Here is a 70,165-nt window from a genome sequence, read left to right on the forward strand (position 1 = left end):
TGCTCCTGCCCCCGCCTCCCCGCCAGCCCTGCCCCTGCCCTGCCCCTGCTCCTGCCCCCCGCCTCTGCCCAGCCCCGACCCCGCCCTGCCCCTGCTCCTGCCCCCGCCTCTGCCCAGCCCCGACCCCGCCCTGCCCCTGCTCCTGCCCCCGCCTCTGCCCAGCCCCGACCCCGCCCTGCCCCTGCTCCTGCCCCCGCCTCTGCCCAGCCCCGACCCCGCCCTGCCCCTGCTCCTGCCCCCGCCTCTGCCCAGCCCCGACCCCGCCCTGCCCCTGCTCCTGCCCTGCCCCCGCCTCTGCCCAGCCCCGACCCCGCCCTGCCCCTGCTCCTGCCCCCGCCTCTGCCCAGCCCCGACCCCGCCCTGCCCCTGCTCCTGCCCCCGCCTCTGCCCAGCCCCGACCCCGCCCTGCCCCTGCTCCTGCCCCCGCCTCTGCCCAGCCCCGACCCCGCCCTGCCCCTGCTCCTGCCCCCGCCTCTGCCCAGCCCCGACCCCGCCCTGCCCCTGCTCCTGCCCCCGCCTCTGCCCAGCCCCGCCCCTGCCCTGCCCCTGCTCCTGCCCCCGCCTCTGCCCAGCCCCGACCCCGCCCTGCCCCTGCTCCTGCCCCCGCCTCTGCCCAGCCCCGACCCCGCCCTGCCCCTGCTCCTGCCCCCGCCTCTGCCCAGCCCTGCCCCTGCCCTGCCCCTGCTCCTGCCCCCGCCTCTGCCCAGCCCCGACCCCGCCCTGCCCCTGCTCCTGCCCCCGCCTCTGCCCAGCCCCGACCCCGCCCTGCCCCTGCTCCTGCCCCCGCCTCCGCCCAGCCCTGCCCCCGCCCTGCCCCTGCTCCTGCCCCCGCCTCTGCCCAGCCCTGCCCCTGCCCTGCCCCTGCTCCTGCCCCCGCCTCCGCCCAGCCCTGCCCCCGCCCTGCCCCTGCTCCTGCCCCCGCCTCTGCCCAGCCCCGACCCCGCCCTGCCCCTGCTCCTGCCCCCGCCTCTGCCCAGCCCCGACCCCGCCCTGCCCCTGCTCCTGCCCCCGCCTCTGCCCAGCCCCGACCCCGCCCTGCCCCTGCTCCTGCCCCCGCCTCTGCCCAGCCCCGACCCCGCCCTGCCCCTGCTCCTGCCCCCGCCTCTGCCCAGCCCCGCCCCTGCCCTGCCCCTGCTCCTGCCCCCGCCTCTGCCCAGCCCCGACCCCGCCCTGCCCCTGCTCCTGCCCCCGCCTCTGCCCAGCCCCGACCCCGCCCTGCCCCTGCTCCTGCCCCCGCCTCTGCCCAGCCCTGCCCCTGCCCTGCCCCTGCTCCTGCCCCCGCCTCTGCCCAGCCCCGACCCCGCCCTGCCCCTGCTCCTGCCCCCGCCTCTGCCCAGCCCCGACCCCGCCCTGCCCCTGCTCCTGCCCCCGCCTCCGCCCAGCCCTGCCCCCGCCCTGCCCCTGCTCCTGCCCCCGCCTCTGCCCAGCCCTGCCCCTGCCCTGCCCCTGCTCCTGCCCCCGCCTCCGCCCAGCCCTGCCCCCGCCCTGCCCCTGCTCCTGCCCCCGCCTCTGCCCAGCCCCGACCCCGCCCTGCCCCTGCTCCTGCCCCCGCCTCTGCCCAGCCCCGACCCTGCCCTGCCCCTGCTCCTGCCCCCGCCTCTGCCCAGCCCCGACCCCGCCCTGCCCCTGCTCCTGCCCCCGCCTCTGCCCAGCCCTGCCCCTGCCCTGCCCCTGCTCCTGCCCCCGCCTCTGCCCAGCCCCGACCCCGCCCTGCCCCTGCTCCTCCCCTCGCCTCTGCCCAGCCCCGACCCCGCCCTGCCCCTGCTCCTGCCCCCGCCTCTGCCCAGCCCTGCCCCTGCCCTGCCCCTGCTCCTGCCCCCGCCTCTGCCCAGCCCTGCCCCCGCCCTGCCCCTGCTCCTCCCCTCGCCTCTGCCCAGCCCCGACCCCGCCCTGCCCCTGCTCCTGCCCCCGCCTCTGCCCAGCCCCACCCTGCTCCTGCCCCTGCCCTGCCCTGCCCCTGCCCCCGCCTCCGCCCAGCCCTGCCCCCGCCCCCACTCCTGCCCCCGCTCTGCCCAGCCCTGCCCCCGCCATGCCCCTGCTCCTGCCCCCGCCTCCGCCCAGCCCTGCCCCCGCCCCCACTCCTGCCCCCGCCTCTGCCCAGCCCTGCCCCCGCCATGCCCCTGCTCCTGCCCCCGCCTCTGCCCAGCCCTGCCCCCGCCATGCCCCTGCTCCTGCCCCCGCCTCTGCCCAGCCCTGCCCCCGCCATGCCCCTGCTCCTGCCCTCGCCTCTGCCCAGCCCCACCCTGCTCCTGCCCCTGCCCTGCCCTGCCCCCGCCTCCGCCCAGCCCTGCCCCCGCCCCCACTCCTGCCCCCGCCTCCGCCCAGCCCTGCCCCCGCCATGCCCCTGCTCCTGCCCTCGCCTCTGCCCAGCCCCACCCTGCTCCTGCCCCTGCTCCTGCCCCACCTCTGCCCAGCCCCACCCTGCTCCTGCCCCTGCCCTGCCCTGCCCCCGCCTCCGCCCAGCCCTGCCCAGCCCCGCCCCCACCCTGCCCCTGCTCCTGCCCCGCCTCCGCCCAGCCTTGCCCAGCCCCACCCCCACCCTGCCCCTGCCTCCGCCCAGCCCTGCCCCTGCACCTGCCCCTGCACCTGCCCCACCCCTGCTGCCGCCCAGCCCTGCCTTCACCCTGACCCTGCCCCAGCCCCAGCCCCCGCCCTGCCCTCCCTTGTCCTGCTTCTGCTCCCGCCCTTCCCCCGCCCACTCCACCCCTGCTCTGCCCTTCCCCGTTCTGCCCCAGTCCCTGTCTCAACCTACTGTGTGCCTGCCCGGCGCCTCCCCCGCTTGCCACTCCCTCCCGTGCCTTGATTCTGCCTGCTCTGCCCCCAGCTGTCCCACCCCGTCACTTGCCCTGCCCTGCCCCACCCTGGGGGCAGCCCTGTGCCCACCTGCCCTCCTGGGGGTGCTGCTGGAGACGGGCCCTGTCCCAGCACATGCTGTGAGGACCCAGTTCCCCAGAGAGCCCTGGGAGCGTGGGGGCGGGGGGTTGGGGCGGTGCCTCTGCTGACATCCCCTCCGCCGCAGGTACAAGTGCGAGTGTGAGCCGGGCTGGGCTGGCACCAGCTGCGACCTGAACAGGAACGAGTGTGAGTCCAGCCCCTGCCAGTTCGGGGGCACCTGCACGGACTACGTGAACGGCTACCGCTGCAAGTGCAAGCCAGGCTTCCAGGGTACGTCCCCCCGCCCAGCTCCGCGCCCGCTGGCGCCGCCGCCCCGGCTCACCTCCGTCTCCCTCCTCTCCAGGGACCTACTGCCAGACCAACATCAACGACTGCCTCTCCAGCCCCTGCCTCAACAAGGGCACCTGCATCGATGGGATCGCCAGCTACACCTGCCTCTGCGACCTGCCCTACACAGGTGGGGCCAGGCTCCCGTGGGGGGGCCTGTTTCTGGGAGCCAGGAGGGTGGGGTCGGGGTCCTGGTGGTACTTTGGGCAAGTCTGGGCCAGGCAGAGTGAAGTGGGGGGTCCTTATGGTTCTCAGAAAGATGGGGGGCATCCATGTGGTTTTGAGGGGATGGGGGGGAGCCCTACGATTGAAAGGTGGGAGGGGATCCCTGTGGCTTTGGGGGGCAGAGGATGGGATCCCTGTGGTTCGGGGGGGCAGGGCGAGGATCCCTGTGGTTCTGGGGGCTTGAGGAGGGATCCCTGTGGGTTTTTGGGGGTCAGGGAGGGGATCCCTGTGGTTCTGGAGATGGGTGGCAGAGGAGGGGATCCCTGTGGGTTTTTGGGGGGCAGAGGAGGGGATTCCTGTGGTTCTGGGGGGGGTGAGGAGGGGATCCCTGTGGATCTGGGGATGTGAGGAGGGTTAGGGTTAGGCAAAGGAGGGGATCCCTGTGGTTCTGGGGGTATGAGGAGGGTTCGGGTTAGGCAGAGGAGGGGATCCCTGTGGATCTGGGGGTGTGAGGAGCGTTCGGGTAAGGCAGAGGAGGGGATCCCTGTGGATCTGGGGGCGTGAGGAGGGTTCGGGTTAGGCAGAGGAGGGGATCCCTGTGGATCTGGGGGCGTGAGGAGGGTTCGGGTTAGGCAGAGGAGCGGATCCCTGTGGATCTGGGGGCGTGAGGAGGGGATCCCTGTGGATCTGGGGGCGTGAGGAGGAGATCCCTGTTGTTCTGGGGTTGGGACGGGCAGGGCCCCGCTGACTCTGGGTGGGAGAGATGGAGCTGCTCTTCCATCGTCCTCTTCCACCTGCAGGCCGCAACTGTGAGAATGTGCTGACCCCCTGCTCCCCAAACCCCTGTGAGAACGGGGGGGTCTGCGACCACACGCCCGACTATGAGGGCTTCACCTGCAGCTGCACCCCCGGCTGGCAAGGTAGAGACCCTCCTCTGCTCTCCCCTCCCCTCCCGGCCCTGCCTGCTCTGACCTCTTCCCTTTCCTGCCCCGCCAGGTCAGAGGTGCCACCTGGATGTGAATGAATGTGACCGGAGCCCCTGCCGGAACCGGGCCACCTGCACCAACCTGCTGGGCGGCTACAGCTGCGCCTGCCGCCCAGGGTACACCGGCACCAACTGCGAGACGGATATTGACGACTGCACACCCAGTGAGTGGGGGGCAGGGGCGGGGCAGGGGCAGGGGCAGGGTCCCACCCCCAGCTCACTCAGCTCAGCCCCCACGACCCCGCCAAGGCCCCAAGCAGGATCCGGCCCTGCTGGCTGCAGGCAGGGGCTCAGCCAGGCACACTCTCCCCTCGCGCTGCTTGCTGGCCCAGGGTGGTGCTGGGGGATGTTGTGCTGTGCCCTGCGGGGGGCGGCCCCCTTGTCATTCCCGCTGGCCCAGGGTGGCACTAAGGGGCGCTGTGCTGTGGCGCCGGGGGATGGGGGGTTGTTCAGTTAGGGGGAGGGAAGGGACCCGCTCTCGCAGTCTGCTCTGACGCAGTGCCCCAGGGTGGGGTAAGGGGCTCTGCCCTGCAGCAGCCCTGGATCACTGGAGGCTTCTCCCCAGGCCCTGCCCAGCCTGGCCTGCAGGTTCCCTTCCCCTCCCCCGGTCAGCCTGGGCAGCAGGGCTGTGGGGCTGGGGAATGGCGGTGGCTCCCTCCGCAGAGGGGAGTGGCTGAGCCAGCGGGGAAAGGCCTCTGGCCCGTGGGTGCCTGTGCTGAACGCTGGGGGGGTGTTCCCAAGACGGGGCCTGGCCCTGGAGCGGCTGAGCTGCCGTGACGCCTACTGGCAGTCAAAGGGCCCTGCACACCCCTTGGGACTCTGCTATGAACCTGCCCACAGACCCTTGCCTCAACGGTGGCTCGTGCCAGGACAGCGTCAGTTCCTTCTCGTGCACCTGCCTGCCGGGCTTCACGGGCCTGCGCTGCGCCAGCGAGACCAGCGAGTGCCTGAGCAGCCCCTGCCGCAACGGTGCCACCTGCACCGACTACGTCAACAGCTTCACCTGCACCTGCGCCCCTGGCTGGGCCGGCCTGCACTGCGAGCACAACGTGCAGGAGTGCACCGACAGGTGAGCCCCACCCCTCAGGCCAGGCCGGGCTCTGCACCGCGAGTGCACCGACAGGTGAGCCCCACCCCTCAGGCCAGGCCGGGCTCTGCACTGCGAGTGCACCCACAGGTGAGCCCCACCCCTCAGGCCAGGCCGGGCTCTGCACCGCGAGTGCACCGACAGGTGAGCCCCACCCCTCCGGCCAGGCCGGGCTCTGCACCGCGAGTGCACCCACAGGTGAGCCCCACCCCTCCGGCCAGGCCGGGCTCTGCACCGCGAGTGCACCGACAGGTGAGCCCCACCCCTCAGGCCAGGCCGGGCTCTGCACCGCGAGTGCACCCACAGGTGAGCCCCACCCCTCAGGCCAGGCCGGGCTCTGCACCGCGAGTGCACCGACAGGTGAGCCCCACCCCTCAGGCCAGGCCGGGCTCTGCACCGCGAGTGCACCCACAGGTGAGCCCCACCCCCCAGGCCAGGCCGGGCTCTGCACCGCGAGTGCACCCACAGGTGAGCCCCACCCCTCAGGCCAGGCCGGGCTCTGCACCGCGAGTGCACCCACAGGTGAGCCCCACCCCTCAGGCCAGGCCGGGCTCTGCACCGCGAGTGCACCCACAGGTGAGCCCCACCCCTCAGGCCAGGCCGGGCTCTGCACCGCGAGTGCACCCACAGGTGAGCCCCACCCCTCAGGCCAGGCCGGGCTCTGCACCGCGAGTGCACCCACAGGTGAGCCCCACCCCTCAGGCCAGGCCGGGCTCTGCACCGCGAGTGCACCCACAGGTGAGCCCCACCCCTCAGGCCAGGCCGGGCTCTGCACCGCGAGTGCACCGACAGGTGAGCCCCACCCCTCCGGCCAGGCCGGGCTCTGCACCGCGAGTGCACCGACAGGTGAGCCCCACCCCTCCGGCCAGGCCGGGCTCTGCACTGCGAGTGCACCCACAGGTGAGCCCCACCCCTCAGGCCAGGCTGGGCTCTGCACCGCGAGTGCACCGACAGGTGAGCCCCACCCCTCCGGCCAGGCCGGGCTCTGCACCGCGAGTGCACCCACAGGTGAGCCCCACCCCTCCGGCCAGGCCGGGCTCTGCACCGCGAGTGCACCGACAGGTGAGCCCCACCCCTCAGGCCAGGCCGGGCTCTGCACCGCGAGTGCACCCACAGGTGAGCCCCACCCCTCAGGCCAGGCCGGGCTCTGCACCGCGAGTGCACCGACAGGTGAGCCCCACCCCTCCGGCCAGGCCGGGCTCTGCACCGCGAGTGCACCCACAGGTGAGCCCCACCCCTCAGGCCAGGCCGGGCTCTGCACCGCGAGTGCACCCACAGGTGAGCCCCACCCCTCAGGCCAGGCCGGGCTCTGCACCGCGAGTGCACCCACAGGTGAGCCCCACCCCTCAGGCCAGGCCGGGCTCTGCACCGCGAGTGCACCCACAGGTGAGCCCCACCCCTCCGGCCAGGCCGGGCTCTGCACCGCGAGTGCACCCACAGGTGAGCCCCACCCCTCCGGCCAGGCCGGGCTCTGCACTGCGAGTGCACCCACAGGTGAGCCCCACCCCTCAGGCCAGGCTGGGCTCTGCACCGCGAGTGCACCGACAGGTGAGCCCCACCCCTCCGGCCAGGCCGGGCTCTGCACCGCGAGTGCACCCACAGGTGAGCCCCACCCCTCAGGCCAGGCCGGGCTCTGCACCGCGAGTGCACCCACAGGTGAGCCCCACCCCTCAGGCCAGGCCGGGCTCTGCACCGCGAGTGCACCCACAGGTGAGCCCCACCCCTCAGGCCAGGCCGGGCTCTGCACCGCGAGTGCACCCACAGGTGAGCCCCACCCCTCAGGCCAGGCCGGGCTCTGCACCGCGAGTGCACCCACAGGTGAGCCCCACCCCTCCGGCCAGGCCGGGCTCTGCACCGCGAGTGCACCGACAGGTGAGCCCCACCCCTCCGGCCAGGCCGGGCTCTGCACTGCGAGTGCACCCACAGGTGAGCCCCACCCCTCAGGCCAGGCTGGGCTCTGCACCGCGAGTGCACCGACAGGTGAGCCCCACCCCTCCGGCCAGGCCGGGCTCTGCACCGCGAGTGCACCCACAGGTGAGCCCCACCCCTCCGGCCAGGCCGGGCTCTGCACCGCGAGTGCACCCACAGGTGAGCCCCACCCCTCCGGCCAGGCCGGGCTCTGCACTGCGAGTGCACCCACAGGTGAGCCCCACCCCTCCGGCCAGGCCGGGCTCTGCACCGCGAGTGCACCGACAGGTGAGCCCCACCCCTCAGGCCAGGCCGGGCTCTGCACCGCGAGTGCACCCACAGGTGAGCCCCACTCCTCCGGCCAGGCCGGGCTCTGCACCGCGAGTGCACCGACAGGTGAGCCCCACCCCTCAGGCCAGGCCGGGCTCTGCACCGCGAGTGCACCCACAGGTGAGCCCCACCCCTCAGGCCAGGCCGGGCTCTGCACTGCGAGTGCACCCACAGGTGAGCCCCACCCCTCGGGCCAGGCCGGGCTCTGCACCGCGAGTGCACCGACAGGTGAGCCCCACCCCTCCGGCCAGGCCGGGCTCTGCACCGCGAGTGCACCGACAGGTGAGCCCCACCCCTCCGGCCAGGCCGGGCTCTGCACCGCGAGTGCACCGAGGGGTAAGCTCCCTGCCGTGCTGCCAGGCCCCACCCCCGCCACTGAGAGGCTGCACTGGGGCCCGTGACTGAGGAGTGGTATGGGGATGGGGCGGAAGAGAGGGCAGGGAGGTTGGGTGGCAAAGGGGGCGTGGAGCTGACTGCCTGTGTCCCTGCAGCTCCTGCTTCAATGGGGGCACCTGCCTCGACGGGGTGAACTCCTACACCTGCCACTGCCGGGCCGGCTTCACAGGCACCCACTGCCAGCATGAGATCGATGAGTGCCAGTCCCGGCCCTGCCTCAACGGGGGCACCTGCGTGGATGGCGTGGAGTCCTACCGCTGCACCTGCCCCCACGGCTACACCGGCGCCCAGTGCCAGGTGCGCCCGCCCCCGGGGTGGGGAAGAGAAGGGAGCCCACCTGGCTCTGTGTGTTGGCTTGGGGTGGGAGGACTGGCATGGGGGCCAGGGAAATGCGTTCTCCTCCCAGGGCAGGCACCTGCCCCCGGCCCTTGCTGGACTGGAGCGTTGAAACATCCCAGTGTATTGTGGGGTGGGGGGCCTGGCCCAGGGTGTGTGTGGGGATCCAACACCCCAGTGCGGTGGGGGTCATGGGGGCCAGGGTCTGGCCTTAGGGGGTCAGTGGGGAGTGGGGCCTGGGGTCAGTGACCCAGCCCAGCCAGCACTGTGTCCCCCCACCCTGCGGCTGTCCCCAACTCCCCTCTTTCGCAGACTCTGGTGGACTGGTGCCGGCACTCGCCCTGCCAGAACGGGGGCCGCTGTGTGCAGACAGGCACAGCCCTGACCTGCGAGTGCCCAGGGGGCTGGACCGGCCGTTACTGCGACATCCCCAGCGTCTCCTGCGAGGTGGTGGCAGCTCACCGAGGTGAGGGCTTCCCTGCGACGGGGCAGGACTGACTCCGCCAGGCTTGGGCTGGAGGGGGCCTGTCCTGGGCAGGAGCTGTCCTTGCTCGGGGGCTCTGCCCTTCGGCACCCCAGCAAGATGTGGGTGTTGGGGGTGCCACTGGGCAGCCATTTTAGGAGGAGTGTCAGCTCAAGCACAGCCTGGTCCTTGCCCTGCCCCAGCCACATGTGCTCATTTATGCTCTTGGTTCCCCCACGCTAGTCCCAGTGGGGAGGGTGAGGGGTCTAGTGGGTAGAGCAGGGGGCAGGGAGGTCAGGACTCCTGGGTTCTATCCCCAGCTCTTGGAGGGGAATGTGGTCTAGTGGTTAGAGCGGAGGGGACGTGACAGCCACACACTCTCCTTTTGTAACCTCTGTGCCCTGGTTGCCCGTCGGAGCTGCGCAGGGCTGGGGCTCGGGCTGGGGCTCAAGCGTGAGGCATCTCACTCTCTGTCTGGGGCAGGGGTCTCCAAGGAGCACGTGTGTCACTACCGCGGCCAGTGTGTGGATGCCGGCAACACCCACTACTGCCTGTGCAAGGAAGGCTACACGGGCAGTTACTGTGAGAGCGAGGTGAACCCCTGCCAGCCCAACCCCTGCCAGCATGGCGCCGCCTGCCACAGCTTCATCGGCAGCTACGACTGTGAGGTGAGCCCCGGCTGCAGGAGCAGTGCTCCTTGCGGGCGCAGCCGGGCCGGGGGATATTGGGCTCCCGCTGACAGGCCCGAGAGCCAGGACTGCTGGGTTCTCTGCCTGATTCTGGACAGGCAGTGGGGTCTAGTGGCTGGAACTCAGGAGCTGGGTGCCAGGACTCCTGGGTTCTAACCCAAGCTCTGTGCTGGGGGTGCATTGTGCTCACACCAACAGTGGTTGGCAGCATGAGGCCTTGTTGAACCCTCTGCAGCTGGAGGGGCTGGAGCCGAGGGCTGGGCAGCCCTCGCATGGGGCCCTGGCCCTGATGGGGCTGGTCTGTTGTTCCTTGCAGTGCCCGCCAGGGTTTGAGGGCAAGCACTGCGAGTACGACATCGACGAGTGCCAGTCCCACCCCTGCCAGAATGGAGGCTCCTGCATCGACCTCATCGGGCGCTACATCTGCTCCTGCCCGCCAGGGACCCTGGGTACGGCCAAGCTGGGCACTGGAGGTCGGGGGGGGGCACAGGCTGCAGGGCCAGGGGACAGGAGGGAGGGTGCCTGTGAAGTGAGGAGCTTGGGGTGCGGGGAGAGGCCCTGGTGATGGGCTGGGCTGCTGGGTGCTCCGGCTGTGGCAGAGGCTGCAAGGTCCATTCCCCCCAGGCGTCCTGTGTGAGATCAACGAGGACGACTGCGCCCCAGGCCCTGGCAGCCGGGCGCGCAAGTGCCTGAACAACGGGACGTGTGTGGACCGGGTGGGTGGCTACCGCTGCAACTGCCCCCCCGGCTACACGGGCGAGCGCTGCGAGGGCGACATCAACGAGTGCCTGGCCCAGCCCTGCCTGCCCCAGCACACGCTGGACTGTGTGCAGGGCACCAACGATTTCTACTGCCTGTGCAAGCCGGGCTACACCGGTGAGTGCGCTGAGGGGTGGGGCCACACCGAACGAGGGGAGGGGCTTCATGGGCCATGTGACCAGGAGCGCTGGGCTAAGGTGCATCCCGATGAGCCCGGCTCAGGGCTGCAGCAGGGGGAGATCTCTCCCCAAAGCTGCCGCCGCTGGGGGAGGAAGCCAGCCCAAGGCACGACCCCCTGCCCTACCCTGAGCCCACCCACACCTCGTGCACCCCACCACACCTGGAGCTGCCCTTCTTCACCCCAAACACCTCATTCCTGGCATCGCCCCAGGGCCTGCCCACCCGCCAGGGCCCCTGCCCCCCAGCTCCACCCCAGACCCACACTCCCAGCCAGAATCCTCACCCTCGGGCACCCCAGCCTTTGGCCCAGCAGACTGTTGCACTCGGGGTGGGAGACGTCAGAGGGAAGCTGGTGCAGGGGAGACCCCCGGTGGGCCCCTGGCTGGCACAGGGGCTGGGGGCTGTTCTGGGAGCAGTGCTGGAGGCAGCTCTCTTCTCCCTTGGGCTCCCCCCGACCCCGCAGGCCGTCGCTGCCAGAATGTCGTGAACACATGCGAGTCCCAGCCCTGCCAGAATGGGGGCCAGTGCAAGCTGACGGTGAACATGCCGCTGGGCTACACCTGCCGCTGCCCCCCGGTGAGTGCCGCTGGGGGCGGGGGCTCCTGCTCTCCTGCTCCAGGCCTGGTGCCGCAGGGCAGGGCTTGGGGGCTGTGCCCGGTGCAACAGGGGAGCTCCCATCCAAAGAGGGCATTCTGGTGCCACGGGGGGTGTTGGTCCTGGTGCTGTGGGGGCAGCAGGCTGGCCTTGCTGTGGAGAGGGGTCCATGGCAACTTGGGTGGGGCCGGGAGGGGTTGCCACAGCACTTGGTGGAGGTTGAGGGAGGGTTGCCATGATGTCTGGGGAGGCTGGGGGAGGGCTCCATGGCTCCTCTGGGGGTTGGGGGGGAACTGGGAGGTGCTCCATTGTACCATGGAGTGGGGTAGTAGAGGGGGTACATGGTGTCTTTGAGGGCAGGAGGGCGAGTGAAGGGTTCTGTGGCACCTCGGGGAGGTGGGGGGTGAAGGGTTCCATGGCACCTCGGGGAGGTGGGGGCAGGTGAAGGGTTCCATGGCACCTCAGGGAGGTGGGCGGGGGGGGGTGAAGGGTTCCATGGCACCTCGGGGAGGTGGGCGGGGGGGGTGAAGGGTTCCATGGCACCTCGGGGAGGTGGGCGGCGGGGGTGAAGGGTTCCATGGCACCTTGGGGAGGTGGGCGGGGGGGGTGAAGGGTTCCATGGCACCTTGGGTTGGTGGGGGGCTCTGTGGGACAGGGCACTGGCCAGCAGGCAGAAAGTGAGCTCTGGTGCAGCGCTGAGGCTGAAGGCGCTAATGTGATTGTGGTCTGCCCAGATGGGCAGCGAGAGGTTCTTGTACCTGGCACTGGACCAGCGGCTGTGGGACCCTGTGTCCTATTCTGGTGCCCGTGGCTTGGGGTGCTGGTGCCTTGCTGAGGGGCCCTAAGAGGGGAAGGCTGCCGAGAGCTGCCTGGTAGCGACACACCTGGGGAAGGGGGGTGGGCTGGGGAGTGAGCCCTGGCTGGGAATGGGAGTTTGCAAACAGAGCTCCTGGGGCTGGTGCCCAAGCTCTGAGATGATTTAGTGGCTGGGAGCTGGGGCTGGACTCTGCTTCGTGGACCATTTGCAGTGGAGCTGGGCTGCGGCTGGCTGGCCGGCTCTCTGTCACGTGGGGATTCCTTCAGGGAGTTACAGCCTGTCCTACATGCACCCACCGGGTCCCATTCTGGTCCTGGTCCCACTGCTGCTGGGCGGGGGACGGTGCTGGTTCTGGGTTGGTTCTGCTCTGGGTCCCACTGCTGCAGAACAGGGGTGGTGCTGGTTCTGGTCAGGGTCCCAGTGATACTGAGCAGGGGGTGGTGCTGATTCCGGGTTGGTTTGGTTCTGGGTCCTGGGGGAACAGGTTCTAGTCGGGGACCAAGTGGTGCTGGGCAGTGCGGGGGCTGGGGCTGGGTTGGTTCTGCTCCAGTTCCTGGCAGTGCTGCTGCTGGTCAGGGTCCCAGTGGTGCTGGTTCTGGGTTGGTTCTGCCCCAGGTCCCGGCGGTGCTGGGCAGGGGATGGCTCGTTCTTCTCCACAGTCAGTGGGGGCCCAGGGGCCTGTCCTGACACCATCTCTCGCCCCCTTTGCAGAACTATTCGGGGCTCAACTGCGAGCGGAGCACACTGTCGTGCCGGGAGCTTGCCTGCCACAATGGGGGCAGCTGCCAGCACACGCCGCTGGGGGCCCGCTGCTCCTGCCTGCCAGGCTTCGCTGGCATCGACTGCCGCCTGCGGGCCAACGGCAGCTGCAGCAGCGCGCCCTGCCTCAGCGGGGGCACCTGCAAAGAGCTGCTCTCTGCCCCCCACTTCCAATGCCTGTGCCCCAGCGGCTTCTCTGGCCTGCGCTGCGAGCTGAGGCTGCAGCCCCCCGCCGAGCTGCAGTGCCTGCAGGAGGGGTGCAGCGCCAAGGCCGGTGACTCCTACTGCGACAAGGAGTGCAACAGCCCAGCCTGCAAGTGGGACGGGGGCGACTGCTCCCTGCTGGTGGATGACCCCTGGAAGCAGTGCGAGGTGCACCACTGCTGGCAGGTGTTCAACAACAGCCAGTGCGATGAGGTCTGCAACACGGCCGAGTGCCTCTACGACAACTTCGACTGCAGGAGCCGCGAGCGCAGCTGCAAGTAAGGGGGGGGCGGCGCTGGGGCCCGTGGGGGGCTGGGGGTGACTCCTTAGATGGCACTGTCCCATCAGGCTGCGCTTGGGGGCCTCTCCCCCTTGCTCCCCGCTGAGGGCGCTGTGCAGCTGGAGGTAGCGTCTGGCGGCGAGGTTGGAAAAGGTGGCCCCGGGCACATCCCCTGGTGTTTGTCAGGCTCAAGGCTGTATTCCTGCTGCCGTGCCTGGGCCCCTGGCGCAGAGGTGCAGCCCTGGTGGGTTGGGGTGCAGAGTGCCCAGAGGGGCGGAGGGGGGCTGGCCCCGGGTGGGGCTGTGCGCTGAGCCTGGCTGTGGGGCATGGGGGCTGGCTGAGGTGCAGGGCTGTGGTCGGCCCATCTCGCAGGGCTGTGCTGTGCTTTTGGAGCCAGTGCCTGGGGTGCTGGGCAGCGGGGGGCAGGTGGGGTCCTGCACGGAGCCTGGCCCTGCCCGGGGGGCCTGGTGCTGCAGTTAAGGTTCAGTGGGTGGGGAGCCGGGGCGGGGGGGGGGCATGCTCTGAGCCTGGCCTGGCCCTGCCCCCCAGCCCCGTGTATGAGAAGTACTGCTCGGACCACTTCGCCGACGGGCAGTGTGACCAGGGCTGCAACAACGAGGAGTGCGGCTGGGATGGGCTGGACTGTGCCCACGAGGTGCCGGAGCACCTGGCCAGTGGCGTGCTGGTCATCACTGTGCTGCTGCACCCCGACGAGCTGCGCCGCACCAGCACCACCTTCCTGCAGAAGCTGAGCGCCATCCTGCGCACCTCACTGCGCTTCCGCCTCGACAAGGACGGCAACTACATGATCAAACCCATCTACCGCTCCAGCCGCCTGCGGCGCCGTGAGCTGGACCCTGAGGTCATTGGGTGAGCAGTGGGCTGCAGCTGGGGTGGGGGAGACACAGCCCTGCGGGAGGCAGCGGGGGCGGGGTGTGTGCCGGGGGGCAGTTGGCACTGGCAGGAGGGACCAGTGGCAGCAGAGGAAGCAGGACTGGGAGCTGGCACCACGACACAGCCCTCTGCTCTCAGCGGTGCCACGTGGCTGACTTCCCTGCCTCACTGCCTGTGCTGGTGGGGGGTCTGGGTGGCTCAGCTGGTGTCTGTGACCTGCTTCCTGGGCTCTGATGGCAGCAAGGCCCAGGGGGACCAGTGTTGAGGGGCTTCCCCTCCTGCCAGGCCCTGGGGGCAAGGCCAGCGTCCAGGGGCCGCCCCTCCTTCCAGGCCCTGGGGGGCGGGGCCAGTGTCCAGGGGCCGGCCCTCCTGCCAGGCCCTGGGGGGCGGGGCCAGCGTCCAGGGGCCGCCCCTCCTCCCAGGCCCTGGGGGCGGGGCCAGCATCCAGGGGCCGGCCCTCCTACCAGGCCCTGGGGGCGGGGCCAGTGTCCAGGGGCCGCCCCTCCTGCCAGGCCCTGGGGCTCAGCTGGGAGCAGATAGGGCCTGGGCCAACACAATGGTGCGAAGATGCTCCTGGCAGAGTCCATGTGGTCCCCATGGCCTGAGCTCCTGCCGCCTGGGCCATGCCTGCCTGGGGGCATGAAGTTTTGGGGCTGGGCCTGCTGAACCAGCCCTGCCCCGGGGGCTCTGCATGGGGCGGGGGGTGCCCAGGCTGTCTACAGCCTGGGGCTTGGCACTGGGGGAGCCAGGCCCCTGGTAACTGTTCCCCTCCCTGCCTCAGCTCCGTGGTCACCCTGGAGATCGACAACCGCCTCTGCTTCCAGGCCTCTGACAAGTGCTTCCCTGACGCCCGCAGCGCAGCTGACTACCTGGCTGCGCTGGCTGCCGTCGAGCGCCTGGAATTCCCCTACCCCATCAAGGCTGTGCAGAGTGAGCGGGGCTGGGGGTTGAGCTGGGCAGGGGGCGGGCCAGGGTGAGTGTGGGGGTGAGGTCCCGGGCAGAGGGCAGATCTGAAGGGGGTGAATGTGAGGGGCGGTTAGTGGGAGGGGACATGAAGGGGGTGGGAGGAGCAGGGGGTGAGGTGTCGTGAGGGGAAGGGGGTCCCAAAAGCCAGGGTCTAATCCTCCTTCCAACTCCACAGGTGACAAGCTGCAGCCAGAGCCCCAGGACCCCATGCGCCTGCTGCCGCTGCTAGTGGTGGCAGCGGCCGTGATCCTGCTGGTGATCCTGGTGCTGGGGGTGCTGGTGGCCCGGCGGAAGCGGGAGCACAGCACGCTGTGGTTCCCAGAGGGCTTCAGTCTGAAGAAGGAGAACAGTAACAAGAACCGGCGGGAGCCTGTGGGCCAGGATGCCTTGGGCCTGAAGTACGGACCTGGCTCTCCCTGGGCCAAGCACACAGCCTGCTCCCCATGTGCAGGCCTGGCGCCCGGGGCAGCCCCATGGGCTGCTACAGCCGCTGCAGGCCCCCCACCACAAGGGGCAGTGTGCAGCCTCCATGCCCCACGGTTGCCTGGCCCTTGGGCAGTGGGGGTTGCCCCAAAGCCCCAGGTGGGAGGGGAGGTGGGCAGGGTGTGGGATCTGAGCTCTGTGCTTCCCCCTAGGAACATCAGCAAAGGGGAGAGCCTGATGGAGGAGCACTCCGATGACTGGATGGATGCGGAGTGTCCGGAGGCCAAGAGGCTCAAGGTACCTGCAGACAAGCAGCGAGCCCTGGCTCAGTGACCTGCTGTGGGCAGGATGGGTGCCGGGCTCGGCGAGGGGGGGTTGGATGTGTGTGATGGCTCAGCAGCGTGCTGGGTGGGGTGCTGGGCTTGGTGATGCACTGGGGAGTCCTGATGAGCCCAACCCAAGCCCCACCTTGTGGGAGGGAAATGGGATCCCTCAGCAGGGCCAGGAGAGGACCGTCCAGCTCCACCACTGACTGCGCCTTCCCCCAGGTGGAAGAGCCGGGCGGGGACGCGGAGGACCCTGTGGACTGCCGCCAGTGGACGCAGCATCACCTGGTGGCAGCCGATATCCGCATGCCGCCCTCCATGGCCCTGACGCCTCCCCAGGGCGAGTTCGATACTGACTGCATGGACGTCAATGTCAGGGGACCAGGTAAGGGGGCTCCATCTCTGGGACTACAGCTCCCAGCATGCTGTGCAGGCACTCTTGGAGCAGTGCATCCTGGGAGAAGCAGCATCACTGACCTGCTTTGGGTGACGGAGTGGCTCCCTGCCTATGCAGCTGACCACAAGTCCCAGCATGTACCACTGCCCCAGGCCAGCCACATAGCATGCTGGGCCCCCAGCCAGTCCGGGCTTAACCCCATGGGGTGCGGCTCTCCTTGCAGATGGCTTCACCCCGCTCATGCTGGCCTCGTTCTGCGGGGGCGGCGTGGAGGCTGACCTGGCTGAGGAGGACGAGGCTGATGACTCCTCGGCCAACATCATCTCGGACCTCATCTGCCAGGGGGCCAACCTGAGCGCCCAGACCGACCGCACAGGCGAGACTGCGCTGCACCTGGCCGCCCGCTATGCCCGGGCTGATGCTGCCAAGCGCCTGCTGGATGCTGGTGCAGACACCAACGCCCAGGACAACACGGGCCGCACGCCGCTGCATGCGGCAGTGACCGCTGATGCGCAGGGAGTCTTCCAGGTGAGACCCGCTCCTTTGCCCACCCCACCGGGACACCGACGTCCATGGCCACTTCAACATGAGCCCCTTGCACCTGGGGGTGCCTAGGGCAGCCCTCACTGGAAATGCTAAGGTCCTGGAAGGCTGCGCAGGGGGAGCAGAGACTCCCAGCATTAAACTTCCAGACAGTCACAAACTGCTCCTTATGATTAAGACTCAAGCAAGAAATCCCACAGCCCTTTTGTTGCCTTCCATTTCTTGGGCTCCCAGACAGCCCCTCTGTCAAGTATAGCGAGATGGCATTGGAGAAAACTGCTTACATTCACAGCAAGGTTTGATCTAAAGGTCAGCCATGGTGCCAGGTCCCTATGGGTCTGGCAGTCACCGAACACACCACACAGCCGGCCAGACCTTCAATATCTGACCTAACAGTTTATTAGAAAGAAAAAGGCAAGAACAAGAAGAGAGATGATAAATGGCCAAAGTCCATCGGGTTCCCAGCAGTCCTGGTGAGTTTACAGGCTTGAGAGTTCCCTGGGAATGGTCCCCCCGCTGGGCTGGGTCAGCCAGTCCTTTGCTCAGAGCTTCTGTTCATAGAGAAGTTACTCCAGAGGGGAACTGTGTCAGGCTGTAGCTTCAGAAACGATACACAGTCCCGTGGTACCTTGGAGACTAACAAATGGGCAAAATCCACGTCCTTCGGTGGGCTGGAATTGAAAGCTGAGAATCCAGGGTATAGATAGTACAAAAATGCGCCAAGGAAGTTACCTGCCCTCGGTCGGACCACTTACTGAAGCAAGTTATACTGAATGTCCCTCATTCATCGCACAGGATGTAGAGGGGAGATTATCCTTGTAATGTGATAGCCGGGGAAGATCTTTATTCAAGACCAAGTAGGTAGGAAGCAGGAAAGAAGAGAAAGTGGGGAAGATGCGGCTCCTTTTAGGTTCCTTTGTCAAGTGGCTGGTACTTCCTTTATCCCAGGTGTAATTTGTCCAATACATGGCTGAGGAGGTCTGTCCCCAGCTGTGCTACCTGCCTTGCTGAGTCATAAGGTGTATCCCCTGCCTTCTCTCAGTGCAGCAGTGCAACGGCTGATGGGCCAGCAAACTGTCTGTGAGTGTCACTCAGAAACAGAGCACAGACAGATGCGCACACCTCTATGACCCCAGGTATGACGGTGACACACATGTATTGGAAATTGGCACCGTTGGCAGGTGGTAACCCTTGTGCAGCTGTTGTACCTGGTAGATCTGGCGTCACTCACCACCGTTCTACAGTCATAAGTCGTCACACCCCCACATGTCCCCCAACATTGAACAGCATCACAGCCGTGTCCCTCACCCCCTGCCTTGGCTCTGGCAGCCCCTGGCTGGCTCCCAGGGCCCCAGGCTGTGCCCACATTGGAGGCTTTCCCCAGATGCCACTTCTCGCTTCCCCATCTCATGCCCATCCCGCCCGGCAGATCCTGATCCGGAACCGCTCCACAGACCTGGACGCCCGCATGGTGGACGGCTCCACGGCGCTGATCCTGGCAGCCCGCCTGGCTGTGGAGGGCATGGTGGAGGAGCTCATTGCCTGCCACGCAGACGTCAATGCCGTTGATGAGCTGGGTAGGGGGTCTGCCGCCCTCGGGTCTCTGCAGGGAAGTGCCTGGACGGGACTATTGCAGCTCAGCTCTCCCAGCAGGGGACGCAGGCGAGAGTTGGGCTAGTGGGTTTCAGGTGGGGAGGGAGGGATGCCAGCAGAGCTGTGTTGCGGACTATGGGGATTGGGCTGGTAGGGGGCTGCGGTCAGGACTTATGGGTGCTGGCAGGAGTGAGCAGGGGCCAGTGGGTCATGACTGGGGGCACTGGTGGAGGTGGGAGCCTGGGGCTGGGCTGGCAGGGGCGGCAGGTCAGAATGAGAGATTGTGGCGGCAGGAGAGGGGGATTGGCAGAGCATCTGCTCCTGGCTCAGCACCCCTCATGGCTCGGCTTCTCAGGGAAATCTGCGCTGCATTGGGCTGCAGCCGTGAACAATGTGGAGGCCACAATCGCATTGCTGAAGAATGGGGCCAACAAGGACATGCAGGACAGCAAGGTGAGTGGCGGGTGGGCGGGCTGGGCGGGGCAGCAAGGGCTGGTTGTCATTCACTCCACAGGCCCTGCCCGCCACATGGGGCCCCCCTGTGCTGTTCCAGTGCTTGGGAGCGGGAGCCCTCTTGCCCTGGTGCCCCGCCACAGAGGGCTGTGGCCACGTTCCACCCTGTCAGGCATTCCCAGGGCTCCGGGGTTGGGGCAGCCCTTCAGCACAATCTGAACCCCTATGTCCCCGTCCCCATCTCCAATCCCCAGGAGGAGACCCCACTGTTCCTGGCTGCTCGGGAGGGCAGCTACGAGGCAGCCAAGATCCTGCTGGATCACTTTGCCAACCGGGAGATCACGGACCACATGGACCGGCTGCCACGAGACATCGCCCAGGAGCGGCTGCACCACGACATCGTGCGCCTTCTGGACGAGTACAACACGGTGCGCAGCCCACAGGGGGCACTGCCCGCTGGCCACACCATGTCCCCCCTCCTGTGCCCGCCCAACAGCTTTCTGCCCAGCCTCAAGCCCACGCCTCAGGGCAAGAAGAGCCGGCGGCCCAGTGCCAAGAACCCGGCTGGGGCTGGCAGCAGCGCCAGCCTGCCCAAGGAGCCCAAGGGGCGCAGCAAGAAGCTGAGCCTAGAGTGCCAGGGCTCCCTGCTGGAGAGCTCCGTCACCTTGTCGCCCGTCGACTCGCTGGACTCTCCCTACGTGGCCAACCCCACCTCGCCCGTCCTGGCCTCACCCGGCGTCTTCCACCCGGCTGGCTCCTCCATGTCGGTGGGTTCCGCGCCCATGGTGCACAGCATGATGGACGGGCCCTTTGCCATCAGCCTGGCGCGGCTCAGCGACCTGGGCGAGGTGGCATCGGCCCAGAGCGCCATCCTCTCCATGAACCGGGTCTCCATGCCTTCGCTGCCGCGCCAGCCCGGCTGCCTGGGGCTCAGCCTGGGCATGGTGAGCCCAGTGGCGGTGCCTTTCGACTGGCACCCCCGCGCCCCCACCTCCCAGTGCAACCCGGTCATTGGAGTGGTGCACCCGGCTGCCTCCCACCCCAACCTGCACCAGCCGGCCCAGCCCTTCCCGCAGGGGCTGCTGCTGCCCAACCACCTGGCCATGGTGCAGAGCTCCCAGGTGCTGGCCACCCCCAGCCCGGCCAAGGAGCAGCCCCCGCCGGCGCCCACCCCTGGGCAGCCCATGCCCCCACCACCCCCTGCAGCCCCCACCCTGGCCCGTGCCAGCCAGCCCATCTCACCCAAGGAGGGGCAGGGGGGTGCGCGCCCGGGTCCCCCACCACCTCCGCAGTATTACAAGGCACCCAGCGGGCAAGGGGCAGAGGATTACCCCACGCCCCCCTCACAGCACAGCTACACCCCCGGTCAGGACGGCACCCCCAAGCACTACGTGCACCTCCGCAGCGAGCACCCCTACCTGACGCCCTCGCCCGAGTCCCCGGAGCAGTGGGCCAGCCCCTCGCCCCACTCGCTGTCCGACTGGTCTGAGTCAACCCCCAGCCCGGCTGTGCTGGGGCCCTCCCAGACCCAGCTCTCCCACCTGCCCGACCCACCCACCAAGATGCAGGTGTTTGCGTGACAGCCCCCACCCTGCTCACCCACCTGGGGGCCAGTCCTGGCCCCGCCCCCCACTGTAAAAAGATAAAGATCCTGCTCTCTTTGGGTGGGGGCCGTGGCCCCCACAACTGCCATGTGGGGGATCTGGCTCCGCCTGGACCCCCTGTCCCCCAGCTGGGGGCGTGTCTTTTTTTAAAAAAAAAAAAGTCTTTTGTATAGGAAAAAAAAAAAGTCATTTTAAACAAGCGCTTTATTTTTACAAAATATTATATGTAAAGTGTCCAGTAGGTGTTGCTAAAGCACCATGGGTGGGGGTGGGGCTGTGGGGGGGAGGGTTATCTTTGCCCTCTCCCTCCTCCTCACGGTGGCTTGGTGGGCAGAGTGCCCCCCACGTTGGGGGGGAGCCCGCTTACTGTAAGTGTGTACTGGGTACGCGGCATTAGCCTGTGGCCGCCACCCGGGGCACGTGCCCCCCCCCGCAGTGTGGGGGGGCTGAGCCCCCACCCCCTCTGCTCATGGCCCCCGCAATGCGGGGGGACTGAGCCTCCCCTGCCTGGGGCCAAGCCGCCCCAGGCCCCTGCCCTCCCTGTCGTCTTTCTTGGCACTTCATCACATTCCAGGTTAATTTATTCCTTGGAGATGCCCCTGCCCAAAGGGGGCCTGTCTGGTGGGGAGCTCAGGGCAGCCGCTCTCTGAGGCACCACTGCCACCTTGGGCCCAGCCAGGCACCCCCGGCTGCTCCCACCCTCCCGCCCCAGAACGGCAGCTTGCCTGCTTGCTGGGGCCTGCTGGCGGTTCGGTGCCAGGCAGCCCCCTGCCAGCCAGCCAGCCTCCAGCCTTCTCCATTCCTGGCCTGGCTCGGCTCTCACTAGCTGTGAGCAGAGCCCAGTGTCTGGGCAGCCCCTGTGCCCGCTGTAGTGTAGAGGGGGCTCGGCCCCCATGCCTCTCTCCTAGGAGAAAGCATAGCTCATTTTTAAACTATTTTTTAAATCTCTGTTTAAATCAAGTAGCTTTGAACCAACTGGGAGCCGCTGTACAGAGCTTGGCCCTGCACCTAAGCCCCCTGGGACCTGCTGTACAGGGGCCCTCACCCACATCTTTTCCCGCAGAGGCAATCCTGCTGGGACCCACTGCAGAGCCTGCCCCTGCGCATAACCCCCTGGGACCCACTGTACAGAGCCCACCCTGACACTATCCCCCGGGGACCTGCTGTACAGAGCCCGGCCCCACTGTGCCTAATAAAGCTGTAGTTAACAAGGACCCTGTCTCTGCCCCCTCTGTGCACCTGTTCTCCCCACACCCCTGTGACTCCTCCCCCAGCACCATTTGCGGTACTCAGGGCTGCTCTCGCTCAGCTCTAGCTGAGCAGCCCATTTCCCTGGGGTTATCTCAGCTGGTCTCTGCTGGGCAGCCCCTGCTGTGGGGTGGCCCTGGGTCTGTGCCGGGGGCTTCGCGCAGTGAGGCGAGTGGCGTGGCTCTGGGCAGCGCGCTCTCTGTTTCCCTCTGGGAGGAGCAGGAACAAACAGCCACTGGCAGAAATGCCCATCCCCTCCTCCCGCGAGCTCTGCCTGCTTTCCCTGGGCCAGAGCTGTGTCTCTATCTTCCAGCCCCTGGCCTGGCTCAGTGCTGAGCTGCTGTGGGCACCCCTTCTTCCAGCTGTCACTGCCGTTGCACTTCCCACCACTGATGCCTGGTATGCAGGGGGCTGGAACTTGCCCACCCTGTGCGTGGGACAGGACTGAACTGCTTGCTGGCAGGCAGGGACCTTCCCCCCCCAGGTCGCTGGTACAAGGCACAAGGGCTCAGCTGTGCCACGGGGGTGGGGGGGCATGGCAGCTCTTGGCTCTCAGGAGGGCAGTGATTGGCCCAGGTTCAACGCCACCCACCCCTTTGCCTGGCACCCTGTCTCCACCCTGCCCTGCATCTCCAGGGCTCTGATCTCTCCCTGGGGGGGCCGCAGCAGCCCAGGCAGGAAAACAAATGGGCAGGTGCCAGCGAACCTGCATCATCTTGAGAGGTGTCAGCATTCCGGAGCAAAGCAGCTGCAGCATCCCTGGTGTGGCGGAGTCAGCACCAGCTGGGACGGGCGTCACTCAGTCTGTCCTATGGGGAGTTCACTGTCACAGCTCCTCCCGCCTCAGTTTCTGCAGCCCCCTGCAACGCGGTATCCACGCCGCCATAGGCTTCCTGTGCTCGTGCGCAAGTCCAGCCGGAGACGGGTTGTGAGGCAGGCAAGCCAGCCTCTAGTGCAGCCGCTCCTATGTACCCTGCTCACCTGGCACCCTGTCCCTGTCCCAGCCAGCCAGCCCTATCTGCAAACTGCAGATCAGCCCCCTGTGAGCACAGCTGCAAATGCCCCAGGAGCTGCTCCAGTGTTAGCAGCCAGGTGGCAGGTCCCAGAACAAGGGTTGCCCCTGGGCTGCTCCACCAGCATGTTGCTGGGCTGCTGGCTCCTGCGCCTGCAAGGCAGGGCAGGGCAGTCTCTGCCAAGCACTTGCCTGCAGCCCCGGGTCTCTGCGGGGGAAATCCTGAATTACCTTCCCTGCACCATCCCACCATCAGGTCACTATTAGCCCTAGTGCCTTCCTGGCTCCAGAAGTCCCATGGTCCTGCCTGCAGCCTGATCTGCCAACCTGGCTCATCCCCCACCAGCTATTTAACCGTGACATTCCTAGGGGAAACTGAGGCACACTGTACTCAGATGAAGTGCTGCAGAGAATTCCCATTTGGCCACAGCATGCCTGGCTGGCTCTGCCCTTTTCTCAGGGTGCTCTGAAGCCCTGTCAGAGCTGGACCACCCAAGCTGGCTGCTAGAAAGTCCTCTCTGGGGACATGAACAACACCGGATCAGCCTCCTAGGCACTTCCCCATTGCTGGGTGTCAGAAAACCAGCTCTCGATGTCTCTTCTTGAAACTGGAGCCCACCGGTGGGGCCAGTGTTACCCTTTGGGCCATGCAGCTACCCAGGGCCATGCAGGGTTGTTTCCAGAGGGGCAGGAACCTCTTCAGGCAGTTTTGGCTCTGATTCACATGGAGGCTTGTTTCCCTGGACAGAGCAGGAGTGAACAGCATTTGTCAAGTTCCCTGCTCAGCAGTCCCCAGGTCTGTGCCTCCCTCCAGCTCTGTGCCCAAGAAGCAATATCTCTGCTTTCCCCCAGGCACCTTCTTACAGCTCCTGCCCCATCCTCCACCCCACCCCCACTACGGCTGTACCTGCATTTGCAGCCAGGCCCACATGGCTCAGCTCCAAGCTGCCTCATGCCCCAGGAAGAGCTGGTTTGGAGCTGGCTCTGCAGCAAGGCACTAGCTGGCTTGCTCCTAGGATCCCTGCAAGAGTCCTTGACACACGTGGGCTCTGATGTCATTGACGATTCCCTGGGCCCAGGACCGCCCCACGACTGGCAGCACCACCTGGCATAAGAGGGCTGCCCCGAGGGCTGGCTGAGATGGAGTGCCTGCCTCAAACCTACCTCCAGTGCTGGATGCAGACAGGTCTGGGGCAGGAGACAGCCCCACAGCAGGACCTGGGTCGGAGCGGGGACAGACACTGGTCACAGCTGGAGCTAAGGTGCAGCACCAGGAGAACCAATGGCTGAACTGGGAGGAAGGAGGGTGGAGGGAGTTGTCACCCTGTGTGTGTGTGAAAGGGCCCTGGGCGCAGGCTGTTGATGTAATGATTTTTGTGTAAGTTGTCTTCCAACAGCGCAGCAGCCCCATGCCACTGCCCTACCCCCGCTGACTCTCCCATACCACATGGTTCCCCCGACTGAGCCCCTGAGCCTCCCTGACGCACACCACCCCCTGCACGCCTGTATCACATATGGCCCTTGCTGAGCCCCTGAGCCAGCCTACCACAGGGCACCCCCTGCTGAGCCCCTGAGCCACCCTACCACAGGGTGCCCCCCCGAGCCTCTGTGCTACACACCACCCCCTGCCGAGCCGCCAGTAACGAACTTACACACTGTTTATTAATACGCTAATTATGAAGTTTAAAAGGTGGGACTGAAGTGCTGGTGAGAGGGGGCGCACAGACCAAAGTACGGTACAAAGCAAAACGAACACAAGCTGTGCCAAATACATTAAAGAAAATAGCTACATAGAATCTCGCACCCTAAAAGTTGTTCTGATAATCTCCACAGATGAGGCACCTTCCAGGGAGCCCTGGTGCTTTCCCTAGGTCAGGCTCAGGCCAGGCTTACTCCCCAGGGGAAGGTCGAGTTAAGGTACACAATTCCAGCTACGTCATTAGCATGCAAGAGCCTTAATTTGGGTTTCTGTGCGGTCGCCACTCAAAGGTGGACTGTAGCCCGTGCTCCTGTTGATCTGCCTTACTCCTAACGGGGGCAGGAGTACTGTGCCTGATGGGGGCGCCCTGCGAGTTCAATTTCACCCATCCCCACTAGGTGCGCTAAATCTGACTCCAGAAGATGGACTATGGCAGGGCTGGTCTTCCCTGGGGGGAGGATGTACCCTTAGTGGCTTCCAGCCATCAGCTGGAGTGGGGAAGCCAGGGAGACCTGCCAGCCTGGGCTACCTCCCTCCCCACCCTTCAATAGGTTTCACAATGGGTGGGACTCCTTTGTGTTCCCTCTAAATGTACCCTCTGCTCTTGGGGAAACACGGCATCCAGGATGCTTTGCAGCATCAGGGGGCATGGTCACATGGCTCTGCAAGGCCCAGTCTCCATGCTTAGGGGCTGACCCACACTGCAGTAGGAAGGTTAAGCTCCATTGTCTCTTGCTAATGAGCCATCACAGCCCTGAAGTGTGATCAGTGGGAGTGACCAAAAGCCATTGAGATACTCAGGTGAGCTACAAAAATGATACATGCACACAAATGGGATAATTGTCTGCAGTAGATTACAACCTTTCCAATGAAATCTCACATAAAGCAGAGTCCGGGATTCTTATATTCATAAGCGCATTCCCACAGACTAGGGAAAGTCCTGCCACGTGGGCAGGGTCCTCTTGCACCCCCTCCTGCCCTTTCTGGGCTCTCTTAGGATATGGATACACTAGGAGATGGGGCTGAATTTACTAAGGTTGATTTTTAGCATCTGATTTGTAAAGTCAAGGGTGCTTGTCCGCACTGGCACACGAAGGCGATGGAGCCCCAGCTTCAACTTTGTCAGCAGTGCCTGCTGCCCCCTGCGTGCCAGGTTAAGCGCCCAGGGTCTGATGGGCCAAAGCGGTGCTACGGGAGGTTCTGGAAATGTCATCGGCCTCCCATAGTGCACTTATCTCCTCCTCTCCCCCTGGAAAACAACAGCAAACTGTGTTGTGACAAGTATTGTGAACAGCGCGTGCGCTGTGCCCTGGTATGTCCTGAACCAAAGCAGCAGCCGTCCGAGCGATGAATATTCTGAGGAGAACACAGACGTACACAGATATGAAACATTGGAGGAAACAGGGAGCTGCTGGCTGCGCTTGATGCTTCGTACACAGTGAAATGCCAGGTCTGGTGACATGAAACAAGCTCAGGCTGAAGGATCCACGTTGTTCTTCAGGTCTTGGCCAGTCAGCAGTGGGTACCAATGGGCCACCCTCTTCCATGGACCTTTGCGAATTGTCCCTGAAGTGTGACAATAGCAGAACGAGACCGGTTCTGACGGTTCAGAAGTGAGTGGCTTTGTGGAAGGTTGCAACTCCTGACCAGGGCCAGGGCCAGGGCCAGGGCCAATCAATATATAAATAACAAGTATAAATATATTGTTGGAGAATGCCAGGGAGTAATCAAGAAAATGAAAACAATTGGAACTGCAGCTAGCAAGGGATGTGAAGAGTAACAAGAAGGCTTTTTATGGACATGTTAAAAGTAAGAAGCTGAGCAGGGTGTGGGGCAGTTACTGGATGAGGGAGATGACAGATGATATGGGAAAAGCGGACGTACTCAATGCTTTTTTTTGGCCCTGTCTTCATGGACAAGGTCAGCTCCCAGACTACTGCATTAGGCAATGCAATATGGGTAGGAGCCGGGCAGCCCTCCATGGGGAAAGAACAGAAAAGCTAGATGTATGTAAATCCATGGATCTGGATTTAATGAATCCAAGGGAACTGAGGGAATTGGCAGAAGTCAGTGCAGAGCCATTATCTTTGAAAACTCATGGAGATCAAGAGAGGTCCCGGATGACTGGAAAAAGGCAACTGTAGTGCCCATCTTTAAAAAAGGAAAGCACGAAAATCCAGGGAACTATAGACTGGTCAGCCTCACCTCAGTCCCCAGAAAAATCACGAAGGGGATCCTCAAAGAATCCATTTTGAAGCACTTGGAAGAGGGGAAAGTGATCAAGAGTAGTCAACATGGATTCACCAAGGGCAAGTCATGCCTGACCAATCTGATTAGCTTCTCCGATGAGGTAACTGGCTCTGTGGAGGTGGGCAAGTCAATGTATGTGATATACCTTGACTAGAAAAGCTTTGATACTGTTTCCCACAACATTCATGCCTATAAGTTAATGAAGTATGGATTGGATTCATGGACTATAAGAGGGATAGAAAGCTAGCTAGATGGTCAGGTCCAACAGGTTGCGATCAATGGCTCAATGTTTGGTTCAAAGTTGGTTTCAAGTAGAGTGCCCCAGGGATCAGGTCTGGGTCAGTACTGTTCAATATCTTTATTAATGACCTGGATGAGGGGATGGATTGCACCCTCAGCAAATCTGCAGATGACACTAAGAGGAGGGACAGGTAGGTACATTGGAGGGTAGTAATAGGGTCCAGCATGCCCTAGATAAATTGGAGGATTAGGCCAAATGTAATCTGATGAAGTTCAACAGGGACAAGTGCAGACTCCTGCATTTGGGTGGAAGAATCCCAAGCATTGTTACAGTCTGGGGGCTGACTGGCTAAGTGGTAGTACACCAGAAAAGGACCTGATGATTACAGTGGATGAGAGACTGTATATGAAGCCAAGAAGGCTAACTGCATATTAGGATGCATTAAGAGGAGCATTTCCAGCAGATCTAGAGAAGCTCTTATTCTGCTCTGTTCAGCACTGGTGAGATCACCGTATTGAATCCAGTTCTGGACCCTCAGTACAGTCATACCCTGAGATACACCCATTTGGGTTATGAGAATTCAGGTTTACAAGGAGTTTGATTTAAAACCCCTACGTCATCTTACGAGGCATTTCCTCGAATGTATGAGGACCGATTTCAATTTCGTGTGCCTCAGTGGGATGCGGATGCCCTGCTGCAGGAGAAAGGCTGCGGCTCCACACAATGGCTGCCCGTAGCTGCATCCCGCCTGGCGCGTCTCTCCGCAGTGCCCGGCGCTGGTTTCCCGGAGCCCCCAGCCCAGCCTTTACCTGTGGCTGGTCTGGGCCTCCGCCTTGGCTCTGCAGCAGCGGCATGCCCTGGCCCAGCTGGCAGCCGCAAGCTCCCATGTGCTCCCACGAGGCGTGGCTGGTGGGCGTGCAGCCCATCCTGGCCCCGCCCCTGCTGCTCGCTCCCTGGGCGGCTAGGGGCCACTGCTGACTGCCCTGCACAGCTGTGCCTCGGGCGCTGCTTGCTGCCTGTGGCATTCCTTTGCATTTAGCGCCTTGGCTGCTGCTGGTGGGGGCCTCTCCGCCATGCAGCCCTGCACGAGCGAGGCATCGCCCCTCGCCACCTGGGGGGCCTCCTGTGCCTGCCTAGCTCCCCACGCGGCCAGCCCCTGACACCACCCCCTCCCCACTTAACCTAAGCTGTGCTCAGGCCGGGCTGCCTCCCCGTGCCCTGCTTTGCCCTGCTCTGCCCTGCCTGACCCCTTGCACCAGCCCCCCTGCCAGGCACTCTTCGATTGCCGTTACCCTGTCTCTGCAGGTAAACAGACACATGGTAGAGTAATTAATGAAGGGGAAATGCCTTGTTAGGTTGTGTTATGATAACTAATGCTAACTATTGAAGTAATTGCGTTCATTTTAATGGGATTTGGTGTTGTTTTAGCGTAAACGGGTGTAAATTTTGGGGCTCAGGAATGCATAAAATTTTTTCCCATTGAAATTAATGGTAATTACATTTTTGCCTTACAAGAATTCGCCCTAAGAGGAGTTTTTCAGGAACGAATTACCCTCGTAAGGCGGGGGAAGACTGCATAGAAAGAATGTGGACACATTGGAGCAGGTTCAGCAGAGGGCACCAAAAATGATTAAGGAGCTGGAGCAAATGAACTTTGGGGAGAGGCTGAAGGAGCTGGGCTTATTTAGTTTACAGAAGAGCAGAGTGAGGGTCAATTTGATAGCAGCCTTCAACTTCCTGAAGGGGGGGCTCTAAAGAGGACAGAGAGGGGCTGTTTTCAGTAGCACCGAATGGCAGAAAAAGGAGCAATGGTCTCAAGTTGCAGTGGGAGCGGCCTAAGTTGGATATTAGGAAAAACTATTTCACCAGGAGACTGGTGAAACACAAGAATGCATTACCTGGAGAGGTGGTGGAAACTCCATCCCTAGTCCTGACTTGAGAAAGTCCTGGTTAGGATGATTTAGTTGGGGTGATCCTGCCTTAGCCAGGGGGCTGGACTCAATGATCTCCTGAGGTCCCTTCCACCCCTAGGATTGCATGACTCTATGAATTTGGAATGGGCAAATCTATAGTGGGGCTGCTGTAATCCAGGTAGCCAAGGCAATCAATACCCTTCTTCTACAAAGGACAGTGACTCTGGCAAATATGCAGGACATAGTGGCTGATTTTTCAGTGATGGGATTCCCTAACTGTGGGTCAGGGGATCAATAAAAGGAACACCCCCACCAATAGTGGTACCAGACCATCTCGCCACAAGGTTCTTTCACCAACATCAACGTGGGATGGTTGGGACAGGCACATGATGCAAGCATCTTTAGAAATCCTGGTTTGTTCAGAAAGCTGCAGAATGGAACTTACTTTCCAGACCAGAAAAATCACCTGTAAGACGTGGAGATGCCAATAGTGATCCTTGGAGCTCTTGCTTACCCTTTGCTCCTATGGCTTATGAAGTCATACACAGGCAGCCTGGACTGCAGTGAAGAGCATTTCAACTACAGGGTGAGCAAGAGGAAAACGGTAGCTGAAAGTGCATTTGGCTGTTTAAAAGCCAAGTTCAGAAACCTCCTGACTTGAGCAACATTCCCTCGTGGTGGCAGCCTGCTGTGTGCTCCATAACTAATGTGAGAGGTGGTGGGGAAATTGCATGCCAGGCTGCAGGGCTGAGGCAGAGCCAGGTGCAATGGTCTCAAGTTGCAGTGGGAGAGGAAAAAATATAACCACTATTTATGAGCCTCCAGGCACCAGGGCAATAAGGAGAGCACAGCATGAGGCACTGCTAATCATGTAGGCTTTGAACAACAGCTTTTAGAATGACCAGTCAGTAACATAACAGTTATGTCTGTAGCTGTTAAGGAGGTGCCCCCGTGTGATGTGTGCTGGCCTACAAACCCTATAAAACACACATCCCTCCCCATCCCATGCAACACAAGCAATAAAGACACTGGTTTTGAGAGTTTATGTGTTTTTATTCAGGGGACGAATGAAGCACATGGTAAAGGAATTCATGGCAAGAGTGTCAGGTGGGTGAGCAAAGGCAAGAGATGTTTTGTATCACAGCAGTGGGCGTGTCAGCTTTCTGTTGTGGGAAACATCTCTGGGTGTTGAGTGGAAAAGTACTCGACTTCCTCCCAGCCATGTATTCTGGGGCGCTGTGTGGGGGGAGTACGGAGCATCGTGAGGAGGGCATGTGGTTCAGCATAGGCTGCAGTGGGACTTTATCCTCCTCCGCTAGGTACCTCAGGAGCACTGTTTGCTGCACCATGAGCTTCAAAATCTCCTCCTTCATCTGGGCTTCATGTTCCCTGAGTGCTCTGCTCTCCTCCCAATCGACCCTCCTCTCCCTCATAGTGTGGTTCTACGCCAGGCATTTAACAGTGCCACGTGGGCAGCTTGCAGGTACTCAAGGAACACGTCTTTCTTGGTCTGTTTATGCCTTCTGATCTGTGCCAGCCTAACATCTGGAGGTAGTGGTGGCGGCGGTTGGGAAAGAACCTGTTGTTGCAGACACTGCAACAAAAATAAGTGAAGGACCGTCATTAGGGCGATACATTCACTGTAGATGAGGTAAGTTTTTCAACACACAAAGTAATTTCATGGAAGAGCATCTGTGGAAAACGAGGGATGTGTTATGTACAAGGTAGTAGGCATCCTTCGATCCCAAGGGATCGTGGGTTTGCACCCCAGTTGGACCGATTCAAGCAGCGTCTTCTGTAGCTGTGCAATCCAATGCGGGAGTGGCAGTCCTTTCCGCACTGTGAGCAGCAGTAGGCAGATGTTGCTCTGGTATCACGGGCACGGATCTTCCTGAGGGCTCTCCTGTCTTCCGCTTCCTTCACGAAGGTAGTTTCATACATAACAAGAGCTTCATTCACTCCCTGTTTCCAGGCATGCCTGTCTGAGGCGAGCAAATGCCAGGTGTTCACACTGATAGAGAGAGCGCTGAGGTCACGCTTGCACGTGTCCTTGTAGTGCAATTTAAGTCGCCCTTTCGGCCTCTTTCCACACTCCAGTTCGCTGAAGAGGAGGCCTTCGGTATCGGCCATCCGTCATGCGTGAGACATGACCCAGCCAGCGCATACGCCTCTGTTTGAGAAAGGTGAACATGGAGGTGGTGCCTGCCCACTCAAGCACTGCGCTATTGGGGACCTTGTCCTGCCGTGAGATACCGAGTATGCGCCTAAGGCAGCGCATGTGGAATGTGTTGAGCCGCTGCTCTTGTTTTGAGCGCAAAGTCCATGTTTCACTGGCGTACAGCAGTGTGCTCAAAACACAGGCTGTGTAGACCTGCACCTTGGTGTGTACAGTGAGCTTATTATTAGCCCATACTCTCTTCATCAGCCTGGAGAACGTTGTGGCGGCTTTTCCAATGCGCTTGTTGATCTCGCTATCAAGTGACAAGTTGTCTGAGATCGTTGAGCCGAGGTACATGAGCTCATGGACGACCTCCAGTTCATAGTCTAGCACGCTGATAGATGGCTCGTTACCCACGTTTTGGCCCATCACCTGGGTCTTCTTTAAGCTGATTGTGCAGCCAAATTCCATACATGCATCCGCAAAGCGAGTTATAAGTGACTGCAGTTCCTGCTGAGTGTGAGCAGCACTAGCTGCATCGTCAGCAAAAAGGAACTCCCTTAGACTCTTTGTAAGCACCCTGGTCTTCGCTCTGAGCCTCGACAGTTTGAAGAGGTTGCCGTCCGTTCTCGTGCGGAGAGAGATGTCCTCTGTAGCAGTTCTGAAGGCACATTTGAGCAAAACTGCAAAGAAGATGCCGAACAGTGTTGGAGCCAGCATGCTTCACTCCGCTGAGAATCTTAAAGGGTTCGGATGTGGATCTGTCGTATACGACAGTCCTCTTCATGCCTTCATGGAAGGCCCTAATAACGCTGAGCAGAGTTGGGGGACAGCCGATCTTAGCCAGAATCATGAACAGACCTTGTACATAGGTTTCAATGTATCTACAAGGACAATTTTGCTTTTAGGCATATTCTGGGCAGCAAGGTATATCACAGATCCTTAAGGCACCTGCTTGACTTGGTTTGCTTCCTGGCATGGTAAGGCACAGATTGTGGCATGCTGTCTAGCTATGTGCGGGACCATGGATTCAAAAAGGCAGGTTCTGCTGTTATGCAAGCTGCAGCCTGGGCAGAGGCACAGTGGCTACCAGGTCTGTGGCTGTTTAGGTCACCATGAGCTAAACCTCCTTACTTTGCTGGGACAGTGAAAGTTTCCCTTCCCCCCAAAGCCAGGGAAAGGAAGGGAGGGAGGTGAGTCAGGTGTGGTGTGGCAGCTTGTGCTAACATGTCCTAATGCTATAAGTTCCCCTGCTTTCTCTATGTTGCTATGCAAGATATCAGTCTCCTTAGAGTAACACACATTCATAAGGAGTGGATGCTGACTGAATGCGGACACAAGGCTGGTTGGTATGCTGCAGTGCTCTGTGCTGCAGTGACCCCAGCTCACTTACTGCTGGCTTGGCATGGAAAGGTGTCCTCGCATGGAGGTTGGAATGCAGCAGGTCTCCCCAGAAACCTCAGAGGAAGGATTCAAGCGTACCTGTCTGTGAGCTTTATGATGTGCAGGAAGGATTCCTGCTCCATCCCCAGACATGTTAACAAGTTGTCCCGGGGGGTGGGGGACCCAGGTGTTTAGGTACAGTGCTCACCACAGATCACACCCAACTGCCTTAATCCACTGCAGCATGATTAAAAATGAGGACTCACCCTCCCTGCCATTGGGGTCTGGCAGCAAAATGTCCTGGGAGGAGGGAATTGGGTACAAAGTTAAAAAAAGGTCATGGCTGTCAGTCAGATCAACTGCTCTGTTCTGCTCACCATTCTCCTCCTGCTCTTCCTCTTCCCCATCCACCATGTTTTCCCTGTTGCTGTCAGAGGCTGTCTGTTGAATCTCTTGAGCAATATCTACAGACTGTTTGGAGACAGTGGTTGGGTCCCCTGCTAGCATCCCAAGTAACTGCTCATAGAAGCAGCATGTTTGTGGCAATGGCCAAGAACATCCATTTGCTTCCTTTGTATTTTGGCACACCTGCCTGGGTTCCTTTATTTTCACATGGCACTGCTGGGAGTCCCTTTTTCCACCATGCTTTTTGAGATCTTAGCATCAATGTCTGCATTTCTTTTGCTGCTTCATAGTTCTGCCACCACAGCTTTACCTCCACTCCCACAGCAATAAGAGCCTGTATCTCCTGCATGCTTCAAGTTGGAGCTTGTGAGCAACCCAGGGAATTCATGGCCACATATGCTGTTGAGGCTTGTTGCCTGCTCTGCTCACTGCACTGGCCAAACAGGACGTGAAACTCAGACTTCTTCTTCGAGTGTCCCCGTGGGTGCTCCATGTTAGGTGCCGGGCTCGCCCCGGCGCCGCAGGTCAGATCCTCCAAGCAGTCTCTGCCGGACCGCGCATGCGCCGGCCCGCGCCGCTCCCTTGCGCGCTCCTGGCCACGTGCGCGATCCGGTCCCCGCCAGTTCCTTTTTAACCGCCATCGGCTGCAGATGGAATCCGCTCAGGCTACAGCCAGAGTTAGCGTATTTAATGTTTTTAATTGTTTTAAAGTTTCTTCAGTCTTAGATTAAGTTAGTCGGTTGTTGATTTCAACAAAAAAAAAAACAAAACAAAAAACAAAGAAAGGAAAGGAATTCAAAGCTTCCAATCCTAGTAACAAGCGGAGCACCGGAGGCCAGGAGCCTAGGGCCATTAGCCCTCCTGCCGTGGCAGGCTTTATCCGAGAGGGGAACAAGCACAGAGAAGGTGCTAAGTACCCTATTAACAACTCAAAGACTCACCACAATGTCCTCTTCAGGATTCAAGAAGTGTGAGTCGTGCTGCGAGGCGATGCCAGCGTCTGATGGGCACAGTCAGTGTATAAGGTGCTTGGGGGAATCCCATGTCACTCAGAAATGTTCCTTCTGCGCCAAGTTAACAGCCAGAGCAAGGAAGGACAGGGAAATGCAGCTGAAAATGCTGCTGTTTGACAAGGCCCTCCAGCCAGATGTGCCGGAGCGGCCGCAGCAGGAGGGACCCTCCGGGGCCCATAAAAGGAAAGCCGCGTCCCTAACCCCATCAGCGCAAAAGCGGAGGAAAATCTCCCCAACCCGATCCCTGCCGGCAGCAACAGCGAGCGGGACGGGTGGAGCGCGCAGCCTCCAGCCGCAGCTACAGCTGATTGGTGGTGGCGTGGAGACGCACGTGGCGGAGGTTCAGCCTCCGATGATCAAACAGCCGCCCCGCACCGTGGGCAGGGCGGCGGCCAAGCAAGTGCCTGAATCGGCGGCACCACAAACAGCGGCACCGACCCCCGGGGAACCGGCGGCGCAGAGCGCACAGGCACGCGGCCTGCAGGCACCGGGGGAGACCACCCGCGCGGCACCGCTGAGGAGCATGCCGAGCGCGATGCAGACTACGGGGCCGAGATCCCCGACGTGTCAGGGGGCGGAACCACCCCCACAGGGGAGGGGAAAGGCAGCACAGAAAACATGGCACTGCAGTCCCTCTCCAGACAGGGTTGCAGAGCTGCTTTCTCTGAGCCCTCCGCTCGTGCTGTGGACTCCAACGCGAAGGCAGGGGTCACCCCTAGCCTATCCGGAGCCCCCATCTCCATTTCTACATCCAGCCTCCCCATGGCTTGGACCAACTTCGCCCTTCTTGGGCTTCGAGCCACTTGAGTACTATCACAAATCGGTCTCTCCAGTGTCCCAGGTCTCCAGAAGATCTCGCTCCCCCAGACGTAGGGGGTCTGCACCAAGGGAGTGGTCCAAGTCACCATCCCAGGAGCAGTGCCCGTGTTGCCATGGTCGCCCCTATCATGCGGGGCATAGACACCATAGGCATATACCAGGGACAGATCCCCACAGACGGTTCCGTATCCCCGAGGGCAATCGCGAACGGAGACAGAGACTCAGGTATCTCAGGGGGAGTTGGTTCTGGAACCCCGGGATTTTCCCTCACAAGCTTCTAGCGAGCGGATGTACCACCGTCAACAGGACCTGGAGGGGTCCAGAGAGGCGTACCCTAGCGGTTCCTTGCTGTCCTCCCCGGATGAGGCTACTGCCCCAGGGGACGTCCACAAGAGAAGCACCATAAGCTCCTTCAAAATCTGAGACCTCCGGCCTCCTCTAAAATAGCCATACCGCTTGATGAAGCAATCTTGGAGTCCGCCACCACGATATGGCAGACCCCTGCGACTATTCCGCCCGTCCACAAGACAGCGGACAAGAAATACTTCGTGCCGGCGAAGGGCATGGAGTTCCTATTCAGCCACCCACAACCAAATTCTCTGGTGGTAGAATCGTCTCAACAGAGATCAAAAACGTCTCAGTTCAAAACAGGGGGAACGGACAAAGATGCCAAGAAACTAGAGCTGTTCGGCAGAAAGGTCTACTCCTTCTCCACCCTCCTGTTGAGAATGGTGAATTACGCAGCGCATCTAGCGAACCACAATTTTGACAACTACTCTAGGTTAACCTCCCTCATGGACTCGCTTCCAGAGGACAAGAAGCCGGTGCTCAAGGCTATCGTGCAAGAAGGCTACGCGGCCTTGAGGACGGGAGTTCAGATCGCCCTGGATGTTGTGGACACAGTAGCATGCTCCACAGCTATGGCAGTGGTAATGTGAAGGGAATCCTGGCTCCAAACATCGGGTATACCGAGGGATCTGCAGGCGAAGATCGTCGATCTCCCCTTCGACACGCAGAAGCTGTTTGCTGAATCAACTGACTCAGTCCTTCATCCAGTAAAGACTCAAGAGCCACTCTTAGGACCTTAGGGATCTACACCCCTCCATACAGAAAGAAAAAGTACTACCCTCAGCAAAGACGGTACCAGTATCAGCCACAGCGTCCCCAGTACCACAGGGGTTACGAGCAAGGGCAACATCAACAGCATCAACAATATAGAACTCCCAGGCGACGTTCCCAACAGAGCTGTGCGTCCTCGGGGCAGGGCCAAAGGCCACAAGTTTGACACACAGATCCAGGGCTGCGCCATCACTACCATCGCACAATGTCATCCTAAGCTGTTATTCCACCATCGCCTCCGACCATTCTACGACCAGTGGCAAAGGATCACCACAGACAAATGGGTGCTGGAGATCATAGCCACGGGGTACGCGATCCCCTTCCAGTCGCTCCCACCGCCACGACCTCCACCCAGGCCCCACCTGCAGGATGCCTCCCACGAAGCGAGACTCAAGCAGGAGGTAGACCATCTTATGCTCACAGGGGCAGTGGAAAGAGTGCCGGAGCAACTGCAAGGGAAAGGGTTCTACTCCAGATACTTCCTCACGGAGAAAAAGACAGGAGGCTGGAGGCCCGTCTTAGATCTTCGAGGCCTCAACCGGTACCTGCGCAAGCAACGCTTTCGGATGATCACAATCGCCTCCATCCTTACGGCGCTGGATGATGGAGATTGGTTCGCAGCCCTCGACTTACAAGACGCGTATTTTCACACAACTATCTATCCGGCTCACCGACGATTCCTCCGGTTCATGGTAGGCAAAGAACATTTTCAATACAAGGTCCTACCGTTCGGCCTCTCCTCGGCCCCCAGAGTCTTCACCAAGACCTTGGCCGTGGTGTCAGCCTACCTGCACAGACGGGGTATTTATATTCCCGTATCTGGACGACTGCCTACTCAAAGGGGCCTCGAAGGAGGAGGTACTATGCATGATATGCGTCACAGCAGGCACGTTCTCTTCGCTCGGCCTGGTTATCAATCTGGCAAAATCAAAGATAGACCCCACACAGGACATAGAGTTCATAGGGGCACACATAAATTCTGTTACAGCGAGAGTGTATCTACCAGAGACATGCTTTCGGGCCATCGGCTCCCTCGTGCAAGTCATCACCTTCAGCCCTACGGTGCCGGTTCTGATGTGCTTACAGCTGCTGGGCCACATGGCAGCAGCGACGTTCATAGTACAGAACTCCAGGTTACACATGCGCAGCATGCAGCACTGGCTGGCGAGCGTATACAAACCGGCAGCACACACCGTTCACAGGGTAGTGTCACCCACGACAGAGGTGCGCAAATCCCTGCAATGGTGGGTAAAACCCAAGAACATGCTAACAGGGGTACCCTTCCACCAACCACAAGTATCGGTTTTTCTTACTACAGATGCCTCCCACATAGGGTGGGGAGCACACATGGGCGAAGAGGTGACGCAAGGACTGTGGTCCTCCACGGAACAGTCACTGCACGTAAATATACTGGAGCTCAGAGTGGTGTTCAATGCCTGCAGACACTTTTGAGACCATATGCAAGGCAAAGTAGTCGGGATCAGTACAGACAATACCTCCACCATGTTTTATATAAATCGGCAAGGAGGAGCTCGGTCTCGTGCCTTATGTGCGGAAGCAGTCCGGTTATGGAACTGGTACATCGCCAACAATATAACCTTGAAAGCCTCGTACTTACCAGGCGCTCACAATGTGAAGGCAGACTAGCTGAGCAGGCGTTTCACACTCACGCACGAGTGGCAGATCCGTCCCGATCTGCTACGACCGATTTTTCACGCATGGGGCTTTCCCCAGATAGACCTGTTTGCCACTCAACACAACAAGAAGTGCCCACGATTCTGCTCCAGGGCAGGACTGGGACGGGGATCCCTGGGGGACGCATTCGCGATCTCCTGGAGGGGCCCCCTGCTTTACGCTTTTCCTCCCACAGTGCTGATCCACAAAGTCTTGCAGAAAGCCAGGAGAGAAGGAGCCCGAATGATCCTGATAGTCCCAATGTGGGATTGACAGCAATGGTTCCCCCTACTCCTGCTCATGTTGGACTGTCCACTGATGCCCCTCCCGGTGGCGCCAGATCTGCTCACGCAAGCCCAGGGGTCCATAGTGCATCTGCACCGCCAAGGCCTGCGACTACAAGCGTGGTTAATCCATGGCTCAGCTCCCTAGAAAGCACATGTACGGAGGAAGTGCAACAAGTCCTAGAAAGTAGCAGGAGGACTTCCACCAGGAAGACCTACAAGCAGAAATGGACTCACTTCACGGCATGGTGTTCTACCAAACCGCTAGCCCCCCTTTCGGTGCCTATACCTGTAATATTAGAGTATATACTGGACCTCAAGAGAGGAGGACTCTCACTATCCTCGTTAAAGGTCCACCTTGCCGCCATTTCGGCGTTCAGACACGAAGAGGAAGGGCACACGGTGTTCGCCCATCCCATGGTTACCAGGTTCCTCAAAGGGTTGGTAAACCTATACCCCCCTCGGAAACCGCATCCACCTTTGTGGAACTTGGACCTGGTGCTTAGTAAGCTAACGGGACCACCGTTCGAGGCTTTAGCTACGGTTTCCCTCCACCTCCTTACGATAAAGATGACCTTCCTTCTCACAATCACGTCAGCTCGCAGGGTGAGCGAGCTTGCAGCAGTTATGGCAACGCCACCCTGCACAGTATTTTCCAAGGAGGCGGTAACCATACGGCTGCAGCCAGCCTTTGTTCCTAAAGTTTCTTCTGAGTTTCATATTAACGAACCTATTGTTTTACCCTCGTTTTATCCAAAGCCTCATAACTAACAAAGAGGCGCGCCTACAACTCCTGGATGTGAGGAGGGCGCTAGCCTTCTATATAGACAGGACCAAGTCCTTCCGGAAAACGGATAGACTCCTAGTCTCTCTCGCTCCCAAATCGAAAGGAGAAGGTCTCTCTTTGCAGAGAATCTTGAAGCACATCGTATCCTGCATAAAAATGTGCTACGAACTCAAAACGACTCCTTTACTGGCCACGCCCAGGGCTCACTCCACTAGGACGGTGACGGCATCAACAGCCTTTTTCAAGGGCGTTGTGCTAAAAGACATTTGCAGAGCGGTGACCTGGTCATCCTATGACACCTTCGCCAAGCACTACGCCCTTCACAGGGTATTCCAAGAGGATACCCAGCTCTCGACAGCGGTCCTCTCGGGGACAAGCTGCACACGATCCGATTACCCACCTCCTAGTTTGGGTTACTGCTGGGTAGTCACCTAACGTGGAGCACCCACGGGGACACTCGAAGAAGAAAGAGAAGTTACTCACTGTAGTAACGGTGGTTCTTCGAGATGTGTCCCCGTGGGTGCTCCACCACCCGCCCATCCTCCCTGCTTCGGATCTCTGTTTAGTGTTTTGCAGGAGCATCCGAGGCGGTTGCTCAAGGAGCTGGCGGGGACCGGATCGCGCATGTGGCCAGGAGCGCGCAAGGGAGCGGCGCGCGCTGGCGCATGCGCGGTCCGGCAGAGACTGCTTGGAGGATCTGACCTGCGGCACCGGGGTGAGCCTGGCATCTAAAGTGGAGCACCCACGGGGACATATCTCGAAGAACCACCGTTACTACGGTGAGTAACTTCTCTTTTCCTGGGCCATTTCCTGCCACCTGGAGGGCAGCGGAGCTGATAGCGTTGGCCAAAGCGGTCAAATTGGGGCACTGTGGGACACCTCCAGGAGGCGAATAACATTGAATTTCACAGCTCTCTGCCTGCACTACTCTACAGTTAAACATGCCAGGTCGAATTTGTCATTATTTCTTGTGAAAATCAGGAGTACCATAATCGACCTTTGGAGTCCTTCAAGTTGGTGGAATGGACCCTGTAGTGTGGACTTATTGCTTAGAAGATTGACCTGAGTCAGCTAAGCTTGACCCAACATCCTAGTGTAGACCAGGCATTACTAGTTACCCAGGAGCCAACTAGTCAGTTTCCTTAAACCAACCAGCCTTAGGTATCCACCCAGACACCCACGTCAAATATTCTGGGGACCTCTGAAAACCTTTTTCATCAAATAAGTTCTACCAATCCCACAGGCTCAGACACATTACTTCCCAGGCTAGTGAAGATTTCAGATCTTATCTAAATTCACTTACAGCCAGTTCCTATTCATGACACTGAAATGTCTTTAAGAGGAAAGGAGAGAAAGTGCTGGTTAGACGACCAGTAGATGGTACCTAGAGACAGAAGTACAGTTCTGAGATAAGATGAATAGCAGAGAGGGTGAGCTTTGTAGCCACAAAGTGTTCTTACCGAATTAGTCCAGAGTTTACAGTCCAATGTTCACATCAGGGTGATCCAGCTGGGACTGGCGAGCTCAGTCTTACAACTTTCCCTAATAAAGCATCAAGCAGGTCAGGGTCAGGTCCCAAAGGTCTCTATGCAGTGTCACGCTTCTTTTCACAGTTCAGACTCTTATGGAACAATGAGCAACCCTGAAGACTTATTTCCCAAGCTTCACGGGTAACTAGCTGCACAGATTGGCCCAAGGCAATTGTCCCTCATTTGCAGACAATGCCCTCTGCACTGCAAGCGAGGAACACAGCATAGACAGGAACGCTTCGGTTGCACCGTTAGTCTCTAGCAATGTCTATGTGAACACACAGAACCACAACATGAGCTGCTCAGATGTCCCTGAAGGTTGAATTTGTGTCAGTTAAGCTGCAGGATGTTTAACCCTTTCTGGCCGTGCATCACAGGGGGTTTCAAACCCCCCCATATTAGCTGGGTACACGTCACCTCAGGACAGGGTTCAGAGTTTAAGTATGCTGACATGTTAAGGGCAACTGGACCTGGAACCCACGAGAGGAGAGGCTTGGTTTACTCCTAAACAGAGCACAGGACCTAATCCAAGAGGTGAATATAGCTGGGGCGCTTGGAACAGCAACAATTGTACAAGTAGAGTTATCATCCTTGTGGCCAGAACACCACAGAAGCCAACCATGGTAACATCTGATTTCAGAAAGGGAAAATGCATGCAAATAGGGAAGTTAGACAGAAGTTAAAAGGTACGGTGCCAAAAGCAAAATCCCTGCAAGCTGCAGAGAAACATCTTAAAGACATTATAACAGAGGCTCAACTTAAACGTATACCCTAAATTAAAAACAAAACCAAAAAACTAACAAACAAACCATCATAGGAGAACCAAAGAAAGTACCACTGTGGCTAAACAACAAAATAAAAGAAGCAGTGAGGGGCAAAAAGGCATTCTTTAAAAAGTAGAAGTTAAATTGGACTGGGGGAATCAAAAGGAATGTAAACTCTGGCAAGTGAAGTGTAAAATATAATTAGGAAGATCAAACTAATGTGAAGAACAGGTAGTCAAAACTCAAAAAATAACAGCAATCCTTAGTCCCCCTCCGCCTTCTGTCCTTCTGCTCTCTGATTTGTTCACCTTGATAATATTTTTCTGATTTGCCAACCTTGATTACTATTTTGGTTCTCTGCGCCTTAAATATTGAGGCTGTTCTGGTATGGCTGTGATCTAAAGAAGTGGGTCTGCCCCACGAAAGCTCATCACGTAATAAATTATGTAGTTAGTCTTTAAAGTGCTACTGGACTGCTTTTTGTTTTGGTAGTATATAGGCTAGCACGGCTTTCTCTCTGTAGCTATTTAATGAAGGGCTCCTCGGTCAAGCAGAGCAGAAGCCGGGATACAAGGAAGAAGAGACCAGGACCAGTTGGCTGTTGGAAAGTGAAGAAAGCAGGTTAGATGGTCGGGCCCAATGGGTAGTTATCAGCCGCTTGACATCTGGTTGGTCAGTTTCAAATGGCATGCCCCAAGGATGGCTTCTAGGGCTGGTATTGTTCAACATCTTTATTAATGAGCTGGATGGGGGGATGGATTGTACCCTCAGCAACTTTGCAATGGCTGGGGCTGGATCTAACCCCTGTGGAAAGGTAGAGAATTATTCCATTTCCGTGTCTTTAGGGTCTTGCCCTGTGATGGGACGAGAATGTTTGAATGGGCTTAACAGCAGCTGTGAGAGTGCATGAATGCGAGCCTTTTCCTCAATACTTAGTGCATTTGCACCGAAAAAGGCCTGAAAAAAATTTGTGAAAGAAAAAAAATACTAAAATTATGTCTCACTCTTTTTGGTGCCTTATTTTGGTTTCCTGTATCATCATTTTCTATTTTTATCAAACGCTCAAAGGCTGGAAAGGGCCTGGGCCTTTATGGACCTCCGAGAGGGCCTGAGAGAGAACAGGGCAATGAGTAAGGAACAGCAGGAAGCAGGAGGAAGGAAGGACAGTGGTGCTACCAGTCAAGTAGATGATGCAGGCGGTAGAATAACTGTAACCAGCAGCAATTAAAATGTTTGTTCACCAGTGCAAAGGAGGCCAGGTAACAAAATGGGGGAGCTCGAGCGTCTGGTGCAAGCAGTGAAACCAGACACTGCCAGGGTAACAGAAACCTGGTGGGACAGGTAAGACTGGAGTCCAGGGATTGGAGGTGTGCGCTGCTCAGGACCGAAAGGCAGAGGCAGAGAAGTAGCATCGTGTGTGAATGATGAGAGAGACTGCAAGGAACCTGGAAGTGGTGCAGTGGGTAAGACACAGTCTGCTTGGGGCAGGGCTCTGGCCTGTGTTATACAGCAAGTCAGATGAGTTGACCAAAACCATCCCTGCTGGCCTGGGAATCGCAGACTCCGTCGCCCGCTGTGCGGACACTCCCACTCCGGGCGTGGGGATGTGCTCCCAGCTTGTGAATGTGATGGAAAGGGCTGGTGTGCTGCAGGTTCTCCGCTCCCTTCCCAGTGAGGTCATTGTCTGAGCGCTGCCCTGGGCCTGCTTGCAGGCCGAGGTGTGGCCAGTGCTTGGGTGGGAATCTTCCTGGGAAAAGCAGCTGTGGGTGACTGGGGTGGCAGAGTTCCTCCTCATAGGCCTCCCCTGGGCCTGCAGAATCTGAGTGTCCTCGCTGAGGAGCTGCTGCTGCCTGCTGGGCCAGCCGAGGCTGCCTGTCATTGCTGGGTGCAGCCTGTCAAGGTGAGCAGTGCCAGGCAGGCTTGTAAATGTTCCCCACCCTGCTGTGACTCAGTCCTTCCACTCATGCTGGACTGCGCATAATTAGGTCTTTGCAAAGGAAGATGGGGAAACTGAGGCAGGAAGTAGGGCAGAGACTCATCCAAGGTCCCTCAGTGAGTAAGCAGCAGAGCCATGGATGGGGCCCAGGATTCCTGCGTACTTGGGCTAGGTCTCAGGTCAATCTGCTTCCAAAGGCTTCCTGGAGCTGTTAGAAAATCCCCAGTAGCAGTGGAGGGGCTATGATGCACAGCTGAACCCTTTCAATCCCCTCCCACTCCCCAGCAGGCAGCAGAGGGGAAGGGGGCAGGGACTGGCTGGCAGAACTGGGGGGTGGGTGGAGTACCCAGGCCCCATTTCCCAAAAGGTAGGTGTTCTCCCCAGACTGTTCCCTTTGGGCTCCACTCCCCACATCCCCTGGAGGTGTCTGGGCCCTCCACTGCAAGCAGAGGATTAATGGAAAATGTCTGGGCCCATTAATCCTCTTACCCTCTAGGGCAGGGAAGCCTGGAGGGGAGAAATGGGAGGAGGGGGATTGGTGGCTGGTACTGAGCCTCTGAGGAATGCTAAATCCAGTGTGTGAGGATTAATCCTTTCTTAGGGAAAAGGTGATGAGAGCGGAGTGGCAGGGGCTGCTGGCTGTGGGGTAGATTTAATCTCAGCCTGAGGAGCTGCCTCCTTCCTTCCTGGCTCCAGCCAGGGCCTGGCAGATGGGGCAGGAGCCTGGAGGGGGCTGGGGCAGGTTGGGAGACAACATGGAGGTATGGGGCAGGGGTGACTTGTAGGCAGTGTTCCCTATAAACTCGGCTTGTGTGGCTGCTCAGGAGTGATTCCAATGCCGCCCAGCTGATTAGCAGAGCACCCAGAGCCAGGTTTGTGTCTCCCCTGGTGGTGCACATTTACATGTTCCTCAATGCACATAACAAAATTCATTCTACACATGGATGAAAAAAATCTGCACCTAGATGAAAAAGATTAGTGGGACCAGTGCTTATGGGGTGTAGTATGCGTGTGTGTGTGTGTGTGTGTGTGTGTGTGTGTGTGTGTGCCTGTGGACAGGCTGAGTAGTTGTTTGACAGGCTGAGTAGCTCACATAAGCTGCGTCTACACGTGCACGCTACTTCGAAGTAGCGGCACCAACTTCGAAATAGCACCCGTCGCGTCTACACGCGTCGGGCGCTATTTCGAAGTTAACTTCGACGTTAGGCGGCGAGACGTCGAAGTCGCTAACCTCATGAGGAGATAGGAATAGCGCCCTACTTCGACGTTCAACGTCGAAGTAGGGACCGTGTAGACGATCCGCGTCCCACAACGTCGAAATTGCTGGGTCCTCCATGGCGGCCATCAGCTGGGGGGTTGAGAGATGCTCTCTCTCCAGCCCCTGCGGGGCTCTATGGTCACCGTGGGCAGCAGCCCTTAGCCCAGGGCTTCTGGCTGCTTCTGCGGCAGCTGGGGATCTATGCTGCAGGCACAGGGTCTGCAACCAGTTGTCAGCTCTGTGTATCTTGTGTTGTTTAGTGCAACTGTGTCTGCGAGGGGCCCTTTAAGGAAGCGGCTGGCTGTTGAGTCCGCCCTGTGACCCTGTCTGCAGCTGTGCCTGGCATCCCTATTTCGATGTGTGCTACTTTGACGTGTAGACGTTCCCTCGCTGCGCCTATTTCGATGTTGGGCTGAGCAACGTCGAAGTTGAACATCGACGTTGCCGGCCCTGGAGGACGTGTAGACGTTATTCATCGAAATAGACTATTTCGATGTCTCAACATCGAAATAAGCTATTTCGATGTTGGCTGCACGTGTAGACGTAGCCACAGAGTATGGAATCCCCTGCTGGCTGTAACGTAGGTGACCAGGTAACACTTCTTTCCCCAGCCAAAGAGCCTGGTGGAGCCAGGCTGGCTTTGAACTAGAGGTGGGCAGTTAATGAGGGGGAGTCTGGAGGGGAACAAAAGCAGGCAGGGTCTCCAGGCCTGGGGTTCCCTCTGGGGGATCTCCTCCCACCAGCGTGGGTCGGACAGAACACTTCTGGTTGCTGTGCTGACAAGTCTGTGCCCACATGTGTCACTGTCACCTAATAAATCTTCTTCTGTTCCCCCTGCTGGGTGAGAGTCACTCCTGGCTGCAGATGGCGGTGCAGAGCTTGGGGACCCCAAACCCTGTTACAGCTTGTGGTGGGGGAGTTCTTTGGGCTTTGCTACCCTGGGGAACTTCATCATGCCTGTGATGGGGTTCTGGGGTCCTCCAAGCTCTGCACCCTGTCCACAGGAAGGAGAGTCTCTCACTTAGCAGGAGAACAGCGGGTTTATTAGCCGACAGGACTCAGCATCATACAGAGGAGTTAGTGCAGCAGGCAGAGATAGCCAGTCCAATCCATGTTGGGGAGAGGAGGCCCCAAGGGGCCCCCAGAGCTGGGGCCTGGCCCCCTTCTTTGTCTCTCTCTCCCTCAGCCCAGACTAACTGCTTCCAACTCCTAGTTCCAATTCAAACCCCTCAGGCTCCACCTTCTCCTTTGTCTGCAGTACAAAGGTGTTACCTGGTTGTCAGGGTTATCCTCAGCAGGAGCCCCACACCCTCTGTGAGCCACTCACACACACACAGGTATCCCCCACTCCATCACATCTCTCCCCCCTTCCAGACCGAACTGAGCGGGGTCACTCAGCCGGTGACCTGGGGAAGTTCGGGGCCCTCCCCTCGTGATTGGGCCTTGGCTGCACCCTCAGTGCTCCCCTTGATGTGCACCACCTCCATGTCATAATCCTGCTGGGGAAGGCTCCAACTCAGGAGCTTGGTATTGGCCCTTTTCATGTGATGCAGCCAGACAAGTCCCTTTAGTTCCCTCAGGTTGGTCGGTCTCCCTGCTTCTGTCTCTGGTCCATTAGCCACGTTTTCAAGTCGGGCAGGCAGAGCCCATACAGATGCTGCAGCACCAACAGATCAAATAGTTCTTTTCTGGTCTGGGCCCTGCCCCGTCTGCCCACCAGTCCATACAGCTGCTCCGCCCAATGTTTGGAATTCAGTTATAGTCCAGTAAAGGAAGGTACAAATGCTTCCACCCTTGGCATTTAGCCAGACCACCAAAATGGTTGTGTGCCTCAGTTTTCCCTTTCATGCCACACAATAGGTTTGGAATGTTCCTTCTCATGTCAGAGGTTGCAAGACTAGTTACAGGGAACAATGGTGACATTTTAGAGTTACAGACTTCTTTAACATACAATTTATGCTTTTACATTAATGTTATTATGTCACATGGCTTTTTTCAAACATTCAGTGCATGGTACAATTCTACAGCTTTTGGTAGCAGCACCCCTTGGTTACAGCAGTTAGCGTGAGTAACAGAACAAACCCATTGCAACTGCACATTTACGTTGCTCTTTGGTAGACCACAACTTTTGTGTAACCTCCTTGAGAATCTGGTATTTTGGGGATAAATGGCTGAGGCCTTTCTTAGCACCATCAAGTTCTAATCTTCTCCCTTGCCCCCTGGGGTGGAAATCTGATCTCTCTGGCTGTGCCCTCCCTTCTAACAAGAGCTGGGCCATTGATGATCTCAGGGAGATGGCCCCCTCCCAGCCAGCCTGGAAATTTGCAAACCAAACTGCTTTCTGAGAGTTGTTTTGTGAGTCCCAGACGCAGAATCCACATGAAGGAATCCCTGTTTATCCCTTACTGGCCCACCAGGACCACAGCTCCTTTGTCCTTCCCCCTCCAACTACTGCCTCCCCATGGAATCAGAAGTGGAGTCCAGTATAAGAATATAAGTGTTTCCACCATCTGGAGATGGGGAATTGCTGGCCCTCTCCTGCATCCTACAGAGACTGACTGTGCAGCTGTTTTCTTTGGTTCTCACAGGGCTGCTCACATTCCCTGATAGTTTTTACTTTACTTGCACCAGCTTCCAATTTCTGAGAAACTTTTACCCTGCCTGCTTTGGACCCTTCCAGAGCACAGCCAGTGGTTTCACACTCAGGCAGGTCCTGGCTATCAGGAGCTGAAACAAACTTCTCCCCAGGCAAAGGGTTGCTCTGGTGCTTACAGACAAGCACCTTTCCTGTTCACTCTTCTTTACCTCACTCCCATTTTCTGCAGTCCCCACAGACGGGTCAGGAAAAGTTTCCGGGAAATTCTTTTCCTCAAGAGCTCCCCCAAACAACAACTCACCCCTGTCTGGCTCCACAGGGCACTGCTCCCTTGAGCCACAACCAGCTCCTGGGTTTCACCTACACCCAGGATCACTTCTGGCCCATCAGGCAGATTCCCACGTAATCCCTCTCCAGGCAGACAGCCAGTACCACCGGACAGAAGGTCAGGGTCCCTTTCCTCCCTTCTGCTACCAGCTCCTTTATCTTCATCAGTCAGCATAACTCCATTGCCCGTCTGTTCTTGTGTCCTGGCGAGAGGATGACTCTGGTAGGACAGAGCCGTCTCACCCCCTCCCAGTAACACCTCAGCATCAGGCAAAGAACAAGTACCAGAATCGTCTGGTCTCTGGGATTCCCTGATGATACTAACTGGATCAGACCGAGTTAAAGCATCATCCCCCCTGACAGACACAGAGGCAGGCCCACTTCCCATCTGGGCTTCAGCTGCCCTCAGATCCAGCTCTGGGATCTTGGCTCCATCTCGAGCCCCCACAGGTTCAGGCAAAGGATTCACTTCCCCAGAAGCAGAAGCACTTTTCTTGCACCAAGGACCAGTGTCCTTAGCAGGGACACCACTGCCCATCCCAGAGCCATTCCCTCTGCTCCAGCCCCCATGGCTGGATTCAGAGTCACACCTGGAATGCTCTTTCCTGGTGGTTCCTTCTCCAGCCACCCCAGACTGGTGAATCTTCCTCAGACAATGGGCTAGTTTCCTCATTGGCACCTTTTCCAAACGCAGGCTCTGCTCTCTCCCCAGGCTGCTGCTGCTGTTCAACACAGACAGACAATGGGAGACACTCTCTCCTTTCTCCCAGTCCCCCGGCTGGTCTCCACACACACACAGAAGGTGGAGCAGCTTCTCTCAGAGACAACTTGCCATTCCCAGTGGATCAGCGGCTTTCCTGCACAGACACACAGGCACCTTCCTCGGCCCAGGCCTGGAAAACTCTCCGCAGGTCTGTCTTGGCCACTAGTAGATGATGGGTTGGAATCGCTCCTTCCCTCCTTGAGCTGCGGCAGGCCACTTGGTTCAGAGCTCCATGCAGTCCAGGGTTCCCTGCCCCCATCCGGGCTCACCTCTGCAGGATTTTCCTTAACCCTCAGCTCTGCCACTGCACATCCACGCTGCCTTGTCCAGCTTCTTTAATCTCGATTCAGTTGCCAGGTGCTGCCACTTCACAGCAGAGTTGCTCAGCGTGGTTGCAGGCTCTCAGGCTGATGCCCTCTGCACCCCACGATTCCTGGAAGAATCCCTTCAGTGTGCCAGGCTTCTTGCGGGTCACAAGCTGCCCGGGGTTAGGCCGTAGGCCCCTCCGCCCTCTGGGACTGACTCCAACAGACTCCCAGCGGAACCCCTTCTTCAGTGCGACACCCGCTCTCCGGGACCATGAGCACACTGTCTTGGGAAGAACTCATTCAGCGTCAGCCTCCTCAGGGGTCACTTGTTCCTGGGGGTTGGGCTCTCGGCCCCTCCAACTTCTGGGACCAACTCCAACAGATTCCCAGGAGTAACCCCTCCTCGGGTGTGACACCCCCTCTCGAGGACCACGACCGCAGTTGCTTGGGTCCGGCCGCAGGCCCCTCCGCCTTGGGGAACTGCACCTCACTGCCCTTCAGCACACCTGGGTCTCGCAGGCCCCACTTCTTCCGGGGCCCCGGTCACTTACTGCTGGATGCTCCATCCTCGGGGTGCAGAACATCCCACTCCTGACACCAGTGTGATGGGGTTCTGGGGTCCTCCAAGCTCTGCACCCTGTCCACAGGAAGGAGAGTCTCTCACTTAGCAGGAGAACAGCGGGTTTATTAGCCGACAGGACTCAGCATCATACAGAGGAGTTAGTGCAGCAGGCAGAGATAGCCAGTCCAATCCATGTTGGGGAGAGGAGGCCCCGAGGGGCCCCCAGAGCTGGGGCCTTGCCCCCTTCTTTGTCTCTCTCTCCCTCAGCCCAGACTAACTGCTTCCAACTCCTAGTTCCAATTCAAACCCCTCAGGCTCCACCTTCTCCTTTGTCTGCAGTACAAAGGTGTTACCTGGTTGTCAGGGTTATCCTCAGCAGGAGCCCCACACCCTCTGTGAGCCACACACACACACAGGTATCCCCCACTCCATCACAATGCCTCACTCACACTCAGCTCCATCCCTAAAATTCACTCCCCTGGTCCCCCAAGACCTCTCCAGTAAGCACCACCAAACTGACTCTCTCCCCCATCTCCAAAACTCACGTGCCAGCTAGACCCTCCCCTGTCCACCTCTCCAGTCATCATAGAAGCACAGAACACTAGAACTGGAAGGGACCTCGAGAGGTCATCGATTCCTGTTCCCTGCCTTCTGGGCAGGACCAAGCTCCATCTCTTGACCATCCTTGGTAGGTGTCCATCTAACCTGCTCTTAAAAATCTCCAGTGATGGAGATTCCACAACCTCCCTAGGAAATTTATTCCAGTGTTTAACCACCCTGAAAGTTAAGAAGCTTTTCCTAATGTCTAACATAAACCTCCCTGGCTACAGTATAAGCCCATTGCTTCTTGTTCTACCCTCAGAGAACAAGGAGAACAATTTTTCTTGCTCCTCTTTGTAACCCTCTTTAAGGAACTTGAAAACCGCTAGCTACCATGTCCCCTCTCAGTCTTCTCTTTTCTCAACTAAACAAGCCCAGATCTTTCAGTCTTCCCTCATACCTCACGTTCTCTCGACCTTTAATCATTCTTGTTGCTCTTCTCCGATTTCTCCACATCTTTCTTGAAATGTGGTGTGCAGAACTGGACACAAAACTTCAGAGGCAGAGCGACCAAGGGAGCGATGCGGACAGGGGGCTGCAGACAGGGGAGTTTAAGAGGGAGTTTAACAGAGGGAGGTCTACAATGGTCAGGATGACCTGCAACACCTGTGCCAGCCCTGCTTCTGTCTTCTGCACCCGTGCCTGTAGCCAGACAGACTGCCTGACGATGGATGCTTCTACTCAGATCCTGGTGTGGTTTTGCAAGGACGGTGGCTTGCAATTCCTATTTACTGAGCTCCAGGCTGCGGGGAGCAACCAATGTGAAAGGTGCCTGCTGGTGGAATCCCTCAGGCAGCAGGCGGGAGAGCTACAGGAGGAGGTGGCTAGGTTGAAGAGTATCTGAATCCATGAACAATCCCTGGACAGCGCTCATGTGGAGACAGCTGAGGTAGCTGTCCCAGTACACAGGACTGCTGACACACCACTGGTGGAGGAGGAGATGGCTCAGGGTGGACGCTGGCAGCTGGTTACTTCTGGCAGCAGGCAGTGCTCCACCTGTGCTCCCAACCCTCCCACCATAGTACTAGGAAACCGTTATGCTCTACTTGATACAGGAGACAAGGAATCACCCCCTACAGCAGAAGAGGAGCCTCATACCCCCAAGGCTGGGAGGTCAGATGCCACCGCTGCGAGGAGGAAATGTGGAATGGTGGTGGTCAGCGATTCTCTTCTGAGGGGGACAGAGGTGCCCATCTGTCACCCTGACGTTTCCTCTCAGGAGGTGTGCTGCCTGCCGGGGTCCCGTATCCATGACCTTACAGAGGTGTTGTCGAGGATTATCAGGGCCTCTGACTACTCATGCTACTCATCCATGTGGGCATTAACGATACTGTGAGGTGTGACAATGAGTGGATCAAGAGTGACTACAGGACTCTGGGAGTGCGGGTGAAGGAGTTTGGGGTGCAGGTGGTTTTTCTCTTCAGTCCCTCCTGTCAAAGGTAGGGGCCCAGGCAGAGACAGGTGCATCCTGGAGGTGAATGCCTGGCTGTGTAAATGGTGTCTCCAGGAGGGCTTTGGCTTCCTCGACCACGGGATGCTATTCCGGGAAGGACTGCTAGGCAGAGATAGCGTTCACCTTTCAAGGAGAGGGACTACCCTATTTGGACACTGTGGAAGTATAACATTGTATAAGTATGACGTTGTATAAGGGGACATGCTGGATACATTGTATATGAGAGGACATGCCAAAACATGTTACTAAGTATCTGAGGGAGCACACGTAGGGACAGTTAGCTTTTGAATGGAGAAGCAATTAAGATGGAGCCAGCGCGTCTAAGAAGCAGGCATCAGAATGGAAGGTGTGAAGGGCAATTAGTTAAGTTAACTGGAAGCTGTTAAAGGAGATTGTTAAGGGTGGCAGGTAATTGAAGATACGTGACTGGTCTCAGGGATCTCGAAGGGTGGTGACTAAACTCTTTTTCTTCTTTTGTCTGTAACTTGTTCTCCAAAAAACTGTATAAATTAAGAGACACAAGCCCCACTCGGGGGGGCTCACTTCTAAATGTATTAGCAGAGCAGCTTTGCTAATAAAACAGAGTGGTCTGATAAATTGTGAGTCTGAGTCTAACTTTGACAACACAGACTGGCTAACCTAGTGTGGAGGGCTTTAAAATAGGTTTGACAGGGACAGGGGAGCAAAGCCCAAGGGTAAGTAGAGAAGATGCAGACTTGGAAGATGGGTCAAAAATGGGAGGGAGCCCAGGCTATAAAGGCAGAGAAAAAAGAGGGTCAGGGCAAAACTGGGAGGCAAGATTAAATCAATATCTTAGATGCCTGCATACAAATGCAAGGAGTATGGGTAATAAGCAGGAAGAACTGGAAGTGCTAATAAATAAATACAACTATGACATTGGCATCACAGAAACGTGGTGGGATAATACACGATTGGAATGTTGGTATGGAAGGGCCCAGCCTGCTCAGGAAGGACAGGTGGGGGGAAAGAGGGAGGAGATGTTGCCTTGGATATTATACATGTACACACTTGGACTGATGTGGAGATGGACATAGGAAACGGATGTGTTGAGAGCCTCTGGATTAAGCTAAAAGGGGTGAAAAACAAGGGTGATGTCCTGCTAGGAGTCTACTACAGGCCACCTGCCCACATGGAAGAGGTGGATGAGGCTTTTTTTAAACAACAAACAGAATCATCCAGGGCCCAGGATTTGGTGGTGATGGGGGACTTCGACTATCCAGATATATGTTGGTAACCTAACACAGCAACACACAGACTATCCAATAAGTTCTTGGACTGCATTGAAGACACCTTTTTATTTCAGAAGGTTGAAAAAACTACTGGGGGGAAGCTGTCCCAGATTTGATTTTAACAAATAGGGAGGAACTGATTGAGAATTTGAAAGTGGAAGGTAGCTTGGGTGAAAGTGATCATGAAATCATAGAGTTCACAATTTTAAGGAAGGGTATAAGGGAGAACAGCAAAATAGAGACAATGGATTTCAGGAAGGCAGATTTTGGTAAACTCAGAGAGCTGGTAGGTAGGGTCCCATGGGAAGCAAGACTGAGGGGAAAAGCAACAGAGGGGAGCTGGCAGTTTTTCAAAGGGACATTGCTATCCTGCTGTGTAGGAAAGGTAGAAAATATGGCAAAAGACCGTCTTGGCTTAACCAGGAGATCTTGCATGATCACAAAATAAAAAAGGAATTGTATAAAAAATGGAAACTAGGACAAATTATGAGGGATGAATATAGGCAAACAACACAGGAACGCAGGGGCAAGATTAGAAAGGCAAAGGCAGAAAATGAGCTCAAATTAGCTGCAGGCATATTTTTTATAAATACATTAAAATCAAGAGGAAGACCAAGGATAGGATAGGGCCATTGCTCAGTGAGGAGCGAGAAACAGTAACGGGAAACTTGGAAATGACAGAGATGATAAATGACTTTGTTTTGGTCTTCACTGAGAAGTCTGAAGAAGGAATTCCCGACACAGTGAATGCTGGTGGGGAAGGGGTAGGGTTAGAAGATAAAATAAAAAAAGAACAAGTTAAAAGTCACTTAGGAAAGTTAGATGTCTGCAAGTCACCAGGGCCTGATGAAATGCATCCTAGAATACTTAAGGAGCTGATGCAGGAGGTATCTGAGCCATTAGCTATCATCTTTGGAAAATCATGGGAGACAGGAGAGATTCCAGAAGACTGGAAAAAGGCAAATATAGTGCCCATCTATAAAAGGGGGAATAAGAACAACACAGAAAACTACAGACCGTCAGTTCAACTTCTGTGCCAGGAAAGATAATGGAACAAGTAATTAAAGAAATCATCTGCAAACACTTGGAAGGTGGTAAGGCGATCGGGAACAGCCAACATGGATTTGCAAAGAACAAATCATGTCAAACCAATCTGATAGCTTTCTTTGATAGGATAATGAGCCTTGTGGGTAAGGGAGAAGCAGTAGATGTGGTATACCTAGACTTTAGTAAGGCATATGATACAGTGACAATATTCTTATCAATAAACTGGGCAAATACAACTTAGATGGGGCTCCTATAAGGTGGCTGCAAAACTGGCTGGATAACGGTACTCAGAGAGTAGTTCTTAGTCGTTCTCAATCCTGCTGGAAAGGTATAACAAGTGGGGTTCTGCAGGGGTCTGTGTCAGGACTGGTTCTGTTCAATGTCTTCATCAATGGTTTAGATCTTGGCATAGAAAGTACAGTTATTATGTTTGCAGATGTTACCAAGCTGGGAGGGGTTGCAACTGCTTTGGTGGATAGGGTCAAAATTCAAAATGATCTGGACAAATGGAGAAATGGTCTGAGGTAAACAGGATGAAGTTTAATGAAGACAAATGGAAAGTGCTCCACTTGGGAAGGAATAATCAGTTTTACACGTACAGAATAGGAAGTGACTATCTAGGAAGGAGTATGGCAGAAAGGAATCTACGGGTTATAGTGGATCCCTGTCGAGAGGAGGGTTGCAATAGCCGTCTGGAAGCTGGCCACTCCAGACATCTACCGCTCCATGGGACACCAGTTTGGACTGGGAAAGGCCATGGTCGGGGCTGTCATCATGGAGGTAAGGAGGCCTGGGCATGCACCCACTGGGGGTCGGGGGGGCGGGTATGGGGCTGGGGAGTCAGGGGCTGGGCGGGGGGGTACCCGGGGAGGTGCCGGGAGGGGGGCCTGGGGGCAGGGCCCTGGAGCACCCTGCACAGCCTGATGGGCGCCAGTGTTCCCTCCCCACAGGTGGTCCCTGCGCTCAATGCCATGCTGCTCCAGAGGGTCATCTGACTCAGGGACCTGGACACAGCCATCGCCAGATTTGCTGCCATGGGGTCCCGAACTGCTTCGGCGCCCTGGACGGGACCCATATCCCCATCCGCACCCTGGACCACAGCGGAGGAAGATACATAAACTGCAGGAGCTACCACTCCGTGGTTCTGCAGGCCATGGTGGACAGCTGGGGCCGCTTCCAGGACGTGTACATAGGCTGGCCCAGCTGCACACATGATGCCCGTGTTTTTAGGAACTCGGGCCTGTGCCACCGGCTGGAGGCGGGGACCTACATCCCCCAGAAAGAGATCCCTCTGGGGCCTCGTGGCGGACACGGTCTACCTCCTCCAGCCCTGACTCATGCGCCCGTACACTGGCCACCGCAATGCCAGCCAGGAGCGGTTCAACACCTGCCTGAACCATGCCCGCCAGGTGGTGGAGAGGACATTCGGGCAGTCTGAAGGGCCGCTGGCGGTGCCTCCTTGCCCGCCTGGACATCAGCCTCCAGAACATCTTCCAGGTTGTGGGTGCATGCTGCATGCTCCACGACATTGTCGAGAGTGAGGGGGAGGCTTTTGCCCAGGTGTGGGCGGTCGATGCCAGCACGGGCTTCCCCCAGCTGACCGCCGAACCCAGCTGCCAGGCCCACCATGAGGGGATACGGGTCCGCGAAGCCCTGCAGGCCCATTTCAATCAGGGACACCCCTAAGCACCTCCCTGGCCTTCCCCAGAAGACCTCCCCAACACACAGCCCACACACCACCCCCAACACTTGCACGCCACCCCCCCCAACAAGCACATGCCTCCAGTTATTTTGAAAATAAAACCTTTTTTTTCTGGAAACTGCTAACTTTTGTGCACAACAGAAACTGCAACCAATATACAAAAAGGGGAACAACTATATACATGGGGGCCCGGTGGACGACTCGGCTGTTGGCCCATCAGTCCGGGGTGAGGGTAGAGGGGCGCGCCCCCCGGCGGGTACGGCTCGCAACACCCTCCTGTGTCCGCGGTCCCTGGCATGGCTGGCTGGGGGCTGGGAGGACCGGCAAGTGTGGCCGGGATGTTTCCACTCGCCGGTCTTCAGCCCCAGTGGGCTCTCTGGAGCTTGCAGGCAGTGAGGTGGGTGGGGCGGCAGGTGGCGTGGCGCGGTGGGGGGCCTCTGGTGGAGCGGTGGGGAGGGCAGTCCGGAGGTTGGGGTGGGGGGAAGCTGGGCGTCGTCCTCCCAGATCAACCTGGCTATGTCCCGGAACACCCCCATTAAGTCCTCCCATGCCACCCAGTGCCAGGTGGACTCCTCCTGGTCAAAGCACAGTCTCTCCTCTGCCACCTCTGTCTGCCGCTGGAGAGCTGCCAGGAGCTGGGGGTGGGAACATAGTCATGTTAAAGAACGTCCCTGAAGCCAGCTCGGACTCTCAGGGGGCACTTCGCTGCCCATCTCCTCCCCCCTGCCCCGACTCTCTCACTCCACTGGCCCCACTTCCCTTAACCCCTCCACCCTCCATGGCTCCTTGCACTGCCCAGTATCACCTCAGCTGGCAGGTCTTGTGCCCCAGGGAACAAGGGGTTAACACAGCCCTGGCCCCTTCACAAGGGGAGCAGTGTTACCCCTGGAGCCCTGGCCAAATGCCAGTCCAGGTAATTAGCAGCCTCTCCCCTGGCTGCTCCCCACCTCTGGTCAGGCAGCTGGCACATCCAGCCCCAGAGGGGGCCGCACGGCTCTGGCAGGGCGAGCGCTTCTGGACAGGGGCTGGGGCTGGAAAATCGGGGCCAATGAGGTTTTCCAGTTGGCACACATGGCAGTGTGCCTGCCCCCACCCCCCGCATGTGGGCCACATTCTGGTGCCGCGCTGGCGAGCCCAGGCAGCCCCCCCACCCCACCCCCACATCACTCCCTTGTTTTGCTTCTGAATGGGGCCGCCCCATCGGCTGCCTGCTTCTCAGCCCAGATCTTGCCTGCAGGGGCCGAGGCGGATGGGCAGGGCCTGGTGCCAGGAAGCCACACACCCCCTCCAACGTGTCTCTGCTGGAGTACAGGGGAGCATCAGGCTGCACCTTGTGACTTCAGGCACGTGTGGCTGGGACTCATTCACCCCTCTGCATGCCCATTTCATCAGGGACATTCTAGGGCAACCACAAACGTCACCCTGGCAGCAGAGGTGCATTCTGGGAGCCCTGCAGTGCCCCCCATACAGCCCAATCCAGGTGCATTCTGGGAGCCCTGAGGCACCCAGCCCCAGAGCCCAGCCCCAGTGAATGGAAAAGTGGCTTTTGAGTAACTCGCCAGTATGATGCTTGGCATCACTGGATGGTTCTGGGCCCTGCTCAGCAGGGCCTGAGTGAAGGAACACACAGGGAGTCAGGCCCATTGCGCAGTGTGCAGGCAGGGGCTGCTGCTCAGGGGCTAGGCTGGCACATGAGTTGGCATTGGGTGGTGTCAACATTCCCAGGAGACACTGAGCAGAGAACACTGGCACCCAGGGCCTGCAGCATGGAGGGAAACCTCTCCCTCCTCCTCACCCTATGGGGAGTTGATAGTACCCATGCCACAGGGCAATGCCAGGGGGCAACTATAACCCAAGCTCTGCCCAGTTGGTAATAGGCTCCGACCGACCTCAGGGCCTGAGCAGCAAACCACCAAGAGACAACCCAGCGCCGCGGCCCTGACTCCTGGCCCAAGGGATTAGAGCTGTCCTCGTCTGCCCCCTGCCCAGCCAGCGGGCCAGGCCCTGCCTGCCTCACTATCACCTCCCCACCCGTGCCACAGAAGGAGGCATCTGGTAGGGGTGCTGGAACATTGTCGTGGGGGGTGTTGAGAACCACTGAGCCAAACTGTAAATCTCCAAAATATGTTAGTCTATAAGGTGCCACAGGACTTCTTGTTGTTCTCAAAGATCTGTATCTAACATGGCGACCTCTCTGTTACGTACACATCATGGCAACCACTTCGCGCTGGGGTGGCAGGGTGGGTTGCAGCACTCGGGCACCTCAGTGCCAGCCCCTATGCTGGGCTGTGCTCCTTCCCCCCATGCCCAGCTCAACCTACCCTGGCCAATGGGGCTGAAACCCCTGAAGGACAGACCAAGGAGGGAGCCCCAGTGCCTAGTGGCCCTAACGGATATCAGCAGAACACAGAGTTGTAGGTTGGAACACACAGGGCACAGGACCACTGGGCTCTCTCCCAAGCTTTGGGAGAGAAGTGGAGTCTAGTGGTTAAAGTGGTTAAATCGGGGGCGGCAGTTGGAGGAGGGGGATAGGGAGCTGGAAGGCAGCCAGCCTGAGGAGGGGGAAAGCTACACCCCAGACGGGCACCCCTCAGGCTCCTCTCCCAGGACGGGTTGGAAGGACTGTCTCTGACTGCTGTACTGACGCTTCTGTGAGAAACTGGGCATCTGTTGCCTAATAAACCTCCTGTTGTACCTGCTGAGTGAGAGTCACTCCTGCCAGCGGACGGGGTGCAGTGCATGGGGACCCCTGAACCCCATCACACATGGCTTTCAACTTATTGGCTTTGGTGTGTTCAGCATGTGCTTGTGTGTGTGTCTCTCTCTGTCTGTCTGTGTGTTTGTCTATGTGTATGTGTGTCTATCTGTGTCTGTCTAGGTGTGTGTGTGTGTCTGTCTGTCTGTGAGTGTAGTAACAGAGAGGGAGACATGCTAGTCTATAGTATATCAAAACAAAAAGGCAGTCCAGTAGCACTTTAAAGACTCACAAAACAAGTTATTAGGTGATGAACTTTTCTGGGACAGACCCACTTCCTCAGACCACAGCCGTACCAGAAGAATGTCAGTGTGTGTCTAGAAGTGTGTGTGTGTGTCTCTGTGTGTGTGTGTGTGTGTGTTTCTGTCTCCACCTTCACTGCCTGGGCTTTTGGGCCTAGCTCAGGTCAGGAAAACTTCCTGACAGCTGGGACTGCTGAATGGGATGCAAACGCTGCCTCTGCCCCAGGCTGGTGGCCGGTGGAGGCAGTGGGGAAGGCCTCATGGAAGCGATGGGGGCAGCGCAGGCAGAACACGCAGCACGGCCAGCTCGGCGCTACCTCGACGTGTCTGCCCAATGTTGTCAGCCAGGTTCTCAGGGGCTGACATCAGCATGGTGCTGCAAGGACTGGGGTGGGGCTCAATAGGGGGTGCTCTCTGGAGCTCGGCTTTCTGTGGTGTCAATTCTAGTCCCCCATCCTGAACGACCCCGGCAGCTGGCTACAACCTCTGTCTCATATCCCTGCAGCTGTGCAGCTAGTTAGCAGCTTCTGGACCACACTCCGTTCCAGTGGCTGCGCTTCTGTGACGGTGCAAAGTGAGGCCTGTGCTCTGGGTGCTACATCAATGCAGGGGTTAGAGCTTGGGGCTCCAGGCTCCTGGCCCTATCTAAGGCTTCAACTCTGTGGGGGCAGGCGGAGCACTTGGAAGTCTCTGGGTGAAGATAAAAGGGGAAGGAGGGTGATGTCATGGCAGACGTCCTACAATAGCCCAGGTCAGGGAGGTCAGGGAGTGGAGCTGGACGAGGCACTGCTAGAACAAATAACCAGAATATCCAGAGCACAAGACTTGGTAATAAGGGGAGGCTTCAGCTTACTGGAGACTTACTGGAAAAGTAACACGGCAGAACCCAGACTACTGGGAATGTGTTAGGGGGCAGTTTTTTGTTTCCAAAAGTAACCAGGAGAGCAGCTATTGTAGCCTTGACTCACACAAACAGGGAGGAACCGGTCACCAATCCCAAGGGGGAAGACAATGTCGTCCTGGCTGGGGAAGTGATTGTGAAATGATGAGTTTAATTATTCTAAGGCAGGGAAAGGTAAGAGCAGCAGAGTAAGGACAATGGACAAACTCAGAGAACAGGTGAGGAAGGTCCCAAGGGGAGAAAATCGAAGGAACAAAGGAGTTCAGGAGAGCTGGCAGTTTCTTAAGGACAGAATATTAGGCACACATGCAAACTATCCCCATGTGAAGAACAGTGAATCATGAGAAGCCAACATGGCTCCATGCGAAGCTCTTTGATTACCTGACATTTGAAAAGGGAGCCTATGCAAAGTGGACAAGGGACAAATTGTTCAAGAGGGGAACAAAAGATCAGGGACAAAATCTAAAAGGCTAAGGCACAAAATAAGGCAGAGCTAGCAAGGGATACACACGGCAAGAGGTTCCTTAAATGCATTAGGAGCAAGAGAAAGATGAAAGAAAGTGGTAGTTCTTGACGTAGAGCAAAAGGAGAGCTAATAGCTGATTCCTTCTTCTGTGTGTTAATATTACTTGTGCTGAGTATCTGGTCATATTAACCATTTTAGCGACGTCTCAAGTAAAATAAACAAAAAACACCTCAGCTTTCTCGATGTCACCAGTTATCAAGTCTCCTTTAACAATTAGTCTCTAGACAGCAAGAGGATAGTACCTGGTGCGAGAAGAGCCATTTGAGCAGATGGTTCCAGAAGAAGGGAGGATCAATAAGAAGTGGATTATGCAGGAGATGCTGAGGTTGGCTCAAGAGAAGAGAGCATTGAAGATCAGAAGGGATGTTTTTTGAGAGGGCAGAAGAGCAATATAGAGTGAGTGCAATGAGGTAAGGAAAGTGGCCAGACTGGGTAAGGCGAAAAGGTTAGAGGAGCAATGTGAAGATATAGAGAAGTATTACAATGAGTGTAAGACCAGAGAGGTGTACAAGAGGATCAGGAATATTAATAGGAAGTGGCAGCTGAAGCAGATGGTGATCAAAGGCAAGAACAAGGTAGTCATGATTAAGGAGAAGGTTGTGCAGCGATGGATGAGATATTACACCGATCTGTAGCACAGTTGGACCCGAGTGTCTCAGAGAGACTGATTGAAGAACTGAAAGAGATATCGCCGCCAAGCATCAAGAGCAAGACCGATATCTTGAAGGAGGAAGTAGAAAGAGCAGTGAAATGACTAAAGAACAACAAGAGCCCTGAAAATGATAAGATTACAAGAGAGATGACCAATTATGGCAGAGAAAGTATGATTGAGGAAATACACTGACTATGTAATATAGCATGGGAAGAAGGGAAGGCACCTAAGGAATGGACAAGATCCATGCTAATGACAATACCCAAGAAAGGAAGTGTGTTGGAGTGCAAGAACTACAGAATGATTGCCCTAACGAGGCATCTAAGCAAGGTGCTGCTGCTGATACTGATGGAGAGACTGAGATCACAGATAGAAGAACATCTAGCAGATGAGCAAACGAGGTTCAGGAAAGATAGAAGTACCATACAGAAGATATTGGCACTAAGATTGACAGAGGAGAAAGCTTAATGAAAGAACAAGCACATCTACAACTGCTTCATCGATTTTCAGAAGGCATTTGACAGTATAGATCAGAAAGTGACTTGGGAGGTGTTGGAGTGGTACGGAGCGGATAGCAGATTGATACAGTTGTTGAAGGATATCAACAACAATGCGGCGGCAGTAGTGAGAACTTGGGAAGTTGGTTTAGAATGAGTAGAGGTACGAGGCAAGGAGAGCCAATATCGCCGAGTATTTTCATCATGCACCTAGAGAGAATGATGGATAAGATCGAGGAAGAGGCGAAAGGGATATCGGTGTGCATGATGAGAATTAACAACTTGAGGTTCATGAATGATAGAGTTATCATCAAGGAAGATGAAGAGAACCTATCAAGAACGGTGCAGATGTTAAATGAAGAAGGGAAGCTGTATGGATTTATTATGAACATGGATAAAATGAAGACTGGTATTTGGTGATAAGGAAATAGGACGAAAGATCAGTGTAGATGGGACTGAACTAGAGAACGCAGAGACATTCATGCACCTGGGGAGCAACATAACATAGGATTTAGACTGTAAGAAGGAAATAGTGACTAGAATAGCAAAAGCAAGAATGAGTTTGAAGGTGATGGATAAGATCTGGAAAAGCAAAGCGATTGGCTTAGGAAGGAAGGTGAATGTCTTGAAAATGTGTTTATTCAACAGCATTTTGTACCGATGTGAGACATGGGTGATAATGTAAGATTTGAAGGGATGGATATTGGCATTTGGGAGGAGTTGTTATAGAAAGATCCTGAGAACAGGATGGATGCAGAAGGTCACCAATAAGGAATTATATAGGATGATGCAGCTGAAAGAGAACCTGCTGCAGAAAGTTATACAATGGAAGTTACAGCTATTCAGGCATATCTGCAGAATGAACAATGAGTGAAAAGTCAAGACCCTGGCTGGCATAATGGACAGCTTGAATAAGTGAGGCAGATCCCACAGAGAATGGGTAGAAGTTACAGTAGATTGGTGCAGACCTAGTCTACAGAAACTAAGCCACTCCAACTGGGCAGTGAAAGATGGCAGGAAATAGTGAGGGAGGCATTGGACACCAATGGGGGCAAATATTATGATTGTTGTTATTGATGATGAAGAGGATAGTAGGGTTAAGGAATAATCAGAACAGATTTGTCAAGAGCAACTCACACCAAACCAAACAGATTTACCTTCTTTGACCGGGCTCCTGGGGGGAAGCAGTAGATGTGATATATCGTGATTTTAGTGAGGCTTTTTAACATGGCCACACATAACATTTTCATGCTCAAACTAGGGAGATATGGTCTAAAGGAAATTATGTAACAACTGTTTGAAAGACAGCACTCAAAGAGTAGTTGTCAATGGCTAGCAGTCAATCTGGGAGGGCAAGTCTAGTGGGGTCCCACAGACTATTCTACCGACTGGTACTATTCCCACAGACTGGTACTATTCAGTATTTTCATTAATGACTTGGATAATGGGGTATGCTTATAAATGTGTGGATGACGTCAAGCAGGGAGGGGTTGCAAGCACTTTGGAAGAGAGTATTAGAATGCAAAATAACCTTGACAAGTTAAATAATGGTTCTGAAATCAATTAGATGAAATTCAATAAAGACACATGCAAAGTACTTTACTTAGGAAGGAAAAATCAAATGCACAACCACGATACCGGTGGCTTTGCTGCTGGAAAGGAGTGGCCCACGGGTTGAATATAAATCAAACAGCATAATGCAGTCATGAAAAAAGGCCAGTAATATTCGGGGGTGGGGGGCATATTAACAGGAGGGTTGGATGTAAGACACAGAAGGTAACCATCCAACTGTACTTGACACTGTATCCAGTAGTGGGTACCCCACTTTTGGAATGATGTGGGCAAACTGGGGACAATCCAGAGGTGAGCAACAAAAAGGACTAAAGGTCTATAAAATATGCTGTCTGTGGAAATATTACAAAACCTGTCTGGTTTAGTTGTAAGGAAGCTGAGGGGGAAGCCGAAATCAGTCTTCAACCACGTGAAGAGGTGTTATAAACAGGATAGTGACTAATTGTTCTCCATGCCCACTGGAGGCAGGAAAGGTGCGAAGGGTTTACATTGGAACAAGATTTAGGTTCAATATTAGGAAAAGTGTTTAACTATAAGAGTAATTGAGCTGGAGAGCAGGGTTCAAAGAGATTGTGGAATCCCCATCCCTGGAAGGTTTTAAGAACAGGTTGGACAAACACCTCTCAAAGATGGTCTATGGAAGACCAGGGCAAACTTTTTGGTCTGAGCCCCACATCGGGATTTAGAAATGGTATGAAGGGCGTGGCCTGGCCCCTGCCCCCATCTGACCCTCTGCTCCCTGCACCCTGACTGGAACCTGGACTCCCCCCCACCCCATTCAGCCTCCTTGTTTCCCACCTTCTGACTGTCCCCCCTACCCCATCCAACCCACACTGCTCTCTGTCCACTCCCCTGGGAACCTTCACTCACATCCAACTCCCACTGTCTCTGCCACCGGACCCCTCACTGCCTAGTCAACCCCCCTGCTCCCTGCCCCGACCACACCCCTCAGAACATTCCCTGCTCCCTGACTAAGCCACCCAGAGCAGTGGGGCTGCTGCCAGTGCTGTGCTGTCTGTCCCAACCTGAAGCCACACTGCACAGAGCACTGGGGCTGGGGTGTGGCAAGTGTGCTGCCCAGGCACTGGCGGGAGTAGGGACAATGGGGGGGATCAGAAGGGGAGGCCAAGGCCCTAGCAGCCCCAGATGGAATCTTGGAGAGGCGAGAAGGGGCCCCAAGGGGCTAGTCTCCGTGGGTGGGAGTTCAGGGGCCAGGAAGCAAGGTCTGTTGGGCCATATGTGACCCGTGGGCTGTAGTTTGCTGCTTTCTGGGCTAGGATGTCCCAAGGCCCAACAGACCCGACCTCCCAACCTCCGCCCCACCACGCCTCGGCCACTGACATGTCCCCCCAACCTCCGCTGCCAACGCACCCAAGCCACCTACCCGACCCCCAACCTCCGCCGCCAACACGGCCAAGCCACTGACCCGACACCCCGCAACCTACGCCGCAACCACGCACAGGCTCTCGACCCAACCCCCCCCAACCTCTGCCGGCACCACGCCCAGATCACTGACTGGACCCCCCAACCTTCACCGCCACCACTTCCAGGCCACCGACCTGACCCCCGAAACTCTGCCACCTCCACGGCCTGGCGACAGACCCGACCCCCCCAACCTCTGCCGCCACCACCCCCAGCCACCGACCCGACCCCCCCCAACATCCGCCACAACCACGCCCAGGCCATTGACTGGACACCACAACCTCGGCTGGCACCACGCCCAGGCCACTGAACCGACCCCACAAACTACGCTGCCACCACGCCCAGGCCACCGACCCGACCCCCGAACCTCTGCCGCCTCCACGCCCCGGTGACAGACCTGACACCCAACCTGTGCAGTCACCACGCCCCAGCCACCGACCCGACCCCTCAACCTCCGCCGCAACCACGCCCAGGCCACCGACCAAACCGCCCAACCTCTGCCGACACCACACCCAGGCCACCGACCCGAACCCCCACAACCTCTACCGCCACCATGCCCCAGCCACCGATCTGACCCCCCAAACTCCACTGCCAACCCTCCCAGGCCACCGACCCAACCCCCACCCAACCTCCTCTGCAACCACGCCCAGGCCACTGACCCAAACCCCCAACCTCTGCCGGCAACACACCCAGGTCACCGACCCGAACCCCCAACATCTGCCGCCACCATGCCCCGGCCACAGACCCTACCCCCAAACTTCTGCCGCCACCATGCCCCAGCCACCAACCTGACCCCCCAACCTCTGCCGACACCACGACTCAGACACCGAACCGACCCCCCACAACCTCTGCTGCCACCACGCCCCAGCCACAGACTTGACCCCCAACCTCCGCTGCCATCACGCCCAGGCCACCAATCCGACCTCCCAACCTCTGCCACCACCATGCCCCGGCCATAGACCCGACCCCCAACCTCTGCCGCCACCTCGCCCTGGCCACCGACACAAACTCCCCCCAGCGTTTGCCGACATCACGCCCAGGCCACTGACCCAACCCCCTCCAACCTCCGCCGCCACCACACCCAATCCACCGACCCGACCCCCAACCTCCACAGCCAACACCCAACCCACCAACACCCCGAACCTCACCCGTAACACCCCACCCACCAACACCTCCCACCTCACCAATAATACCCCACCCACCAACACCCCCATCTCACCCATAACACCCCTCCCACCAACACCCCCCACCTCACCCATAACACCCAACCCACCAACACCCCCCACCTCAACCATAATACCCAAGCCACCAACATTTGCCACCTCACCCACAACACCCCTCCCACCAACACCCCTAACCTCAACCAGAATACCCCAGCAACCAACATCCCCCACATCACCCATAACACCTCACCCACCAACACCCCCCACCTCACCTATAACACTCCTCCCACCAACAACCCCCACAACACCCCACCCACCAACACACCCCACCTCACCCATAACACCTCTCCCACCAACATACCCCAGCTCACCCATAACACCCTTCCCACCAACACCCCCACCTCACCCATAACAGCCCAGCAAGCAACACCCCCCACCTCACCCTTCATACCCCTCCCACCAACACCCCACCTTACCGAAAACACCCCAGCCACCAACACACCCCCACCTCACCCATAACACCCCACCCACCAACACCCCCCACCTCAATCATAATACCCAAGCCACCAACATCCTCCACCTCACCCATAACACCCCAGCCACCAACAATCCCCACCTCACCTATATGACCCCTCCAACCAACACCCCCCACCTCAACCATAACACCCCACTCACCAACACCCCCCACCTAACCCATAACACCCCACCCACCAACACCCACTACCTCAAACACAACACCCCAACCACCAACATCCCCCACCTCACCCATAAAACCCCTCCCACCAACACCCCCCACCTCACCCATAACACCCCTCCCACCAACACCGCCCACCTCAACCAAAACACCCCTCCCACCAACACCCCCCACCTCACCCACACCACCCCTCCCACCAACAACTCCCACCTCACCCATAACACCCCTCCCACCAACACTCCCAACCTCAGCCATAACACCCATCCCACCAACACCCCCCGCCTCACCCATAACACCCCACCCACCATCACCACCCACCTCAGCCATAACACCCCACCCACCAACACCCCACACCTCACCCATAACAGCCCTCCCACCAACACACCTCACCTCACCTATAACAACCCTCCCACCAACACCCCCCACCTCAGCCATAACTCCCCTCCCACCAACACCCCCCACCTCACCCAAAACACCCCACCCACCAACACCGCCACCTCACCCATAACACCCCTCCCACCAACACCCCCCACCTCAGCCACAACACCCCTCCCACCAACACCCCCACCTCACCTATAACACCCCACCCACCAACACCCCACACCTCACCCATAACAGCCCTCCCACCAACACCCCCCACCTCACCCATAACACCCAACCCACCAACACCCCCCACCTCAACCATAATACCCAAGCCACCAACATTTGCCACCTCACCCACAACACCCCTCCCACCAACACCCCTAACCTCAACCATAATACCCCAGCAACCAACATCCCCCACCTCACCTATAACACCCCACCCACCAACACCCCACACCTCACCCATAACAGCCCTCCCACCAACATACCTCACCTCACCTATAACAACCCTCCCACCAACACCCCCCACCTCAGCCATAACTCCCCTCCCACCAACACCCCCCACCTCACCCAAAACACCCCACCCACCAACACCGCCACCTCACCCATAACACCCCTCCCACCAACACCCCACACCTCAGCCACAACACCCCTCCCACCAACACCCCCACCTCACCTATAACACCCCACCCACCAACACCCCACACCTCACCCATAACAGCCCTCCCACCAACACACCCCACCTCACCCATAACAACCCTCCCACCAACACCCCCCACCTCAGCCATAACAAAACCACCCACCAACACCCCCCACCTCAGCCATAACACCCCTCCCACCAACACCTCACCCTGAGGTGGGGGGTGTTGGTGGGTGGGGTGTTATGGGTTAGGTGGGGATTGTTCGAGGGATGGGTGTTATGGGTGAGGTGGTGCGTGGGGTGTTATGGCTGAGGTGGTGGATGTTGGTGGGTGGGGTGTTACGGGTGAGGTGGGGGGTGTTGGTAGGTGGCGTATTATGGGTAGGGTAGGGGGTGTTGGTGGGTGGGGTGTTATGGCTGAGGTGGGTGGTGATGGTGGGGGGTTGCAACGGCCGAGGTGGGGGGTGTTGGTGGGGGGATGTCACGGCCGAGGTGGGGGGTGTTGGTGGGTGGGGTGCCATGGCCGAGGTGGGTGGTTTTGGTGTTGGAGTGGCACGGCTGAGGTGGGGGGTGTTGGTTGGGGGGTCACGGCCAGGTGGACGGTGTTTTTGGGGGGGTGTCAGGGCCGAGGTGGGGGGTGTTGGTGGGTGGGGTGCCAAGGCCGAGGTGGGGGGTGTTGGTGGGAGGGGTGTCACGGCCGAGGTGGGGGGTGTTGGTGGGGGGATGTTATGGCCGAGGTGGGGGGGTGTTTGTTGGTGGGATCACGGCAGAGGTAAGGGGTGTTGTTGGGGGGGGGTGTCGGTGGGTGGGGTGCCACGGCCGAGGTGGGGTGTTTTGGTGGGGGGGTGGCACGTCCAAGGTAGGGGGTGTTGGTTGGGGGGTCACGGCCAGGTGGGGGGGGGGTGTTGTTGCCGGGGTGCCACGGCCGAGGTGGCGTTGTTGGTTGGGGTGGTGTCACGGCCGAGGTGGGGGGTGTTGGTTGGGGGTGTCACGGCCGAGGTGGGGGTTTTGGTGGGAGGTTGGACGGCCAAGGTGGGTGGTGTTGGTTGGGGGCTCACGGCCAGGTGGACGGTGTTCTTGGGGGGGGTGTCACGGCCGAGGTGGGGGGTGTTGGTGGGTGGGGTGCCAAGGCCGAGGTGGGGGGTGTTGGTGGGAGGGGTGTCACATCCGAGGTATTGGTGGGCGGGGTGTCCCGGCCGATTTGGGGGGTGTTGGTGGGGAAGGTGCCACGGCCGAGGTGGAGGGTGTTGGTGGAGGGGTGCCACGGCCGAGGTGGGGGACGTTGGTGGAGGGAGCGTAACGGCCGCGGTGGAGGGTGTTGGTGGGGGCTTCACGGCCGAGCTGGGGGATGTTGGTGGGAGGGGTGCCATGCCAGAGGTGGGGGGTGTTGGTGGGGGGGGTGCCACGGCTGAGGTGGGGGGTGTTGGTGGGGGGGGGTGTCACGACCGAGATATGGGGTGTTGGTGAGAGGGGTGTCACGGCCAAGGTGGGGGATTTTGGTGAGAGGGGTGCCACGGTCGAGGTGGGGGGTGTTGGTTGGGGGGTCACGGCCTTGGTGGCGGGGTGTTGATGGGTGGGGTCATGGCCGAGGTGGGGGGTGTTGGTGGGGAAGGTGTCACGGCTGAGGTGGGGGGTGTTGGTGGGGGGGTCCCACGGCCGAGGTGAGGGTTGGTGGTGGGGGGGTGCCACGGCCGAGGTGGGGGGTGTTGGTGGAGGTGCCACGGCCACAGTGGGGGGTGTTGGTGGGGAAGGTGCTACGGCCAAGGTGTGGGGTGTTTGTGGGGGGGGGTGCCACGGCCGAGGTGAGGGCTGTTGCTGGGGGGGGTTCTACGGCTGAGGTGGGGGGTGTTGTTGGGGGGTGCCACGGCCAAAGTGGGAGGTGTTGGTGGGGGCGTGTCACGGCCGAGGTGGGCGGTGTTGGTGGTGGGGGTTGACACGACCGAAGTAGGGTTTGTTGTTTGGGGGGGTGTACCGGCCAAGATTGGGGGTGTTGGTGGGGGGGGGTGTCCCGGCTGAGGTGTTGGTGTTGGTGGGGGGGTGTCACGGCCGAGGAGGGGGGTGTTGGTGGATGGGGTCACGGCCGAGGTGGGGGGTGTTGGTGAGGGGGGTGCCACGGCCGAGGTGGTGGGTGTTGGTGGGGGAGGGTGCCACGGCCGAGCTTGGGGGTGTTGGTGGGGCGCGGGTGTCCCGGCCGAAGTGGGGGGTGTTGGTGGGGGGGGGGGTGCCACGGCCGAGGTTGGATGTGTTGGTTGGGGGGGGGGTCATGGCCGAGGTGGGGGGTGTTGTTGAGAGGGTTGTCACGGCCGCAGTGGGGGGTGTTGGTGGGGAAGGTGCCACGGCCGAGGTGGGGGGGTGTTGGTGGGGGGGGTGCCATGGCCGAGGTGGGGGGTGTTGCTTAGGGGGGTGCCATGACCGAGGCTGGGTTTGTTGTTTGGGGGGGTGTCCCGGCCAAGATGGGGGGTGTTTTTTGGGGGGGGTGTCCCGGCCCAGGTGGGGGTGTTTGTGGGGGGGTGTCACGGCCGAGAAGGGGGGTGTTGGTGGGTGGGGTCACGGCCGAGGTGGGGGTGTTGGTGGGGAAGGTGCCATGGCTGAGGTGAGGGGTGTTGGTGGGGGGGTGCCACCGCCGAGGTGAGGGTTTTTGGTGGGGGGGGTGCCTCGGCCGAGGTGGGGGCTGTTGGTGGGGGTGCCACGGCCTTGGTGGGGGGTGTTGGTGGAGAAGGTGCCACGGCCGAGTTGAGGGGTTGTTGTCGGGGGGTGCCACGGCCGAGGTGAGGGTTGTTGGTGGGGTGGGTTCCACGGCTGAGGTGGCGGCTGTTGGTGAGGGGGGGTCACGGCCGAGGTGGGGAGTGTTGTTGGGGGTGCCAAGGCCAAAGTGGGAGGTGTTGGTGGGGGGTTTTGGTGGGCGGGGTGTCCCAGCCGAGGTGGGCGGTGTTGGTGGGGGGGTGCCATGACTGAGATGGGGGGTTTTGGTGGCAGGGGTGCCACGGCCGAGGTGGAGGGTGTTGGTGGTGGGGGCTGACACGACCGAAGTGGAGTTTGTTGTTTGGGGGGGGGGTGTCCCGGCCAAGATTTGGGGTGTTGGTGGGGGGGGTGTCCCGGCTGAGGTGTTGGTGTTAGTGGGGGGGTGTCACAGCCAAAGAGGGGGGTGTTGGTGGATGGGGTCACGGCCGAGGTGGGGGTTGTTGGTGGGAGGGGTGCCATGGCCGAGGTGGGGTGGTGCCACGGCCGAGATGGGGGGTGTTGGTTAGGGGGGTGTCCCGGCCGAGGAGGGGGGTGTTGATGGGGGGGTGCCACGGTCGAGGTGGTGGGTGTTGGTGGGGGGGGTGTCCCGGCCGAAGTGGGGGGTGTTGGTTGGGGGGTGGGGTGCCACGGCCGAAGTTGGGTGTGTTGGTTGGGGGGGTGTCCAGACCAAGATGGGGGGTATTGGTGGGGGGGGTGTCCCGGCCGAGGTGGGGGGTGTTGATGGGGGGTGTCACGGCCGAGGAGGGTTGTGTTGGTGGGTGGGGTCACGGCCGGGGTGGGGGGGTGTTGGTGGGGGGGGGGTGTCCCGGCCGAGGTGGGGGTGTTGATGGGGGGTGTCACGGCCGAGGAGGGTTGTGTTGGTGGGTGGGGTCACGGCCGGGGTGGATGGTGTTGGTGGGGGGGGGTTCCATGGTCGAGGTGGGGGGTTATGGTGGTGATGGTGGTGGGGTGCCATGGCCAAGGTGAGCGTTGTTGGTGGGGGGGTTGCCACGGCCGAGGTGGGGGGTGTTAGTGGGGGGTGCCACGGCAGAGGTGGGGGGTGTTATTGGGGGGGGTGCCACGGCCGCGGTGGGAGGTGTTGGTGGTGGGGGGGGGTGCCACGACCGAAGTGGGGTTTGTTGGTTGGGGGGGGTGTCCCGGCGAAGATGGGGGGTGTTGGTGGGTGGGGTGCCACGGCTGAGGTAGGGTGTGTTGGTGGGGGGGATGTCACGGCCAAGGTGTGGGGTTCGTTGGAGTTGTGACGGCCGAGGTGGGGGGTGTTGGTGGGGGTGGTGTCACGGCTGAGGTGGGGGGGTGTTCGTGGGGAGTGTGCCACGGCCGAGGTGGGTGGTGTTAGTTGGGGGGGGCACGGACGAGGTGAGGGTTGTTGGTGGAAGGGGTGTCACGGCCGAGGTGTGGGGTGTTGGTGGGTGGGGTGGCACAGCTGAGGTGGGAGGTGTTGGTGGGGAAGGTGCCACGGCTGAGGTGGGGGGTGTTTGTGGGGGGGGGTGTCACGGCTGAGGTGGGCGTTGTTGGTGGGGCGG

General features: G+C 58.8%; 1 protein-coding gene across 1 annotated transcript; it reads left to right on the top strand.

Annotated features, from left to right (window-relative positions):
- Positions 1-3,019: 3,019 nt before the first annotated feature.
- On the top strand, positions 3,020-21,581 carry LOC142006394 (neurogenic locus notch homolog protein 3-like; the record flags this gene model as incomplete). The annotated part of the gene is made up of 21 exons (XM_074983212.1): positions 3,020-3,165; positions 3,239-3,352; positions 4,188-4,307; positions 4,384-4,536; positions 5,213-5,441; positions 8,189-8,390; positions 8,742-8,895; positions 9,376-9,560; positions 9,898-10,030; positions 10,206-10,457; positions 10,984-11,096; positions 12,643-13,172; positions 13,724-14,044; positions 14,850-14,998; positions 15,210-15,432; positions 15,670-15,754; positions 16,006-16,168; positions 16,404-16,708; positions 18,153-18,300; positions 18,672-18,769; positions 19,024-21,581. Coding segments are annotated over 21 exons (5,149 nt in total), but the record flags the coding sequence as incomplete, so codon positions are not given.
- Between the last annotated feature and the right edge of the window lie 48,584 nt (positions 21,582-70,165).

Source organism: Carettochelys insculpta, unplaced genomic scaffold, assembly GCF_033958435.1.
Source record: "Carettochelys insculpta isolate YL-2023 unplaced genomic scaffold, ASM3395843v1 scaffold_0056, whole genome shotgun sequence".
Taxonomy (NCBI): Eukaryota; Metazoa; Chordata; order Testudines; family Carettochelyidae; genus Carettochelys; species Carettochelys insculpta.